General features: G+C 43.5%; 1 pseudogene; it reads left to right on the top strand.

Annotated features, from left to right (window-relative positions):
- Window positions 1–47,319: 47,319 nt before the first annotated feature.
- LOC129404999 (uncharacterized) lies at window positions 47,320–60,821 on the top strand (annotated as a pseudogene).
- The last annotated feature ends 11,268 nt before the right edge of the window (window positions 60,822–72,089 follow it).

Here is a 72,089-nt window from a genome sequence, read left to right as displayed (position 1 = left end):
ATGGTGACCTTTGCAGTTTGGAGCTGGTTCCTGTGTGTTTTTGTGTGCTTGGGAGTTTAAGTGAGGATGTCTTTGTATGTGTAGGACGAGTTATGGAGGGGGGAAGAAATGTGTTGCTGTGGAGCGATCTTTGCAGGAGGTTCTGGTGTTAAGAGAAGAATATCTCCCCAGGGTCCGAACACCTGCTCCGGTACCAAGGCTGCTGGGCTCCAACTCCCTTCTTCTCAGCTCCAGTCCACACTCTCTTGTCTTGTGTTTGAGGAAACAGCCCAAAGCGCCCACAACGGGCCCACAACTGCCCTGATTCAGTGACGGGGACTTTCCTCTAAAGGGGATTGAAGAGCAAGGCCAAGGTTGGCAGGACACCACATGAAGGAGAAGGTAGTTGAGAACCAAGTGGTCGCTAGTCTTAGCACGCAGATTCTGAATCTGTTGTGACCTATTGGCTCCAGAAAGAATTATTCTGCTGGTTAATTGCTTTGTGGGTCAGAAACCCCCAAGTGTCATTCTGCCCCTCTTCGATGGAATAGCAGGACCATGACATAGGGTCGGGTAATCGGTTACTTGATTTTATTTTGATTATGTGTGGGGGACACCCTGCAGTGCTCAGGGCTTACTCCTGTATCTGTGCTCAGGAATCACTGCTAGAAGGGCTCAGGGGACCATCTGAGAGGCTGGGGACCGAACTTGGTCAGCCACGTACAAGAAAATCTCCTTATCCACTGTATTATTTGTCAGATCCTCATCCAGAGTTATTTGGAAATAAAGCTCTGACAAAAGAACTGGAACTTGATAAATACATTGGGAGTATTAGAGTTGGTGTAATATTCTTTAGAGTCACTGAAAAACAGAAAGATAAGATCAGTATTTTACTTAGAAATGAGAGCAATGAAATAAGTTACTGAGTGTTTATTAGGTGTGTGATACAGTGGGAGGGAGAGGTTTGCCAGCGGGAGCCAGACAGCCAGAGTCAGATGCTCTGATGTCCTAGTGGTGGGCAAAGGCACCGTCACAGGAACTTTAGCTTCTGAAGGCTCACAGAGGACATCATGAGGGTGATGCAGGACAGGTTAACCTACGGGCAGGGAAGATCTCTCCAGGCGAGATGACTGCTGAGACCTGAAGGGCAAGTGGGCTTCGGAAAAGATCAAGGAGGTGTTTTCTAGGGTGAGGGCAGGGAGCTTCCCAAGTTCTAGGGCTGTCATATGTCTCCTGATGGAGAGGCAGAAGGGAGTCAGGGAGTCCTAGGTGGATGTTATAGGATTTACTTAGAGCTTACTGATTCTCTTCCCTTCCCTTCCCTTCCCTTCCCTTCCCTTCCCTTCCCTTCCCTTCCCTTCCCTTCCTTTCCCTTCCCTTCCCTTCCCTTCCCTTCCCTTCCCTTCCCTTCCCTTCCCTTCCCTTCCCTTCCCTTCTTTTCTTTTTTTTCTTTTTGGGTCACACCTGGCAATGCTCAGGGGTTACTCCTGGCTCTGCACTCAGGAATCACTCCTGGCAGTGCTCAGGGGACCATATGGGATGCTGGGGATTAAACCCAGGTTGGCCACGTACAAGGCAAATGCCCTCCCCACTGTGCTATCACTCCGGCACTGCTTGTTTATTCTGAGAAGCAGAATGGAATCAGTAAGAAAACTAAAGCCAAAAAATGTGCCTATCAAGGAGGAGGGAACCTGAGGGCCCTGGTGGATGGAAGAAGACAGGATTGGTGCTGGAACATGTGGAACATGGTGTGTCATGAATAACTGTAAATCGCGGTGTTTTAATACAAAAATTTTTTTGAAGATTTTTTTAAAAAAAGCAAAGTAAAAATGGGGAAAGAGTAACCTTCTTACTTCAGATCCTCCATCTTTGGATAACAAAGAACCTGATCATCTCTGTCTTAAGGAAAGGGACATGGTCAGGATGGAGTCCAGTGGAGTCCAGCAGTGCTGGAGTCAGAGCACTTCCTGGTGAGAGCTGCAGATCCCTAGAGACTGGCTTTGGGATAATTTAGGACTCAAGGCTGACCCCAACCAGACAACGGGGACCTGGCCCAGGAGCGAAACTCTTCACAGGGTCTTTGACCTTCACAGGGTTTTTGTCTTTGATCTTCAGAGATTTCTATAGCTTTTAGAGTGTCCTAGAGTTTCCTGGAGATAAACGTGGGTCATAGGGCATTGTTTCCATCAGATATTATCATGGCATGCAGGGGAATATCTCCATTCTTAGTCACTGTCATCAGACGGTGTCAACACCCTCCGTCCCATCAGGGCTATGGCCCATGAGTTAGGGCATCACCTTCCACGCTGCCTCGCTATGCAGAAGGCACTGGCACCTACGCAACAGCCCACACTCCAAACACTTGTGTACTGAGCCCAGCACCAGCCCGACACCAAGCATGAGATGAACGTTGAAGAAAACAGTTGAAAAGTGATGTGTGAGTGACGGAGCGATGCTCTTAGCTCATGGTCAGAGTTGCAGGTCCATGTCCCAGATCTGCCACAAGCTGTCTCAGTGGTACCCAGAAGTGACTCAACTCCTTGGGGACTCAGGATTCCCATCAGGTCAACAGGGATGCAAAGACCCTGTGCTGCTTTGATCTCCGATCAGCAGGCTGGAAGTGAAGGATTCAGAAATGAGAACACAATCACAACTCCAGCCTGCCCATGTAGCAACGGCCTCTGCCTTCTAGAAGAGCCATTTGAGAAGGTGAAAACAGCAGGTACACAACTGGAAGAGGTTGAGGTCAGAGAGCAGATTGGACACGCCTCTTTCCATACCCTCCTTTCTAAGACATCCCTGAGATTCGGAGCTGATGTGGAAAGAATGGGTGGGAATTTGGCGGGGGCGGGGGCAGGGGGAGCGGGCAGGTGGTACACATGGGTCCAGAGATTATGGCATGGCAATTTGAAACAACCAGCCCTCTTGGGGGGAATGCTAACTAGATACTGCTGATCTGGGCGCCAGAGGGTGGCTGGTGGATATTGAGAACTAAGCTCCAAACACGTGTAATTTCTTCCCAAAGCATGTGTTTGCATTTTCCTCAGGATTCTCAAATTGCCCTGAAGGAGCTTCTAGATCTCTGTGCAAAAGGTTTTTCTCTTTTAAGTCTTAAGCAAGCGCTTTCTCTTTCTTTTCAACAATCAACACAGAAAGAGGAATGTTGCATCCAAAGCCAAACATGGGAATGTCCTTTCGAACAGCAGGTAGTAAATGCATAAGCGACACCCGGGGGTGATGCTCAGACCGGTCCCGGGACACTCAGCTTTGACCAAATTCCCCATTAGTCATAGGGGGAGTGTCAAGTGTACAGACCAAAATGCTATTTTGAGAAAAACTCAAGAAAATACAACTGTATTCAGAGGCAAAGCAGGAGACACGATGATGTTTGTGGACAGGAAGGAAAAGTATTTATTCTCTAGTAAAGAGGGAGAGTTCCCTGGTTTGATCACAGTGGGCCAAGTAAGGTCAAACCGAAAAAGGGGCCAAAAATGTTCTTTTGCGCGTGTAGCAGGTGCTAACTACCATCTTCACAATGATATAACCAGCCATGAGCCGACACGACCCAGATCCACGGACAGCAACCTTCAGGAATTTAATGGTCTATTATAAGGGCTGACAAACACAGTTTTTCCAAGGGGGCTCAGAACGGCCCTCCCTTTCCCTCCACCAACATAATTATTCTCCCAACTTGAAGCAATAGTAGTGAAAGCACTTTTTGTTTCTCCAATCCTCCAGTCAAACCCCCAGGCTAAGAATTTTTCTTTCCCCCCGGTAAGGCATTGTTCATGCACAGCGGCATAGAATTTCATTTGCTGGGTTTCAACTATTGAGAGCACAACACAAAAATCTAAGCAATTTTAGACATGTGTCAATCTGAAATGAAAAAGTCTTTGTGCTGGCGCAGGATGTCAGCGCTTGAATTACACAGACGGAGAATTTCCCTGAGCGAGAGCGGTACGTGCTGACATAATACATTATTAAGGCTCTGTGTTACGATACAACCAATATGTTTTAATAATTTATTGGTATTTATTTAACACATAATACTGTCATACCAAATCTAAACCAAGAGGTCTGGGTTCCTCATTGATTCGTGTCTCTGGTTCGCAGGAGCGTTTCAGGTTGTCCTCGGAAAGTCTCTTGTGCCTGACAAGATTCCAGAAGGATGTTTATAAAAACTTCCTTCAGATACCAGTCCGGGACCACCTCCCCGGGACCCTTACTGTGATATTGCTAAGTGGATTTCATTGGATGGTGTATTTTTTTCTCTTCGTATACATCAGGCTTCATCTCTCAATAATATCACCACATGTCAATCTCATTAGGACACTAGTCAAGTTCTACTCAACGGCGTGAGTGCTGGGAAGCAGAATGTGGAGCCATCCGGGTACCAAATCCAGCTTGGATTCTTCTAAGTTGCTTTCATCATTAATTCTTTTTTAAACCTCATTATTTATTGGTTTGTTTATTTTTCTAATTTAGGTACACTTTATTTAAAATTATATTTGCCTCACCCAAATGTAATGTATCTCAAATCCTAATTCAGGTGGGTTTATTTATGATCTATGTTTATTTTAATGAATCACCGTGAGATTCAGTTACAGACTTACAAATTTTCGTGATTATGTTTCAATCAAACAATGTTCGAGCACCCTTCCTCCACCAGTGCCCATTCTCCACCACCAATGTTCCCAGTGTCCCTCCCGCCACCCCCACCTCTTCCCACCCTCTGCCTCTGCGGCAGACACGTTCCCTTTTACTTGCTCTAACAACCATCATTAATTCTTGTGCTTGAAGATCCACTCATCTTTATTGTACCCAGTTCCTAATGAGGATAACAGAGACCATCAAGACCAAAGCCTAATGATTATTTTTTTTAAGTGAGGATTTGATCATTACCAATGAATAACTATGTCAACAATAACCTTAATTTCTCAGGTATTTCCCCTAAGGATTTATTGTTAATTATGTCTGCCCTACGGACCAGAGAACTCTCCAGAATGAAGTGCTGGTTTCTAGTTTTCAAATCACTGGTGCAAAAAAGAAGCTACGATCATGTAAAAATCATCAACTTTTTTTTTCCCCCTTCCAAAAGCCTCGAATGGCAGAGAAGAAGAGAGAATAAATACAGCTGACGAGATCCAGTGTGACATCAGCAATTCTCCGAGGGCAGCCTGAGCACCGTGGGAGCCTCGGGAGATGCTCGATGCTTTCACAGAGGAGACAGGCCTGACCTGTCAGGTACGAGGAACAGCCAGGACAGACTAGAAATGTCACCAGCGGCTAACAGTGACTGCACACGATGTAAAAGCATCTGTTGAAACAGAGGTGGCTCTTCAGAATGCCGTCACCTTGCTTGGAAGTACCAATTACATTGCTAGGTTGATCCTTTGGTGGAACACAGAGTTAATTTTTTAAAAAAGCAAAACCTTGGGCACGAGGGAGAGTAGAGCAGGGGGTGCACTTGCCTTGCACGTAGTTGGCTGGGCTCAATCTGGAGCACCCACATGGTCCCCTGGTCTCCTCCAGGAGTGATCGTTGAGCACAGAGGCATGATAAGCCATGAGCACCGCTGGATGTGGCCCCAAACCAATAATAACTAAGTAAATATGTAAAAAAACAAAACAAAACAAAGCAAAACACAAGAACTGCTAAGAGTCCGCAAGGGAACTCGGAGGCACTTGCTCCATAGATGCAAAGCCCTGAGTTCAATCCCCAGTAGCTCATGAACCCCTCATCACAGCACCTCTGGTGACCCCAGTACCACTAGGCCTGGGCATTGAACCCTGTGACCTGGGTGAGTGAGTATCGCCAGAGATGGTTTCCAAGCTTAAGCACTGCTTGAGAGACACCCCCCCACCCCGCCCCTAGCCCCACCTCTCTTCAACATAACCAACAGCAACAATGAGCTCATTAAATGGCTTAAGATTCTATTTTAATTCCCTTTGTTTCAGGGTCATAGAAACCCAATCTAAACTAGCTCCAACTTTGGGGGAAAAATGGGGGAGTTCTTGGCCCATGTAGCTAAGAAGTTCAGCAAATCAAACCAGCATAGCTGAATCTAGGTGTTCACAGAAAGCCAAGAGGAGCCTTTGTCTAATTGTCAGCAGCCAGGACCCGTGAGTTGGCTCCTCGCCCAGAGACGGACTTTCTTCCCCATAGGGGACCCCCAGAAACATCGAGTTGACCTATGATCGGCTTAAATCCAGGAGCGTGAGAATCCCTGTTAGGAACCGAGCCAGGCCTCCCCAACTCTCACAGGACCTCAGAATGTGACCACTGTAGAAATAGAGACGCTGTAGTTTGTAGCTAAGCTGAGGTGGTGCTGGGTGGGTGAGCTGAGTGCCACGTGGTCTGTATCTGAAGGGCAGGTGCCCCAGGGAGGGACAGAAGTCCCGGGAGAGAGAGGATGCCCACTGGAGAAGATCCTCCCAGAGTACATTTCAAACAGCCAACTCAGTAATAATGTGTTAAGCTTTTTAATAATTTAAATTTAATAGATCAAATAATAATAAATATATAACAAACTATCACTGTATCACTGTCATTCTATTGTTCGTCGGTTTACTCGAACAGGCACCAGTAATGTCTCTATTACACTCAGCCCTGAGATTTTGGCAGCCTCTCTTTACTCATCTTTCCCAGCAATTAGAGGCTCTTTCAGGGTCAGGGGAGTGAGACCTATCATTACTATTTTTGGCATATTCGATATGGGTAGCTTGCCAGGCTCTGCTGTGCAGGCGGGATATTCTCGGTAGCTTCCCGGGCTCTCCGAGAGGATGTATATATCTGTTACTGTGTTTGGGATGTGAATAAGCCAAGAAGAGCTTGCCAGGCTCTCCCGTGCGGGCAATAGACTCTTGGTAGCTTGTCAGGTTCTCCAAGAGGGAGAACTAGGCTATTAGATGCCGTGCGGCCACATCGCATGTAACAAACTATACAAACATTAAAATAATAAATATAATAACAATAGTAAATTAAATTTTGATAGTTGAAATTTATTTAAAATTTAATAATTTTTTAAAAATCCATGAGTGAAGTATATTTTGATAAGAGTCTGACCATGCCAACACCCTGAAATTTGAGGGGGTATTGAGTCACATCTAGTACTGCTCAGGGCTCACTTCTGGCTTCATGGTTAGGGGTCACTCTCAGATGTAGTTGGGAACTATATGTGATGCCAGGGATAGAACTGGGTTCTGTGTCTTATCCACTGTACTATCTTTCTGGCCCAACACCTTGAATTTATTTTTTGGTCTCCCATGCCATGATCAGGAGTCTACGGACCTCGTGCCTGGTGATCACCCTGGAACTGAGTGAAGAAGTCCGAGAATATGGTGCCAGGGACTACTGTCAGTACCCTGGTGCTTGTGGGCCTTCAGGTCCATACCTGAGAGTGTCTGGGGGGTCCTCTGGGAAAATACCCGTCTTGCTCTGAAGACCGTCTAGTGCTAACCATAGACTGTTGAACATAAGCTCTGATCTACCACCCGGGCCCTTCAGCATCGTGATTTTTATGATTTAAGTCTTTATAAATTTTGTTTAGGGGGACCCACTCAGCAATGCTCAGGGATCACTCATGGTTCTGTGCTCAGGATCATTCCTGGTGATATTCTGGGGATGCTCTGTGGACAATAAATGGTGTTAAGGAACAGACAGGGGTTGTCCATATGCAAGGCAAGTGCCTTAACTCCTGGTCTATCTCTCTGTCCCCCAAAAGTCCATGAATTTGGGGGGTTTGTGGGTCACACATGGCAGGCTCAGGCGGTACTCCTGGCTCTGTTCTCAGGTATTATTCCTGGCTGTGCCCGGGAGACCATATGGAAGTCAGAGATCAAATCTAAGTCAGTCGTATGCAACACAAGTACCATACCCACTGCACTGTCTCTCCAACCCTGTCAACCCACGATTTTTCACGGTTTGAACTGTGAGATAAAAAAGCTTCCTGTTCTGTCTTCTGAGTTTGTGGTACTTTCTTCCTATTATCCTAGTGACATGGAGGATTATGGAGGGAGGGTGAGGTCCTCAAGATCTCTGAGCTCTCACTTATGTGGATGACCCAATCGGTCAGTCCTACTACACACTTTTATTTGCGTAGGGTGTAGCCAACTGTAGCAGAAGCAAGAGGGTGGGGGGATACATAACCCATGTAAGCTGAGGTCATAGTAGAGAGTAGGAAGTTGCTGGTGTGATGTCTTGTCTGAGGAAGTCACCTTTGGTGCCTCTACCTGAAGCTCTAAAATAAAGAGGTTTGCACAGAAGACATCGGGGTCGGCATATGCTGTTCTCACACACTGAGATGAGTCGGTTGCACTATAACACTAGGACTCTCAGATATCCCATTTCAATGGTCCCACAGAGTGTCCCGGAGCGTGTGGTTTATTTAGGACCATGCCGATATCTGTGGCCAGGACGATAGCCCACTCCCATTTTTTTTTTTTTTTACTTCTCTCAGGAGTTAGGGTTGGGTTTGGCCCTAAGCTTACGTATGTGGGATAGGAGTGCGCCAAGAGGAGATCTCCAAAGGAAGATGAACTTGGTAACACGACAGGAAGGGAGGCAGGCGAGGAAAATGATGTCTGCTCCAGAGTTCAGCAGAGAAGGGGGAAATGAGGTTGGTGCAGCTCATGATCAGTCAACGTTTCTTGCACCTCGGCCAGATGAGCACCTATTTGTGAGTTCCGTGCTCTGGCGAGACCTCTTCTGGGAATCCTTTCCTGAGTCCTTCTGATAGAACTGAGAATTGTCTGGCACAGACCCCCTCCCAGAACTCGTCATGGTGCAGTAGGAACAGTCGAGTAGTAATTGACCTTTTAATAGTGCTTATGATGTACTTAGCACAGTTCTAAGCGATTTAACTTGTTTAATTCTAGTGCTAACCCAATGAGGTAAACATTATGCCCATTTACAAGTGAGGAAATTGAGGATCAGAGGGGTTAAGTAACTTTCTTGAAGCTAATTTCCTTAGCTAATAGGTGCTAAGTGCCAGAACTAAGATTTAAATCAAATCAGGTTAGCACCAGCTTCTTTGTTCTTTATCAGTTCATTATAGGGCACCAAATAGTGGTTCATTTGCTCTGTTTTTTTTTTTCTCAGAACTTGCTTTTTCAATGAAGTCAGTATTTCCCAAACAGAACATCTAGCAGTGGTAGAATTCACCATGATTTTATACTTTCAATGGGAGTCTCTAAATAACATGATTAGTTGTATGTATGTTATATATTTTCTAGGACATCTCTTTTTTTCTCCTCAGATCTTCCATCACTTCTTAAATGAATTTATTTTAAACAAAAGAAACTGATTAAAATATTACGTTAAAATGATGAAATTATTATGCCAAAAATGTTGGGAGACAGGTGGAAATGACTAAAGCCCAAGGCCCATGTGACTAGAGTGTAAGCTTGTTGAAGAGTATATTGTCTTCTGAGAATACATTAGTGGTAGGTTGATGCATTCTTCAGTATAGAACAAAGACTTACTTGATGAATAATTATATATTGATTTGGTTACTGGTAACAAAAATACAGACAGATAAACCTCAACTGAATTCAGCACATTGAGGCATGTGCAAATAGCAAGAATATTGATCCTTATTACTGAAGTTCAGCCAAACACAGTTTGGAAGGCCAGATATCTGCCAGCTGTTATTTAGACAAAATGTGATGAAAGTTGAGGTCGCAGTTCAATACCGAGTCAGCAGACGTTTTGCTTTTTCAGAAGCACCCTGTGCCCTGTGAGGTGTGTTTTCCCAAGATGAGGAGCTTGACAGACCTGGTTATGTTTCCAGTACATTCTTTCAATGACTTGCTTCTTTCTGTCTCAGAATAACTTCTAAGATGAAATTCTTCAATGAGTAGGAGGAGTTCAACCACAAAAGCAGAAAATCTTTGCCACGCTAAAAGACTCAAATTTTGGGCTGACAGGATGTAAAAAGCAAAGGGATTTTGTTCTTAAACTTCTCTACAAAGATGCCTCTTTTGCAGCCATATCCCAAACAGGCTGCTAAGGCGTAATGGAGAGACGCGTGTGAACTTCGAGATGTTAATGAACTCCCTTGTGATTCCTTCACTTTTCTGTAAAATGTGTATTATAATGGACTTGTTGAAAGGATAAAACGAGTTAATGTATGTAAAGCACTTAGTTTACTATTTGGTAAGCACTTAGTTATAATCGGTGTTGTTATTATTGCCGGTATTAATACTCTGGGTTGAAACTTATGTTTCCTTCGTTAGATTGGGAGATCAAAACCACCTATGATGAGATCTTTCTTAATGTTGCCAGCGCCTCTAGGGATGTCATTTCACTTTCTAATCCTGCACCAGGTCAGTTCTCCAGGCAGCCGACTCCGAAACTGAGATTAGTGTGAGTGTTTAAGCGGGAGGGCTCCTCGTTTTGGCTGCTGTGGGGGAAGGAAAGGAAGGAAGAGGGAGGAAGTAGAGCATCTGAGCTGATTGGCACCACTATAATGGACTCTGCGGATTCCCATAAAAATCATATAATGAGATGGTTTTTCTGAACTGTTCTGCTTTGGGGCCAAAGAGGCTGACTTTTTGTGTTCTCGTTGGACAGATATGAGATGTATGAATGGGTATGAGCTTGGGAGAGCGTCCTCTCTTTGTCTGAGGCCAGTTCCCAGGGAAAGCTCAGTGCTATCAGGTATCCAAACTCCTTGTTGATGGTGAAATTGGACCTTTGGCCTGAACTGGTAGTTCTACCACAAAAGGTTGGTGAGACACTTCACTCAAAGCCTTTTGGGAGTCAGGGTGTTGTGCTTGCCATGGTAACCCCGTAGTATGACTGAAGTGCAGTTCTCTTACCATTTTACTTGCCCCATTTACCTACCAATCTGGCCCACTTATCAACCTGTCAATCATTCTCATCTGGCTTCTATAAAAGTCAGAGTGGTAACTTAACTGAGGATGTCACCCCTCGTGCCTCTTTATGAAAGATGGTTCCATTCCCACTTCTCTAAGAATGTGATGGTAAACTGTCATCTTGGATCAAAGGTGTCGCCTACTCCAAAGTCTTACACATGCCTTTTTCTGGTGCTATTACTTATGGTCACATTCCCACCAGCCAGTTGTGGGGTTAGGCCAATTGTCAAAATATCCATTCTGATTATAGACTTGGGGACAAATGGATTATTCTAGGATCCATAAACTTATCCTGGGACATGACTCCATCTACAAGGCCAGGATAGAATTAAAGTCATAGATGTTATTGGACCATTTGAACATTCTTAGGTACCTAATTATGCGGCTTGTGAGGACACTGTGTTCTGCACATCTCTCAAACTTTCTCTAGGAATAAGACCCTGCCCCTGTCAACAATCACTCTGCTCTCTCCTAACGCTGACGCTTGAGTTTCTTTCTCTCTTGGCCTTCTTTCTTTCCATTAATTCTGTACTAAAATTATTGTCAGCCTGGGCTAAAAGAGATTAGGCATTGCTGAGTTCTCCAGTGATGAGGGGCTTGCTCTCACCAGAACAGGTGTTGGGGAGAGGAGTGCCCTTCTGAATTTCCAAGGAAACATAATCCACAGGTGAGTTTCCACTGTTGGTTGCTCTGAAATGCCGCCTTCTTGGATGAGCTCCATCCTTCTGCCCCCATCTGCTTTGAATGCTGGAATTCTCACCTTCCTCACTCTAGGTCATCGCTATCTTCAAATTCAAAATGCAATTGTGTGGATAAGTTAGCACCCTCTCCAACTCCTCTGATGTAGGTCTGGGGCTCTATTTGGGGAGGGCACAGTCCTGTCTATGAGTTCTCTTCAGCTAGCTGCACTGCCCCCTATCCTCAAGACCAACTCATAAGCTCTTCCCCAGTGTCTGCCAAGATTGTGTTGGATACATTTCTCACATCTTCAGATCGTGGTTCCTTTCCTGCCCAGTAGGCATGGCATTTCCTGGTGTAAGACATAATGTGCTTCATTTGTTTTTCTAACCACACCTGGCTGTGTGCAGGGCTGACTTTTGGTTCTGTGCTCAATGATCTCCCCTGGCAGTAATTTGGGGAATGATATGCAGTTGTGGGGATCAAACCCAGGTCAGCTGTGGGCAAGATAAGGACCTTTATCCCTGGACTGTATCTCTGACCCAGGAACAGTGTTGTTTTAATGGCAAGTATTTGTGTGGTGACCAGGAAAGGAGATGGAGGAAGGCAAGGACAATGAAGCAAGCTGGGGCAGATAAGAACTTGCATTGCACACATCGTCACAGTGGGGCTGGGTGATTTTCAGAGTTGTCTCAGAGGGCAAAGGGTGTACTTCTTATTCCCTCATATGAACTTGGAGTGGTTTCCGGCACTCTCAGAAAGGGAGAGTGACCTTGGTGAGGTGGCTTCCAAGAGGGAACTGATATATATTTCAAAATTGACAGTCTGAGAAAAAAGAAAAGCCCAAACTGTTGTTCTTGCTGATTTTCACAATGTAGATAAGGGGTTGAGAAACTACAGCCTGCTGGCCTACCACCTGATTTTAAAGATAAAGTTTCATTGGAAGAGAGCCACATCCATTTGTTCAGATATTGTCTAGAGTTAGTTGCTTTTTGGCTGCAATGGCATCTTTGAATAATTGCAACAGAGACCATTGCAAGCCAAATATTTTCACTATTGGACCCTTTGAGAAAAAAAGATCACCAACTCCTTGTATGCATACTCCCAACACAACTTATTTTAAGCTATGGACTGAACCCAGTGTTGGACAGAGAGACCCACCACTGGCCCCCACAAACCAGGAGAAGCCTGTGTGAATCGGATTGGTTCAGTTTGGATCGAGAGCAGAAGTGGGCAGAGGGCAGCCTTCTGGGTGATATACCAGAGCCTTCTTTCAAATCCTAATAGTTTTTGTGGGAGGAAGATATTTCCCTTCTATTCACTTTCCAGATCAGAAAAATTGAGACCCAAAGCACTCAATTCACATTTTCCTGGTAATCAAAGCAATGAATAGTGTAGCTAGAGTTCAAAAGGAAGATGTGTTGCTTTCCATTACAAACTGATACCTCTTGTTCAGCCTTCCCATGCAACTCTGCTCAATAATCCATTCACTGGTGTGTGGTTAGAGATGTGATAATCAGAAGTCAGAACCCTGAAATCCCTTCCTTTAGTCAATAACTGTTGATTTCTGGTTAGTTGATGTCCCTGATTGTCTAAATCTGTCATTACCTCAAAACTTTGTTCAAGTTATCAAGTTATCAGTGTTTAATTTTTTGTTTTACTTATTTTTTATTTTTGGGAGGCCACACCCAGCAGTGTTCAGGTCTTACTCCTGGCTCTGTGCTCAGGAATCACTTCTGGTGGGCTCAGAGAATAACATGGGATGCCAGATATCAACCCCAGAATGGGCACAAGTGGGCAAAAGCCCTACCTACTGGACTATCACCCCAGCCCCTGCACTTCAATATTCTTTGGATTCTCCCTTTTCTGACGGAACAGATTTGTGTGGGAGATTATCATGATAATGTGGATCTCCATTTTCTTCTGAGAGAGTCCTGTTACATCCTGCTTTCCAGCCACTTCGTGGTCTATTAAAAATGGCGGCATGAAAGTGGTCAACGAATCACATCTATCTTCTACAAGACTGACCATTATGAAACTGACACAGATTCTGACACATGGTAATGAAAGGGCAACCGAACCATTATAAGAGTTTGGCTGGAACTTGCAACACAGATAATGTTTTCCATTCCTCATTATCAGGAGCCCAGTTTTGACAGAATCTTGTTCTAGACCCTGAGATATATAGGGGTACAGAGGACAGACTCTTGCTTTTATGGATCTTACAGTCTAGTATAGTCTGGACTCTCCATTCCTCCTAAGAGTAGCTATAGGCTAGAATGCGCTTATGGTTAAAACAATATAAGGATGTTGTGTTTAGGGGAATTCACCCAGCTGACTGAAGGAAAGACCACCTCACACCTGTTGATCGCCAGTACTGGGAAAAGATCCATGAGTTGCTAACTCTGATGCTGGAAGGGAGGCTTAGCCTCTTACTTAGCTAGACAAGAAACTAAGAGAAAGGAGAAACAAGAGAATATATCCTTCCTGGGGGCTAGATGGCCTGGAATGAAAAAGGTTGGTTGACAAGTAAAATGTGGTCAGAGGTCATGCGGGGGAAGGGAGACACGTGCCGAATGTAGACTGGAGACTGAACACAATGGCCACTCAACACCTTTATTGCAAACCACAACACCTAATCAGAGAGAGAGAACAAAAGGGAATACCCTGCCATAGTGGCAGTGTGGGGTGGGAGGAGACGGGACTGGGGAGGGTGGGAGGGATGCTGGGTTTACTGGTGGTAGAGAATGGGCACTGGTGAAGGGATGGGTTCTCGAACTTTGTATGGGGGAAACATGAGCACAAAAATGTATAAATCTGTAACTGTAAAAAAAATTAAATTAAATTAAATTAAAAAAAGAAAAAGGTTGGTTGAATTCATAAAGGACTCTAATCTTAGTTTTGATCAATTTAGATACTGAAGAATAATTGAAGATAAGAATAATTGAAGATGTAGAGAGTCTAGAGGGTTCCTCTAATCTGTTTCTTCCAGGGAACAAAAGCTCCCCATAGAGACATGATGAAGTATAATATTATCTATCAAATGTCAGGAATACTTATATTGAGTACTTATATCAATTGAATTGCTAAGAACTATGCAATTGCTTGGAACAATGGGTAGCACATTGTAGGTGTTCAATAAAGTCTTATGTGTTGTTTACTACATGACTCACACTAACACTGATAAATTCTAGGACCAAAGAATCATGATAAAGGTCAAGCAAGCTTTCCTCTGTTCTGGGTCAATTATAAGAGACTTAGGTTTCTTCTTCTTCTTAATAATTATAGTATCAGTGATACCAATAAATATTTTGAGCCAAATGCTTTCTACATGGCTGACTGGTACCCACTGTGTGCCTTGTTAAAATTACATGGTTTATTTCTGGATGGAAAACACTCTGTTTATAAAATGTCCCATTATCATGTTTCATGATGAATGAGCTGTGTTTATTTGTTTCTTTCCTGGCTGTCTTTAGAAGATGATCTAAGGTTAATGGTGGAAATGCTACCAAAATAAATGGTTTTATGTAGTCAAATATTTCATCTAAGTACTCTGTTTCAGGAAACTCACAAAGAAAACAAATGAATATTTTTTGAGTGTTTGAATTCATTCCTTAACTTTAGTGTCGCAAAGGTTTCTGAGAAACATTAAAAAGTAAATCTTTCAAGTTTCCCATAAAGTCTATAAGACTTTCACTGACATGTCAATAAGAATATTGCAAAAATTTTCTTCTGGAAAATCATCAAAAGGATCTGCAAGACGATTTTAGATGCATGCATAGAATTGGCCATTTTCCACACCAAATGGTTCCATAGAATCATAATCTTACATGATATTTTCCAGACTCGGTTTTAAATACTTTCTAAAATCAATGTCTTATTCTAAAGATAAACAGATATCATACTTGCCACTAATCCTTACACGTTTGGATGTTTTTGAAAAAGAATTGGCCATGGGAGTAAAATATAGGACTGTTCTTTGTTGTCATGGATTATGACTTAGGTTAGATTTAAGAATTGCTCTAGGCTTACATGAGAATCTCACTTTTGGTCGAAGTTCTCTGATAAATCGCTGCTCCTAAGTACGACTGCCAGGATGAAGTCATTATCATTCACCCCACCCCCACTCTGCTTTGCCAGGGTTTTGCAATTCTTCTAAGAATCTCCTTTAGGTTCAACTAAGTACAAAGGGCTATTTATCAGCCATCTACTTCCTGCAAGAGTTTACAGATCCTGAAATATTTGCAAATGCCAAAATCATTTTGGGTCTTGCAGTCAATATTACTTTGGAGGTAAACGAAGATTTAAACTTCGGCAATGGACTTAAAATGACAGTCCAATAAGAGATGGCGTCTGAACTATAAAACATTTGTTTCTTTAAGACTTTTTAGTTGTTTTTTTTTTTTTAAAGATGAATATACACCAAATCCTGGCAAGGCTACAAGGATGAATTTTCTTTCCAAGTCTGTTAGCTGAACCTCAGTTTAACTCAAGCCTGACTCTGACAAATGTCACTTTTTCTTGTCTTTTCCTAAACTTAAGTTACAAAAACCTTAGGAAGATGTGGTTTCCAAGATTGACTGAGAGGGAAAAGGAAAAATGCCCATTATTTATTGAGATTTTACTGGAAACATTTCCTATGGAAAGTACTTGCTGGCTACTCACCAGGTTGTATTCTATTTTGGTCTCTTATTTTAGTATTATTCAATATAAAATGTACTCTTAAGAGATAATTGTAGGGGTAACTCTGGTTCTTTTGAAGTCACAAAATAAAGACTATATATCACTGTATCACTGTCATCGTGTTGTTCATCGATTACTCCAGCGGGCACCAGTGACGTCTTCATTCCTTCCTTCCTGTCACTTGCTAGTATTAGCCCAATGGCGTCTGTTCGCTCCAGGAACACGAAGAGCACGATATTGTTACCGTTACTGTTTTGGGCATATAAAATACATCACAGGTAGCTTGCCAGGCTCTGCCCTGAGCTACATAGATGTAAGAGAATTTGTTTGGGATCTTTTAAGTCTTTTTTTGGGTGTGGGTCGTTCTATACCTGGGGGAGCTCAGAGGCTACCCCAGGCTGTATGTTTGAGACACACTCCTGATAGCGCTCAGGGGATTGTGTAGTGCCAGGGATCAGACTTGGACCTCCTCTGCATGCACAGTAGGATCTCAGACCTTTTTTTTTTTTAAAAAATAATAATGTTTTATTTATTTTGCTTTTGAGGTCACAGACAGCAATGCTCAGAGTGACTCCTGGCTCTGCTCTCAGGAATTACTTCTGGCGGTGCGTGGGGGATCATATGGGATGCCGGGAATCGAACACACATCGACTGCATGCAAGGCAAAGGAGAAAATATTCCAAATTCCAAACTACACCTGCCTCCATAGAATAAGAGGAGAATGTGTGACTGCTCATTCACATTGGTTTATTTAACCAAGTAGTTACTGGGTTTGTTTTTTTTTTTACAGTGGCAGGTGATTTTCTAGGTACAGGAGGTAGAGAGGCCTTCCAGCTGCCCCCTCTCCTGGCACTTAAATTCTGAAGGAGGAAAACAAAGGGTAAACAATATATTTGTCCTCCAACAGAAGAGAACGAGTCAGATGTTCCATTAGAAACAGGTTTAGCATGTGGAGAAAATGGTGGCAGGTCACGTTGAAACACAAGAGGAGACATTTCAATAAAGGTAGAACGAATGAAGTTCCGAGGCTGTGTTAAAATCTAGAAAAAGAGTTTACCTGGCAGAGGAGGGGCCGGAAGACCTCTCTGCAAGAAGGAGGAAGGAAAGTGAGGAGCAAAGCTCTGGGGAGCTTTCCAGGCCACAGGAAGTCTTCATCCCTATCTGATTTGTGTTTTTCACAAGCTCAGTTTGATTATCATGCAAGGACTCTGGAAGAGTCATACAGGAATCAGGGGAAATGCAATGCAAGCTACACTCACCTGGAGGCCAGTGTGCCTCAGGTTAGGGAAGCAGCCATAAGAAATGACTCAGCATGAGGGATTTTTGAAAACTGGGTGCAGGTCCTGATTATGCACTGGGTTTGGGAAGAGAGATGACGGTCTCAGTACATAAGGTTATAACAGTACCCCTTTCACTTAGCGTGTTACAGTCAAGCCAGCAAGAGCTCTCGCCAACCTTCTTTATGGCCTGATGCTATTTAAAAAACTAGCATCCTATAATTTTTTCACCATTTTCCAAGTCAGAAAAAAAGTTCTGATTGTTTTTAATTTAGAAACATGGAAATAAATGTTGTTGCCACTAATACTTTTTTTAAAAAAAATTTATTAGTGAATCACCGTGAGGTACAGTTACAAACTTATGACTTTCATGTTTGTGTATCAGTCATACAGTGATCAGTGATCCTTTACATCCCTCCACCAGTGCCCATTCTCCTCCACCACTGTTCCCAGTATTCCTCCCACTACCCCTACCCCATCCCCCACCACCCCACCCTGCCTCTGAGCAGGGCTTTCTCTTTTGTTCTCTCTCCTGTTGGATGTTGTAGTTTGCAATATAGGTATTGAGTGGCCATCATGTTCGGTCTATAGTCTACTTTTGGCACACAGCTTTCAACCCGAATGTGTCCTCCCAACATTCTCTACTACATGTTCCCTTCTCTCTCAGCTGCCTTTTCCCCCAGCATGTGAGGCCAGTTTCCAAGCTGTGGGGCAGACCTCCTGGTCTTTATCTCTACTACTCTTGGGTGTTAGTGTCTCATTCTGCTACTTTATATTCCACAGATGACTAATACTTTTATCTGATTACTTCCAAAAGGCATTGCTAAAAGTTGAGTGGAATCAAAAATCATTCATATTTTGCATCTAGGGCAAGCTGTGATCCTGTGTTCCTGGCTTTGAGGCGATTATATGATGCTTAGACTCAGTTTGAGAATTCTTTTGTTTTGGTTTGTTTTGTCTTGGGGTCATGTTTGGAGGTGCTCAGAGCTTACTCCTGACTCTGTGCTCAGGGCTCACTCTTCAGTGCTTTGGGGTGGTGCCAGGGACTGAACCTGGCTGGCCACTTGCAAGGCAAGTGTCCTGCTTGCTGCACTCTCTCTGTGATCCAAGACTTAGTTTCATCATTTTTATTAGAGTATCTAGTTTGGGCTTCCCCGTTCTTTTAGCAATGGCTTTTAGCACATTGAAGATAGTCCATAGAAAGAATGCTTTTTTCTGAATGACTTTGAGAAGGTGGTCTTTGGAGTAGAGGGTTTTATTCATCAGGATATCTCTCCAGGATGTCTCATCTCCCATTTCATTCATGGCCACATATTGGTCTGATAGCAACCACCCTAAAGCAAGATCAACTTGTTAGGCTTGGGGAAGTAAAAAAAAAAATATGTCTAAATATATTCCCAGGTTCTCAGGTTGTATGCTGAGTGGCATGGTCATAAGTAGTGCCGTCCAACAGAACTTTCTGGACTGATGAATATGTTTTGCAGCTGCACTGTCCTATAATATGATGGCCACAGCCACCTGTGACTATTGAGCCCTTGAAACATAGCCTTTGGGATTGAGCCACGGACTCATTTATTTAATTTCTTAAATGTTTAATTCAAATACTCCCAGGTGGCTAATGGTTTCCTTGCTGATCAGGCCAGGTCTATAGTTCTGATGAATAAACCGTACGTTTGCTGCTGGTTTATAATAAAACATCTAACCCTGAATGACTGGCTGAGATTTTTCTTGTTTAAAATCAGAGAGAGAGAGAGTTAAGAGAGAGAGAGAGAGAGTTAAGAGAGAGTCTTAACATCACAGGCAAGTTTAGAGGATATTAAGTCTTGGCTTGCACACGAGGGAGGGGGCCTCAGAGATCCTGCAATCTGGCCTGAGTCTAATAAACCCTTTTGTTACATTTAAATACCATCATACTATCTTATATACGGCAAAGCATCAGGGTGTTTTATGGTAACAATGCGGCAGTGAGAAAACCCCAGACAACTCTAAAAAGGCGCTAATTATTATTATTAGTGTTTTGCGCTAACAATAAATGTCAAATGGAACCCTGAAAACAAATAACTACCTGTCACCAAATGAATGAAAGGCAATTTCAGTAAAGTGAATTAAAACCCCAAACATCCTCAAGCCCAGGCGGTGCCAAGGCAGCTCCGCGGCCGCTGCGGGGAGGAATGTGCTGGCAGCTAAGCCGGGGCCTCGGCGCTCACCGGCTCCCAGAGCACCTGGGCTGGGAACGCGGCGCTGGACCTGGGCACGAGCATCCTCGGGAGCGCGAGCCGAGCGTGAGATCACTGAGCACCACGGGAGGATATTTATCGGCCGGGCAGCGGCCCAGAGGGGGCGTTATCAGTGAAACATTCAAGCTGGACCGCTGAGCCGGGGTCTGTTTCCATGACACATTTCCCTGAGATTTTTCAGAGCGCATCCTGGGTGTCTCCCAAGGACTATTTTTTTTTTTCTAAAAAAATAAATCGCACATTTTATTTTTTTCAAACTTCATTTATCTTTGATATCTGATTGACATATTCAGGACAGTCTAATCCTTTCTGCTGAAGTGAGCGACGGCAGAGCCACTGCGGCGGCAGCATCGAGCCCCCTCGCAGAGCCCGCCCGCCCAGGGGGACGAGGGCTGCCTCTCCCCCCCGCTGCAGGGGAGCAGGGCTGGGTGGGGTCGGGGGCTGGCGATGGCCGCACAGGTGGTGGGGCTGGTCTCTGGGGCCTGGGCCCAGCAGAGGTGCAGAGGCTGGAAGCAGCTGGCTCGCTCTCAAAGCTGCAGACTCTGCTGATAAACTCAGAGCCTCGCCAAAGTGCAGGAGCTGGGCTGGCGGTTTGCACTCGAAACAGCCTAGGAAGGAAGTGGAAATCTCTAGAACAGAAGATTTCTTCCCCCCCCCACCCCCAATTCTCTCCCTCTCTGTCTGTATGTCTATCTGTCTCTCTCTCTCTTACACACACACACACACACACACACAACTCTCTCTCTCTGTGATTTCTCTCCTCCCCATTCTTCTCTCTTGGTCTTCCCTTTTATTTTTTTGTTTGCACATTGATCAGAGAGTCACACCATAATTCTAAAGGGGAAATTGCTAACTATTCCTCAGAGCAAGAATCTTTCTTCCTTCATGGCCTCTGAGGTCTCCACAGACCCTTCTCTCATGTCAACTTAGTAATTGCCTGTTTTTTTGCTCACATACACCACAGCCCTGGTATGTACAACACACACACACACACACACACACACACACACACACACACCTTCTTTTCTACACAAAGGGTAACATATGATCAACACTACATATTTTTTTTCTTTTTGGGTCACACCCAGCCATGCACAGGGGTTACTCCTAGCTCTGCACTCAGGAATCACCCCTGGCAGTGCTCAGGGGACCATATGGGATGCTGGGAGTCGAACCTGGGTCAGCCACCTGCAAGGCAAATGACCTACCCACTGTGCTATTGCTCCAGCCCCAACACTATTTTTTTAACCTTGTTTTTCCCCTTTAACCTAAAGGCTTACCATCTTGGTGCTCACATCATATCAGTGAATAAAAAAATTGGTGTGTTTTAAAGCAAATCTAACGCACACTAATACATGATTCAGCATACATTATTCATTACGTTCTGAATCTTAGAGGCGTTTAGGGGATTTCCCTTTTTTTTTCCCTCCCACTCACAAGCCCATCATAAATAATCTTAATTATAGGTCGTTCTGCACTGGGTTTGGGTGGTGAGTGTCTTAGATTGAAAGCTAGCAAGGCGCTGGCTGGGGTTAAAGGTCACATGCATTTGGAATTTTGACAGCTATTAGCTCTTGTCCTCTTAAGAGGTGGCAGCAGTCCCATCACCCACAATCTAGAAGGCCTCTTCCTCTTCATCTTCCTCACAAAGCATATTTGGGGTGTGTGTGTGTGTATGCGCGTGCGCGTGCGTGCATGCGTGCGTGCATGTGTGTGTGTGTGTATGTGTGCATGCATGCGTGCGTGCATGTGTGTGTGTGTATGTGCGCGTGCGTGCGTGCGTGCGTGCATGCGTGTGTGTGTGTGTGTGTGTGTGTGTGTGTGTGTGTGTGCAATTTGAGAAAGAAATGATGGCCACCCAGTAACATTCTGATTTCCATTTCTCCGGAGTCAGGAATTGTCTGTGAGCCTATTTATTTATGCAATGGGTGTGCTCTTTTCAAACTTCCAACCAAAGAAACAAGGATCGTGCCTCTCTTCCAGCAGAAGACTTTCTGTCTTGGGGAATTCGCTCACAGACCATTTCATGAATGATTCGGTGTTATTAGATCTGGACTATTATTTTGTGGAAAGACAACTAAAAACTGGGACCAGAAAAGATCGTTTGGGGGATAAGGCCCTTGCTTGCATGCAGCTGACCCTTGTTCGATCCCCAGCACAGTATTTGGATTCCCAAGTACTGCTTGGAGTGATTCCTGAGCACAGAGTCAGGAGTAATCCCTAAGTGCTGTACGTTGTAGGTTGTAGATTCAACTCTGAGGTTGGCAGTAGCAGTGGGTCTTTCCTGGGCTCCAGTTCCCTGTGCTGACACCTTTCACTTACTAGTTTCACCCCTACAGCAATGCTCATGGCCGTGGTGTGCATGGTCTGTCCTTCCCATGGAGGAGGAGACTGCGGCAATGTGACAGACAATGTGACCGATGGAAGGTTAGTTGGTCAGTGTCTCACGCTGATAAGTGACTGGGTTGGATTTGAACTCGAAGCCCTCCACAGTGATGCTCCCCTGAGGAGCTATCAGCTTCCCTGGCCTCTCCCAAGTGTCACTGTGTAGCATTGGGAATCAAATCTGGGTCACATGCTGGGGGAAGAGGCAGCTGGGATGGAGAAGGGACCACTAAGTGAATGATGCTCGGAGGACTTGCTCGGGATGGGAGATACGTGCTGAAAGTAGGCTATGGACCAAATATGATGGCCACTTGCTACCTGTATTGCAAACCATGACACCCAAAAGGAGAGGAGAGAGTAAAAGGGAATGTGCCTGCTACAGAGGGGGGCACCATTGAGGGGTTGTGGGGGGATGGCAGGAGGGACACTGGGAACATTGGTGGTGGAGAATGGGCACTGGTGGAGGAATGGGTACTGATCATTCTATGACTGAAACATAATCATGAAAGTTTGTAAGTCTGTAAATGTATCTCACAGTGATTCATTAAAGACTATTTTAAAAATTAATAAAAATAAAATTTTTGATTAGTCTCAATAAATAAATAAATAAACCCCGGGCCTCCTGCATGTATAACATGCATTATAGTGTGTTGAGCTCGCAGTTTCTACCCTACTTTATTTACTTTCACCCTCTTTCCTTGCCTTTCCTTTATGACTGTGCATGTTGCTGTGATGGTTATGGAGCTTGTCCAAGCTCCGTAGAGGCCAAACTTCCTGGCTTCTCTAGGGTCCCCAATGCCCCCCTCCCCCTAACTCCACTGCCAGGCTCAAACAACGCAGTTAACGGCATGGTGGAACCAGGGATTCTGACTCCTGACTGTACTTGCACTACTCCTCTAGGCCGGAGAGTAAATATTTTCTTACTGTAAGTCAAAGGTCTTTGCCTTAACAACACAGTGGTGTAGCTTTAAGGCAAAGACCACCACAGACCCGATGGAAGGCTTTATCAAGCATGCAATGATGTTTCATGTGATTTTTCATGCATTGGAATATGGGATATTAATATTTTGCCAAATATTTTGAAATGTCAGCATCGTCTTAATTTCACGAGCTGAATGAAAGCAAGGGTTGAGTCAGACTGGGGTTGGCAGTCCTCAGTTACACAGCATGAGAGGCCCGGGCTAAGGTCTTGACTTTCACAATGGCAAGGATAGACTCTTCCGGGATCGAGAGGCAGATAACGGGGAGAGCTATGGGAGGGGAGGAGGGGAAAAGAGAGGAAGAGAGAAAAGGATTTGCAAATTGCATTAACTCACCTAGCTTTGATTTAGGTAACTCAGTTTAAGTTCCCAAGACATATAAATACATACATGTAATTCTTTGGTAGTGCTTCTTTCTCCCTCTTCTTTACAAGATCCACTTAGGGAACAGAATCGAAGAGACAAACACATATATAGATACATAAGGGCCAGGAAGCTCTTAGATCCTTATTTATCTATGAGGAAAAAAAGTCATAGTTCTTAACGGGGAACCTAGGTTTAATTAAATAATATCACAATGAAACTTGTCTAGTCATCAAAATAACTATGTGACTGTCTTCTTTTCACACCCAGAGAGACTGAGATATATGAAGAGAAGATTGGCGGTCACAAAGCCTTTGGGTTAACGTGAACCCCTTTTGCAACACACATTGCCATTTGTGTAGACACAGGCAAAGGGAAGTCCTGGCTAAATATTTATATTGGCTGCTCTTTGTTGGAAAGATTCTGGAGGTTTTTGCTTTTTTTGTTTTACCTTTTCTATTTTTGTTAAAGGATGTATTACTGGATGATGTTGCTGTTATCAGCACAAAAATGTAGTTATAGAAATAGAATAAATAGGATAATTTGGGGGAATCTGAGCTTTGAGTCAGGTAGAGAAGATTTTTGTCTAAAAAATACCCTGAAAATACAACGCCTCTCAGAGTCTCGGGCCGTCTGGATGCATCTTTCAGTCATCTCTGGAGCTACATTTTGAATCTGTGTTTGCTTCACGTTGGATGGTTCAATCCATCCCCTTCGACCCCTCCTGCTTCCCTCACCTGCCATCTCTCTTCTCTCCGACCCACTGGAGACTCACGGCTACACCACTTCTCTTCAAAGCACACCCTAGAGGAGCAGTGTGGAGGGAGAGAGGACGTTTTGATGGCTTTTCTTCTTCTTTTTTTCCCTTTTTGCACGCCCTCCCCAACCCCCACCTCTTGCTCATCTCTGCACCGCAGGGCCCATGTGGGAACTGGCTCCCACACTCCCTCAGCCCACGGAGCTTCCTCCTCACCATGTCAGTGACAGCAGCCATCCTGGTCATGATTTATCTGCCCTAGTTGCCAGATCACTCTTGGTAGCGCGACTGTGCTTGGTGAATAATGATCAAGATCTCCCATCCATTTAAGGGCCAAACAAGGTGAGCAGTTACATTTAAATTGAGTCAGTGCCCCATTCCACCCCCAGCTGCTTTCTTATTTTCTGATTGAAAGGAACCCTGCTGTGTGGTGGGTGCCCACAGAATGTGTTGCAAAGACAGAGGAACCCTGATTGCATTGGTTGCTACCCTGATTGCTACCCTGAAGATGCAAACACGCTTCTCTTTCTAGCAATTTCTCTGGACACCAGGGAGGACCTGTTTCCATGCTTAACTATGGAGGAGCAGGTTAATTGTACCTGCAATGGCATTTATAAATTGCAAACAGACACAAGTTCTCTATGAAGTTATGTGGGAAATCTGGTTAAGTCACCCTGATTAACGCTGAGGAAGGATGAAATGCTGAAATAGTCTCTCCAGCTGACTTGATAGCAGTAAGGCATGGGGCAAGGCCAGGCTGGTGGACAAATGGACCTGGTTCAAACTCTTACTCAGCTACTTCCTGGCTAGCTCAGTTTGAGCAAACTGTACCTGTGGTACCTGCTCCCTCATCAATGAAACAGATATTGGAGGCATGGCGGGTAGTGTTTTCCCAAATGACCATGAAAATGTCCTATCCCATGACTTCTGGAACATGGGCACTTCTGAATGCAAGATTCTAATCCTTCCCTTGAATCTGGGCAACATATGACTCATTGTGACTCGGAGGATGTGAACGAAATTCCTTTGGGGATCTCCAAGGGAGATGTAACCCTTGCATTGGGCAGTGAAGCTATTGTGGGAGTGGGAGAGTCTTTGTGAGCAGTTCACGTCAGTGAACAGTCAACATTAGAGAGCAGTCCACATTAGAAGCAGTCCACATTAGAGAGCAATCCACATTAGAGAGCAGCCCACACTAGTGAGCAGTCCACATTAGAAAGCAATCCACATTAGTGAGCAGTCCACATTAGAGAGAAGTCCACATTAGAGAGCAGTCCACATTAGTGAGCAGTCCACATTAGTGAGCAATCCACATTAGTGAGCAGTCCACATTAGAGAGCAATCCACATTAGAGAGCAGTTCACACCAGTGAGCAGTCCATATTAGCGAGCAGTCCACATTAGTGAGCAGTCCATATGGTTGGAGGCAGTCATGCCTAGGGAAACCCAAAGAGCCTAATAGAGAAGCCACCTGTGGGAGCCTTTTAGTCAACTCAGCTGGTCCCTAGCAGTGGCCCGCATCATCTGAGATGTTACACATAGGACATTAATCATTTCTGCCCCCAACCACCAAGTCACCCTCTGCAAGTCACCAAGTGTTTCAGCCTCTGCAGCAGAATTCTTAGACTTGGTGGAACCCAGATGGCTGACCTCCAGATGTCTGGCCTGTCCAGTGACCTCTGGTAATGCTTGAATATCGTTACTTTATGCCCTCCTTTGGGCCATGATTTCTTTGCCTACACCCAGCCTGACTTAGGGGTACTCCTGGCTCAGTGCTTTGAGGTTGGCCTCAGTGTTACTCTGGGGACCAGGCTCTGCTAGGTACCACACATGCAAAGCCCGTGCTCCTGCCCTGGGGACTGTCTTCCCTCTTGGTGGTGATTTCTTATGTGTGGAAAACAAAATCCTGTAGAGCAGGCAATGCAAAAGAGGAGCTTCAAACGGTGACAATTTTAGGATTCGTCTATTTTCTTTTCTGCATTTGACTTCAGGTATGGTGAAGAGGAAGGAAAAAGTCAGGACAGGGCAGTGCTCCCCCCCCTGAGATGGGGACACAAGGTCAAGGATGAATCCACACAGTTTTTGTTTGCTCACCCGTGCATGAAGCAATGCAGTTAGGAACCAAATGGCCCTTTGAACATTTGTTGCGTTCCAAGATGCTGGGTGCTGTACAGCTGTGTAGACGCTTCCTCTGCTGTCACAAGGAATCCAGCAGGATAGCAAGGGAGGAGAGTAGCTCCTTTACAGTGTGAAGGGTGGGAAGAAAAAAATTCAGGCACCATGTTGGAGTGTTGGGAAGAGACACAGGCATGTGATGTCTATATGTGGGGAACCCAACGCCTGTGTGCAGATCACTTTCTGGACCCTGGCTCAAACTGATGAGTGCTGTGGCTCTCTGAAAATCAGTTTCCTTGGGTCCCAGACAGTGGCCACATTGGTGTCTTTTGTTTTAATTTTTTTTGACCCACACTTGCTCAAGGATGATAGTACAGCAGGTAGGGCATTTGCCTTTCACGTGACCGACCCGGGTTTCATTCCTCCGCCCCTCTCTGAGAGCCCGGTAATCTACTGAGAGTATCCCACCCACATGGCAGAGCCTGGCAAGCTACCATGACGTATTCGATATGCCAGAAACAGTAACAACAAGTCTCACAATGGAGATGTTACTGAACAGTGGAATGACAGTGCTACAGTGCTACTTGCTCAAGGGTCATTCCTGGCAGTATCAGGATCGCACTGAGATTGGCTGCATGCAAGAAAAGCATCTAAAAACTTGGTATTATCTCTCAGCCTTTTCTGGGCCACTCTGAAAGCAATTTGCATCAACAAGAAGCACCCGTGAAGCCCAGGACCCTCCCACTTGCTCGGGACTGTGCTCAGAGGCTAGGCTAGTTGCCCTCCTGCCACAGCCCTACATTTGGGCACTTAAAGATATTTTTATTTATTTATTGAATCACTGTGAGATACACAGTTGCAGAGTTGTTCATGATTGGGTTTCAGTCATATAATGTTCCAACACCATCCCTTCTCTGTACATTTACCACCACTAATGTCCCCAGTTTCCTTCCACCCCTCCCCCCGTGTCACTCCCCACGCCTACCTTCATGACCGGCACTTTTCTTCTCTCTTTCTTTCTTTCTTTCTCTCTCTCTCTCTCTCTCTCTCTCTCTCTCTCTCTCTCCTCTCACTCTTCTCTCTCTGTCTCTCTGTCTCTGTCTCTGTCCATCTCTTCCCGCCTTTGGGCATCATGGTTTACATACAGATACTGAAAGGTTATCATGTGTATCCCTTTACCTATTTTCAGTTCTTGTCCAGAGTGATCATTTCTAACTACTATTATAATATTGTCCCATCTGTATCCTAACTATCCAAACTGCCCTTTGCCCCCACACACTTGTGACAAGCTTCCAACCATTGACATTGGACACTTTTAATTGCATCAATTATTTTCTAGACTCTTCAGGAATCCTGTAAGAGAAATATAAGAATACCGTATCCTTGGTATCTTCTGAGTGCATATAAAATCTATTTGACATGTAAGTTACTTGATGTAGAGAGCTGCTTGGCTCATGCTAGATCCTTCCACTTTCTTAACACAGTTTTTGCATCAGGTAATATTGATCAGTCACTGAGAAATAATAAATGCACAACATTTCACAGGAACTGTGACCTCGCAGATGACACACAAATCCTTCTGGGTGCCTAGCCCCCAACCAAGAGAACTTCGTATCAAATTGCGACCAGTCCCTCTGAATCCTTTTCCAGAGAGCTTAGTTTTATGCCATACCATAACAGTGCCATGAAATGTACAAATGATTGATTTGTGTCTTTATCTCCTTTTGATACTTAAAAAATATGGGGCAGGAGTGAAAGTATAGTGGGTGGGACGTTTGCCTTGCACATAACTGAACTGAATTTGATTCCCAGTACCCGTGTGGTCCCCCAAGTCCACCAAAAGTGTTCCCTGAGCACAGAATCAGGAATAAGCCCTGAGTGCCTTCAGGTTTTGTCCCAAAACAAAAGGAAATACTCCACACATGAGTGATATTTCTGCCACTCGCTTTATTTCTCCTTTAAAAATATGTTTCCAGACAAATACAGAAATATGTGTATGCAGGTGCCTAGAGATCCCTTTGGAACCAAAAACTCATCTCAGTTTGCTCTTAACACCTCCTTTATCTGTCCCTTTGGATGGACATCAGGTTGGACATTGCACCTGCCCTCCAAAAACTGATATACATTTGATACAACCCCGTGAACCCAAGTGAGAAGTTCTCTAGGATACATGTAAAAGACCAATGGTTTATTTTGGTCTTGGGTATTTTTATTTTAAAGAAACACTGCTGATTACTCAAGTGACAGGTCTAGTTATTTCTCAATCCTTTGCCATAAATTCATCAAAAAATTATTTTAGACCTTCCAACTGGTGATCAGGAGGCCTGAACTTACCTCCCAGTGATTCTCGGCCAATCGGGGTGTCGGTTCAACACCAGGGCCCGAGGGTGCAGGGCTACACACACCCTGCAGTGCCAGGGATGAGCTGAGACAGTCTCCAGGGTCACTTCTGGGGGTTTTCAGGGACTTCCAGAGCTGCACTCAGAGATGCTTACCAATGTGGTACCGGGGATCGGAGCACTGGCCAGCACGTGGAACGCATGCGCGTTAGCCCCTGTACCCTCTCTCCAGCCCATCAAACCATTTTAAAAATCAAAACAGCCAATGAACAAATGACCGCTACTCTGGAAACAAACCCCCAGGAAGCTCGTGCCGGCTGGTGCTTCGGGGTAGGTGATGGGGGTAGCGGCGGACTCAGCCCCAGCCGTGGGAGGTGGGAGTTGGGGGTGGGGAGCGTTTCTGAGAGTTGGATGGGCTCACCCTAAAGTCCAAGGCTGGCTTCCAGGCTGCTGTGCTGCATGGTGATGGGTGGGGGAAGAGTAGGGGTGAGGCACGAGGCAGAGAGCCTTGACACAGAAACAGAACCGCTTCCTAATTTAAAAAAAAAAAAAAAACGGCTCGAAGTTTTCTGCAGGCTCTGTCAGCAGCTCTTCAAGCAACATGGCTTATTTTAAATTTTATTTAAATCAACAAATTGTACACACTTGCACACGGAAACAGAACACAGGCAAAACACAAGCTGCCCTAACAGAGCAACGTCTAATAAACATTATGCTACTCCGAGATATTTGTTGCTTAATCACCCCACGGAAGGGACGCACTCCGCCAAAAGATGTCAGATAGCATCTTGCTCAAGGCGATGGTGCCAGCTTCCCTGGCGTTGCAGTTCAGAGCAGTTTTTTTTCTCTCTCTGCCCCATTTACTGGTTCCTCTTTCTGCACTCCCCCCAATCCGCTATCAGGCTCTTGGGTCACTCCGGGGCTAAAGGGTTATGGAGTGTTTAGTGGTAATGAGATAGGTTGCATCCACAGTAATATCCGAAGATTGAATTGTCCACTTGTCAGGACTGGCTGGTTCGTGAAGATCAGCTCAAATGACAAGGCGGGGTCCCTTGTTCACAAAGGCTGGTGATTGCAGGACCCTGATGGCTCAGCATGTGACCAAGCTTGGGCCTCCGTGGAGCGCAGACCCTAGATGGTCGCTGAGGTTGCACATTCGTGAAGCTTTCACGTGGTTGCCATCTGCGCTCTGCTTTCTCATTGGTGGAGTCTTTCCTTCTTCCTTTGAGCCTTCTGTCTCTCTCTCTTCTCTCTTCCTCCCAGCTGGGGGAACCCTGCTCAAAGGATGAAAAGGTGATGATGGGCTTAAAAACTATCCAGAGTACTGAGAGCAGGAGGCCATGGATCCTTTCTAAGGATGGGACCACGTTGGGGTTTGGCTTTTGCTTTGAAGGCTGCTGTGCAAGCTGGGAATTAAATTGCTGGGGGAAAGAAAGACAGGAGGCAAGATGGAAAATTATAGAGCAGAAGGAAGAGCAGAGAGAGCTAGAAGACACTGGTGCTAGGGTTGAATGTTGAGGAAAGAACAGATATGTCTTTAAGAGTCACATTTTAAATGATATTTTTTTTTGTGGTATGTGACCTAAGTCCTCTTTCTTTTCTCCCATCACGATCTTTAGTCAAATCTAATCTTTAAAACAAAGAGTGTCTCACGGTGACTTAATAAAATTAAAAAAAAAAAACCTTAATTAAAAAAAAAAGAGTGTGGAAAGGTGCTATGCATGATTCTGAAGCAGGGGACAAAAGACTGAAGAGACCCATTAGTTCTTCATCAAACTGGAGGAACAAATTTGCTTCTCAATGTCTCCCACAAAGCTATGAAAATTTCGGGTTGGAGTGATAGCACAGTGGGTAGGGCATTTGCCTTGCATGCGGCCAACCCCGGGTTCAATTCCCAGCATCCCATATGGTCCCCTGAGCACTGCCAGCAGTAATTCCTGAGTGTAGAGCCAGGAGTAACCCCTGTGCATTGCCAGGTGTGACCAAAAAGCAAAAAAAAAAAAAAAAAAGCTATACAAATTTCATCCTGTGCCCATTTTCTATCATGTGGTGGATCTTTAAAGAATCCTGAGGTCGGAGATTGTCTCCATGGCTTGGAGGCTGGTCTCTCATTCTGGGCAACTCAGAGAAGGGAACACCAAGTAAAATGTGGTCGGAGGTCATGTGGGGGAAGGGTGATGCGGGCCGAATATAGACTAGAGACTGAACACAATGGCCACTCAACACCTTTATTGCAAACCACAACACCTAATCAGAGAGATAGAACAAAAGGGAATACCCTGCCATAGTGGCAGTGTGGGGTGGGGGGAGACGGGACTGGGGAGGGTGGGAGAGATGCTGGGTTTACTGGTGGTGGAGAATGGGCACTGGTGAAGGGATGGGTTCTCGAACTTTGTATGGGGGAAACATGAGCACAAAAATGTATAAATCTGTAACTGTACCCTCACGGTGATTCACTAATTAAAAATAAACTATTAAAAAAAAGAATCCTGAGGTCTTTGGTTTTTGGCTTTGGTTTTTTAAAAAATATTGATTAATCATTGGTTTACAACAGTAGAGAATCCAAGAGGTGCCACTCCATGGGTCTGTGTCTAAGACGAACCACACCCTAACCACCATAAATGCCGCAGATCTGGCTCCAACTTCTTCACTTAAAGTCTTTGTCACATGGTTGCCGATACTTTTCCTACTTGTCTAATAATTTTGTTGTTGGCACACTCTGTCACACTCGGCAATTTTTAGGGCTTCTGAGACTTGTGGCCATTAACTGGGTGTCCCGAAATAGCAAGTTTATTCTTTTACAGTTCTAGAGGCAAGAAGCTGAAAATCAAGGTAGTTGCCGAGTTTTGCTCCTGTTAATGTTCTCCGTGGGAAGTTCCCCTGCCTTTCCACTTCCGGTTTCTGGTGCTTCCAACAATTCTTGCTGTTTCTCCGTACCATCTCTTCTTCCCAAGTATCTGCACTGGAATCCCTACCTTTAATCAGGGATGGGCACTGGAGAAAGTCCATTCTAATCCAGAGAGACTCACTTCACCCCAATTTTACTCCCCAGACCCATCATCTGAATAAGGCCACCTTTATAGATCCTGTGGGTCAAAACTTGAGCAACTCTTTTTTGGAGGGGCACAATTTGACCCAGGCTAATATTTATGAAGTTTCTTTTCTTAATACTTTATATTAAAGATTTGGGATTTGGGGGGGTCTTTCCTTTAGAAGAGTCTTTTTATCTGGTGACTATGAAAAATGTTCTTCCACATTTTCCAGGAAATAATAGGTTCATTTAATAGATTACATTTAAATGCTTGAATATCCGGTGTAATGAGTTTTAGTGTAGTGTGAGGTAGGGTTCCATTTTTTACCCCCAGAAAGCTATTCAAATGCCTTTACATCAAATACTGGATAATCAGTCTTTTCCAAACTGATTTTAAATACCACTCTTGTCATGTAATAAATTTCCATATATTTTGTGCCTATTTCTTCCTCTGTTCTGCTCATCCAATAATCTGCTCATCCTGTTACAATCACCACATTTCAATTCATCATTGCAGAATCAGGATATTTCACAGAATATTCCAGATTCTTATTGTTTATGTATTTAATTGGATTTTAGAATCCTTGAATTCAACAAACTGATAACATATATAAAAGTGATAACAGAATCCTTGTTAAATATACATATTTATGTTGTTGTTAGTTTGGTTTTTAGAATATACTCAGCTGTGCTCAGAGCCTACTCCTGGCTCTGTGCTCAAGGATCACTCTTGGAAATGCCCAGGGACTATATGCAGTGCTGGAGATTGAACCTGGATTGGCTGCATGCAAGGTGAGCACTTTAGCCCCTGTACTATCATCAGCCCCCATATTGACATGCAAAAAATGAAAATCATGCCAATATTCATTTGTAAAAGTCTTCTAAGTCCCTTAGCAGCAATTTAAAGTCATCTCCTTAAAACTCTCTCCCACTGCCTTGTTAAGTTCAGCGTTAGAAGAGCTGATCTATAAGAATGGATATTGACTTTTATCAAAAGCCTTTCAGCATCTGTAATGACAGTGGCATTTCCCTGTGATCTATGCACAGGGCTCTCCAGATACGGACTTGTCTTTGAATGTTAAGAGCTCAGGATATGAATGCTTACATGGATGCACATCAGCTCTTCTGGAGAATTATCTCATTTTGCTCAGACAACGTTTGGTCACATGGGAATAACAGTTCTCCAGATCTGATCCCCTTTCTTGATGAAACAATGACAACATTTCACGTTGAGGTGCCAGCCAGCCTGGGCAGTACATGTGCAGTGAGGAAAGTGGGCCCTTCCCTCTCTCCAAGAGTGGATGCTTGCCCGGGCACTTCCTCACCTAGTGCCACTGATTTATTTACATCTAAGGATAACCGGCTCAGGGTACTTTCTGGCCTGACATTTCTTTTTGCCAAGATCCTGGAAGATGTGGATGGAGTCATTTTTTTAAAATTTTATTTTATTGATCCACCATGAGATAGTTACAAGCTTTCATGTTTGAGTTAAATTCACACAATGATCAAACCCCCACCCATTCACCGGTGCACATTTCCCACCACCAATATCCCCAGTATACCCCTACCTTTTCCACCCTCCCCCTGCCTCCATGGCAGACAATATTCTATCATACTCTCTCTCTACTTTTGGGCATTATGATTTGCAATACAGATGTTGAGAGGTTATTATGTTTGGTCTTTTATCTACTTTCGGCACACGACTCCCATCCTGATTGATTCCTCCAATCATAATTTTTTTAGTGATCCCTTCTCTATTCCAGCTGTCTTCTCCCTGCCCACTCATGAGACAGGCTTCCAAATATGGAAAAATCTTCCTGACCCTTATATCTGCTGTCCTTGGGTGTCAGTTTTGTGTTATGTTATTTTATGTTCCACAAATGAGTGCAGTCCCTCTATGTCTGTCCCTCTCTTTCTGACTCATTTCACATAGCATGATACCCTCCATGTCTATGCACTTATAAGCAAATTTCATGACTTCATCTCTCCTAACAGCTGCATAGTATTCCATTGTGTAGATGTACCAAAGTTTCTTTAGTCAGTCATCTGTTCTCAGACACTTGTGTTGTTTTCAGATTTTGACTATTGTAAACAGTGCTGCAATGAATATATAGGTAGCACTGTAGCACTGTTGTCCCATTGTTCATCGATTTGCTCGAGTGGGCACCAGTATTGTCTCCATTATGAGACTTGTTACTGTTTTTGGTATATTGAATACACCACGGGTATCTTGCCAAGCTCTGCTGTGCAGGCGGGATACTCTCAGTAGCTTGCCGGGCTCTCCTAGAGGGATGAGGAATCGAACCAGGGTCAGCCTGGTGCAAGGCAAATGCCCTACCCACTGTGCTATCGCTTCAGTCCAAACATATAGGTGAAGGTGTCATTTCGACTATGCTTTTTTGCACCCTCGGGATATATCTCCACAAGCGGTTTGTGGAGTCATATGGAAGCTCTTTTGAAGGACAGTCCATATTGTTTTCCAAAAAAGCTGGACCAGTTGGCATTCCCATCAATAGTGAAAGAGCATACCTTTTCCCCCACATCCAGACCAGCATTGGTTGTTTTTGTTCTTTTGAATGTGTGCCAGTCTCTGTGGTGTGAGATGATATCTCATTGTTTTTATTTGCATCTCCCTGATGACTAGCGATGTGGAGCATTTTTTCATGTGCCTTTTGGCCATTTGTATTTATTTTTTGAGGAAACTTCTGTTCATTTCTTCTCCCCATTTTTTGATGGGGTTGGAGGTTTTTTTCTTATATAATTCTACTGGTGTCTTGTATATCCTGGATATTAATCCCGTATAAGATGGGTATTGGGTAAATTTTCTTTCCCATTCTATGGGCTCTCTCTGTATTTTGATCATTGTTTCTTTTGAAGTGCAGAAGCTTCTTAGTTTGATGTAGTCCCATATGTTTATGTTTGTCTCCACTTGCTTGGTCAGTGGTGTTTCACCCTTAAAGATGCTTTTAGCTTCAATATCCAGTTTTCCCACCACCACTTGTTGAAGAGGCTTTCCTTGTTCCACTTCACATTTCTTGCTCCTTTGTCAAAGATTAAGTGATCATATATTTGGGAGTCTGTGACAGGATACTCAACTCTATTCCATTGGTCTACAGCTGTATCTAGCCCAATACCATGCTGTTTTAATCACTACTGCTTTGTAGTACAATTTGAAGTTGGGAAAAGGTGATGCCACCCATCTTCTTTTTCTCAAGAATTGCTTTAGTTATTTGTGGGGTCTATTGTTCCATATGAATTTCAGGAGTGTTTTGTCTATTTCTTTGAAAAATGTCATGGGTATCCTGATAGGGACTGCAATAAATTTGTATAGTGCTTTGGGCAGTATTGCCATTTTGATAATGTTAATTCCCCTATCCAGGAGCAGGGGATGTGTCTCTCCATTTCCTAGTGTCCTCCTTTATTTCTTGAAGTAGTGTTTTGTAATTTTCCTTGTATAGGTCCTTCACCTCTTTGGTTAAGCTGATTCCAAGGTATTTGATTTTCTGAGGTATTATTGTGAATGGGATTTTTTTTAAAGGTCTCTTTCTTCTCTTTCGTTGTTTGTATATAAAAAAGCCATGGAATTTGTAGCCTGCCACTTTGCTATTCAGAGCTATTGCTTCTAGGAGCTTCTCCGTAGAGTCTTTAGTGTTTTCTAAGTATAGTATCATATTGTCTGCAAATAGTGATAGCTTGACCTCTTCCTTTCCTATCTGTATGCCCTTGATATCTTTTTCTTGTCTAAATGCTATGGCCAGTACTTCCAGTACTATATTGAATAGGAGTGTTGAGAGTGGGCAGCCTTGTCTTGTGCCCAATCTTAGAGGGAAGGCTTTTAGTTTTTCCCCATTGAGAATGATACTTGTCATGGGCTTGTGGTAGATGGCTTTGACTATACTGAGGAAACCTCCTTCGATGCCCATTTTGCTGAAAGTTTTTATCATAAACGGGTGCTGGATCTTGTCAAATGCTTTATCTGCGTCTATTGATATGATCATGGTTTTATCTTTTCTTTTATTGATATGATGGATTATGTTGATTGATTTCCGAGTGTTAAATCATCCTTGCATCCCTAGGATGAGTCCTACCTGGTCATGATGTATGATCTTTTTGATGAGTCATTGAACTCTATTGGCTATTATTTTGTTGAGGATCTTTGCGTCTGTGTTCATTAGGGATATCGGCCTGTAATTCTCTTTATTGTATCTCTGTCTGCTTTTGGTATCAGAATGATATTTGCTTCATAGAAATTATTTGGAAGTGTTTCTGATACTTCAATTTCCTAGAAAAGTTTAAAGAGGATAGGGAGTAAGTCCTCTTTAAAGATTTATAAGAATTCACTAGTGAATCCATCTAGGCCAGGACTTTCGTGTTTGGGGAGAATTTTTATTACCATTTCAATTTCCTTGATGGTGATAGGTCTGTTCAGGTATTCCAGGTCTTTTTCGTTCAGTCTTGGGAGGCAATAGGAATCCTGGAATTTATCCATTTCCTTGAAGTTTTCTTGTTTCATGGCATAAAGCTTCTCAAAGTAATCCCTGAGGATCCTTTGAATTTTTATAGTTTCTGTTTTGATGTCCCCCTTTTCATTTCTGATTCAGTTTATTAGGGTTTTCTCTCTCCCTTTCTTTGTGAATCTTGCTAGAGACTTGTCGATCTTGTTTATTTTTTCGAAGAACCAGCTTTTGGTATCATTGATCTTTCGGATTGTTTTTTGGGTTTCCATTTCTGCTCTGAGTTTTATTATTTCCTTCCTCCTATTTGGATTGGGCTCCTTTTGTTAGTCATTCTCCAAGTTCTTAAGCTGTGAGGTTAGGTTACTTATGTGGGCTCCCTCTTCCTTCCTGAGGAATGCTTATAGAGCTATAAATCTTCCTTATAACACAGCTTTTGCCGTGTCCCATAAGTTTTGGTAACTCATGTCCTCATTTTAATTCGTTTTCAGGAATCTCTGATTTTCTCTTGATTTCCTTTCTAAACCAGTTGTTGTCCAATAGTGAGCTGTTTGATTTCCAGGTGTTTGATTTGGTTTTCTGTTTGTGTGTGATTTACTTCTAATTCCAGCGCACCATGGTCTGAGAAGACTGTTGGTACAATCTCTATCTTCTTAATTTTATGGAGGTATATTTTGTGGTTCAGCATATGGTCTATCTTGGAGAATGTTCCATGCATACCTGAGAAGAATATGTATTCAGCTTTCTGAGGATGAAGTGTTCTGTATATATCTACTAAGCCCCTTTCTTCCATTTCTTTCCTCAGATGAATTATGTCCTTGCTAAGCTGGTTGATCTATCGAGAGGTGATAAAGCCTTGATGAAGACTTGAAGTCTCCCACTAGCATTGTGTTGATATCAATGTCTTTCTTCAAGTCTATGAGTAGTTGTTTTAAGTACTTTGCTGGTCCCTCATTAGGTGTATGTATATTTAGTATTGTAAGTTCTTCCTGTTGTACAGATCCCTCGATCAATAAGAAATGAGCTTCACTGTCTTTTGTGACTTTCTTCAGACTGAAATCAATGTGGTCTGATACCAGGATGGCTACCCCAGCTTTTTTATGGGAGTTGTTTGCTTGTAAGATTGTTTTCCAGCCTTTGACTTTGAGTCTGTGTTTGTTCTGACTATTGATATGTGTTTCTTGCAGGCAGCAGAATGTTGGGTTCAATTTTCTGATCCATCCTGTCACCTGTGTCTTTTAATTGGTGCATTTAGCCCATTGATATTGAGAGAGATCATTGTTATGGGGTTTTGTCCCATATATCTGCTGAAATTTGGTGTATTTGAGGGGTTTGTCTTGTCTGAAAGTAGCCCACTTAGTTGTTCCTGAGTCTATGAAGTTTCTGAGTGTTGTTTGTCAGTGAAACTGTGTATTATTCCTTCTGTTATAAATGATAGTATAGCTGGGTGAAGTATTTTTGGTGAGGCATTTATTTCATTATTGTTTCACTACCACTGTTTTCAGGCCGTGAGGGTTTCATCAGATAAGTCAGCTGTGAATTTTAAGGATGCTCCTTTGTAGGCAATTTCTTTCTTTGATCTTGCTGCTTACAGAAGTTTGTCTCTGTCTAAAGTTTTGGTCATTTTGATCAGGATGTATCTTGGGGTATTTTTATTTGGATTTTTTCTAGCTGGTACCCTTCAGGTCTCCTGAAGGTGGTTGCATGTTTTCTTCAGGTCTGGAAATGTTGTAGCAATGATGTCTTTGACGGTTTCTTCTTCATCAGGGTTTTCTTCCTGTCCCTCTAGGACTCTAATAATTCTTATGTTACTCCTCTTGATTTCATCCCAATCTTCTCTTGACATCTGTTCTCAGATTATGAGTCTCTTTTCCATTTTCTTCTGTTGTCTGGAGAGTCTCTGCAGTTCATCTTCAAGCTCACTGACTCTGTCTTCAGCAGCTGTTACTCTGCTCCTGAGGCCTTCCACTGAGTTTTTCAATCTGCTTACCAGGATTTTCAGGTCTGACATTTCCGTTTGTAATTTTGTTTGCATTTTCCACATTTCTACTTTCAAATCCTCTTGTATTTTATTGGCAGTGCTTCCCATTGCTTCTTTTAGCTCCCTATGCATCCTCAGTATCTCCCTTCTAAATTCCTTGTCAGAGAGGTTGTCTAGCGCTTCATTACTATTCGGGTCTTCTGGGCTAGCCTCTTCAATATGTAAGCTTGGTGGGTTTCTGTGTTGCTTTACCATTGTGACTTGTGTGATATAGCCCTTTAACAGTAACACTGTCACTGTTACTATTCTGCTTTTGGTGAAGTATTAAATTGAGGTGGGCTTAATGAATTATTGGCTAATATGTTTCTGGTGTTTAAGCTAACCTAGTGAAAGTTCCACCTAAGAGAATAACTTATAGTTCTTATGGGATATGGATGGGGAGAATAACTCATGGCTGCTTTAGTGGCTGTAGTTCCAGGAAAAGAGCCCTGGATACCGGGCAGGTACCTGGATGGGATGAGAGACGGTGCCTGGAACGTTGCAGCTCATGTATGGAGTCATTGTGTTGCACTGCAACACTTGGGAAAGGAGAGAGAGAAAGATGGTGAAGATGATGATGATAATGGTGATGATGGTGATGATGATGATGATGATGAAGATGGTGTTGATGATGAAGATGGTGTTGATGATGAAGATGGTGACAATGATAATGACAGTGATGATGGTGATGATGATAATGATGATGGTGGTGATGATGATGATGATGAAGATGATAATCACCATGATGATCATCATGGTGATGATGATAGTGATGGTGACAATGATGGTGATGATGAAGATGATGATTATGATCACCATGATGATCATCATGGTGATGATGAAGAAGATGATGATGATGATCACCATGATGATCATCATGGTGATGATGAAGATGATGATGATGATGATCACCATGATGATCATCATGGTGATGATGAAGATGATGATGATGATGATGATGATCACCATGATGATCATCATGGTGATGATGAAGATGATGATGATGATGATCACCATGATGATCATCATGGTGAGATGATAGTGATGGTGACAATGATGGTGATGATGAAGATGATGATGATGATGATGATGATCACCATGATGATCATCATGGTGATGATGAAGATGATGATGATGATGATCACCATGATGATCATCATGGTGAGATGATAGTGATGGTGACAATGATGGTGATGATGAAGATGATGATGATGATGATGATGATGGTGATGGTGATGATGATAGTGATGATGACAAGGATGGTGATGATTACGATGATGGAGATGGTGATGAAGATGATGATGATGAACAGATGAAGATGGTGATGATAGTTTGCTTGAACACTTGAAATTCATGCTTCTATTTACCTGAGTATTTAGTCAAACATGGAGGAGATGGAGGGAGAGCAGAAGGAAGAAAAGGAGGAGGAGAAAGGGGGAAGAGGAGGAAGAAAGAAGAAGAGTGCAACGATAAAAAGTCAGAGCACTCAGCAAAACTGACATTTGCTGAGCATCTACTATGGCCCAGACACTGTCCTGAGAACATTGGATGCATTGACCCTGAGGTGTAACATGAGCCCTGGAGTAAGTCAGCGTTATCCTATTTTCAATTAGCAAACGGAAACCCAGGAAGTCTTAAAGACATGCTTGGTGTCAAAGGGCTAGTGAGGGCCAAAGATAGGAGAGTCCCCAGGCCGTTGTGCTCCAGCATCTGAGAACTTATGCCAAAGAGCCATTGGGGAGAGGCACCACGGTCAGCTGTGCGAGTCGAATTCCAGCTTCATGACACCAACCTTGAAAAGTGTTTCTTGAGTTTGTACAAATACAATTGATATTGACTAGCACATGACATGGGCTGGGCTGCCGGCTTGCTGCTGCCTTCGGGCTGAACTAATGGCCCATCCCTTGAAGAGAAGGGAGCTGCAGACTGCATCTGTTCAGCAGCTCTTTCTGCTCATCTGACCCCGATTCTGGGAAAGGACAGGAAGAGCAAACTCCCACCTCCAAGGGCTATGGGCTATGATATCAGGCTTCTGAACTTGGCTCTTAGTGATGTTTGGGGATGGGAAATTGGTGGTCTTGGGGTGGGAGCCGTTCTGTACATTGTAGTACTCTTGGTCTCTGCCCCAGCATGTGTTGGGGGGCACTCACATAGCCCTTCCTACACCCATACCCCAGTAGGAGGCATCAAAGCCATCTCTGGACACTGTCCAGTGTCCTGCATAGGGATTCGAAGACATTACCTGCAGTGGGGGACTGGTGTCAGAGAGGAAGTCTGTGTATAGATGGTGCAAGAACTGGGAGCTGATGTCCATGGAATGGGCAGCTAGGTCCAGTCCATGGAAGCCAAGCAGAAGTCCATGATTGTGCACGTCTCCACACTTGTGAGAGGTGATCCAGACTCTAAGTTTATATGCTTTTCTTCCAGCTTTTTAAGTGCCCCCCACCCCCACCGTTTCCTTCCTGTGATTCCTTCAATGCCCCTGTCCCTGTCGGCATCTGGCCTTTGCTAGCTCCACAGACAAAGCAAATATGTCTGCTGCCCCTGCCCTCTTGTTCCCTTTCCTGCCTTTCCTCCCCCGCAGCAAGTATCTTTTCCTTTGAGTTATTGGCCATTCCTCCCAGGAGAATCTAAGTTCAGAAGTTCCAGGTCAATGTCACTTCAACATGTTTTAATTTTGTTTATCTTATCATTTCCCCCCAGATTTTGGCGCTGCTGTGACATTTCATATTTTTATCTAGTTATTTAATTTTTATCCAGGTATCATAGTTTGCAATATGGTTGAAGCTATTGCAGAGATACGACACCAATCCATCACTGGGGGTTTCAAGATCCCTCCACAATAATTCCACAGTCCTCCTATTCCTGCTTCCCCAGGATCCTCAGTTTTCTGTTCTATTGATCATGTCTCAAGGTTGTTTATGTTGGGGATTGTCTTTGCATAGTTTTAGGTTAATTTGAAAGCAAAAAATAAACCTGATGAAGGTAGCAGAGAGATGGTGGGTCTGTTGGTTTGGTTAGATCCATGATTATTAATCAAAATGCATCGATGACTCTGATCTCCTTAGCTCTTACTAATTATCCTTCTTCAGTGTCAAGCGTCATCCTGGATGCCATGTGACATGACTTCTCCTGTCTCCCAACATGACTCTTGATTGTGATAATTCTTCCAACGGCTGTGATTTGGATGAGCTTGAGTTTGGAGGAGTGTTAATCAGATGTTTTAGAGAAATTCTTTCAATTGAGTCCATTGATATTTTTCTCTCATTGGATGGAGGTAAGGGGTTTTTGGAAAGCACCCCTAGGAGATAGTATCATCTTCATCACTTCCTGTCAAGGTATCAGTGCCTGCCCTGCCCTGCCCTGCCCAATGGCTGGCATGTGGATTAGGGTGCTCCAGGATTAGGTCACATCATGCTTATCACCTCTTGTGCCTCTTTTAGAATAAAGTCATTGGGCAGGATGCATGCTTAGGAGAGGGGACATTGGAGGGCTTTGGGGCAATTTCTCAAAAAGCAAAAAGCAACATCCTGTGATCCAGCAATTCCACTGGCAACTGTTGGCCCAAGGCACATGAAAATGTGTGTGCACATGAAGATGTGAACACAAACGTTGACAGAAGCTTTATGCACAAGAACTTACTCTGGAAATAAGCCAATCATGTCTCCCACAGATGAAAGGAATAAAAATAATGGTATATCCATACAGTGAGTAAATTCATCCTGCTCAACATTAAAATGAAAGGGGCTGGTGAAAAATGGATGAATCTAAAAAAAAAGATGCTAAGTGAATTATCAAGATATAAAGGAAAATGTTCCAGAAACTTTCATTCTATTGAATTTCAGAACAGCAGATGATCTTGAAAGTAGGAAAATCCACGTTGACCTAGGGCAGATGAAGGAACAGTTGGGGAGAGAAAGGAAACATTTCCCACCAGGGGAGAGTGCCAAGTCTACCTGTGACTGTAGGGTGATTTGGCACCCCTTCCTCAAATTTTCTAGAACAAAGGCAGAGAGGACAGCATCAGTATTTCAGTGCCTTCCCCGGCTTGCTTCTTTCTTCTTCTTCATATCTTTGCTCATTTGACTCCTTCCTTCCTCTCTGCTTTATCTCCTCAAATTCTGTGGCACTTGAGTTTTCCTTGAGAAAATAGTTTTTGAAAAGTATCCTTGACCCAAAAAAAACACTATTTATTTTAAGAAATGCTATCTTAGTTATAGGCTTCCCATCTCTATTGACAATAATCATTGTGATTAATTTTATGGGTCCATAATAACAGTAAAAGGGAGTTTTGCATTCAACACTAGGAAAACATACACATGCTGCTGTGAAAAGAAGCTATAACTACTTACCATTAGTGAAACAAAATTGGTGAGAAACTTGGGATTTGCACATTCCTCAGCTTTATGGGTGATATTTTAACAAATGTATGCTAAGGAAATCATGAACATGCTGAAAGGTTTAGCCACAACAAGAATATTCCTTATTACATTATTTTAAAACTGTAAAAAATAAAACCACTTATGTATTCAACAATAATTAATTGCCTAAAAATTACAATGCATCAAGGCAATGGTCTACTGGGATGAAATGGCATTGAAAGGTATGCGTGGCATGGCGAAACTCTCCCCCTATAACACGAGTCGCAAGTCCTGGGCATTGGGCAAATGCCCTCACCTGATTTTACAAATGGCTTTGAGAGGACATGCTCATGCCCCTTCATTTTTTAATTTTCTATGACAGATTTTGTCCCCCAGCTGTAGGGTTGGGTAGTTGTGATGGTTACCTTAAAACCACAGATGAAAATGTTGTCTTCTCTTTTACTGAAAAAGCAGGGTGACCTCTGTTATAATCACTCAATACTGAAATAGTCTTATTTCAGAGAGAAAGCACTGATGTAACATACTATGTGCTGTGTGCTCAGTGACATAGGATGCCAAAATGACAGGGAATTTAGCCTGAGTGATAGAGTAACAAATAATTTAAATTTCATCCCATCGCTTTTGAAAGTACACTAATTCTTCCTTTTGCCATTTTACACACAATATTCATATTTTGTGTGGAGGTGGGGCAGTGTGCCAAGCTGATTTCTAGCTACACACTGAGAGGTCACTCCTAGTGGTGCTTGGGGGACCATAAAGGAGTTAGAGTCAGCTGCCCCGCCAAACAAGCACCTTACCTGCTGTACTATTTCTCCAGTCACTAAAGCATTTTAAGATTTAATTTAATTTTTGTGTTTTGAGCCACACTCAGCGGTGCTCCAGGGTCACTCCTGGCTCTGCACTCAGGAATTACTCCTAGTGGGACTCTGGGGACCTGATGGGATGCCAGGGATCGAACCTGAATCATTTGGGTGCAAGGTGAGTGTCTTCCCAACTGTACTATAGCTCTGGCCCCTAAAACATGTAAGTTTTTAAATTTTTAATGGAATTTTATTTTATAAAGTTGTTCACAATAATTTATTACACTCAACATATTTTTTAAAAAATACACGATAGACTCCTGTAGGATAACATAGCCTCAGGTAGTTTAGGTTTATTGGGTTACTCCCATTACAGTGCTTCCCATTCCTCTTTGTTTATTTGTAGCTTCTTTCTTAGTGCTCTGTTGACTTGTAAATATTGTTTTTCTCTTCTCCTTGAGTCCTTCGCATAGTTTATTCAGAGCCATGTCCTTTTTGTATGGACACAGGAAGACTTAGCAAATGCTATGCTTTTGTAACCTGGGAGTCATTTGATTCTACATGATATTTTCCTCCTGGGCATCTGTTCTCTCGGCCTAAGCCTCAGCTGCCCTTACTTCCTAGCACCCCCAAAAGCATGGTCCCGATGAGGGACGGGATGGACCCAGGGCAAGCGGTGAGTTGTGTGCTACCCTGGCATCGAGATGGGCCTGGCCAAAGTGCCTAATGCTTAACTATAAGTTAAGAGCTTGGTCATGGACAAATGCTCTCATGACCCAAACAGTGATAACTAGATTCGGACCGTGCTAGGGTTAAGAATGATTCCCATTTCTTTTTTTTTCTTTTGGGTCACACCCGGCGATGCACAGGGGTTCCTCCTGGCTCTGCACTCAGGAATTACTCCTGGTGGTGCTCAGGGGACCCTATGGGATGCTGGGAATCGAACTCGGGTTGGCCGTGCGCAAGGCAAACGCCCTCCCCGCTGTGCTATCGCTCCAGCCCCAGACTCCCATTTCTTTACCTCACCTCCCAATTGCTGCTGCTGGGGGCGATGCAGCCATTCCAGTTATTTTGTTGAGTAGCTCTAAAGCTGCTATTTGTTCCATTACTGGGTTCTTCTCGATATCATACCTGGGAGGCACGGAGCCAAGGAAAGGAGGAAGTCAGACCACAGTGCTGGGGGAGATTAAGACTTGCAGACATGACATTTCTTAGAAATCAGCTGTCTTGGTTTCTCCCATAATTATTCACCATTTTGTTTACAAATGGGAAATAGCATCCTACCGCTCAGTGTCTTCCAAGAGACTGAAGTTAATTTGAAATAATCCTCCAGCAAAAGCACCAATAAAAGCATCCGGAACGCCCGGATGCCATACCCTCTGGCTACTGATACCACATTATTGATACACAAATCAAAGTTGACTGGTGCCATCGCTCCGAGTCCCCCAGCAGCGCGAGCTTTCACCAGACAAGGTTTGCTTGCTCTAGTCAGGACCCACTAACTACAACCTCTCATCGTCACAGGCTTAGTTAAGATACTAAAGAGATTCCCAAAGAGAAATTTTTTAATCGCCTTTATTTTTTTGTCTTTGAGGGAGTGGGCTCACTCTTTCTCCCCTCCCCCCCAAAAATAATCGTAAATGAAGGAAGACAGAATTTGAGCTGTGCTTGAGAATCGGCTGGCCCGGCTCTAAAGGAGAGGCTAGGGACATAATCTGATTTGAGAGCTGTCACTAGATCTCGCCTGTCAGATGGTAACAGGAAACTTAAACCTGCAGGAAATTCCCACCATTAGAGTCATTTCTTTGAGACAAGGTGGTTTTTTTCCCTCCCCTCTCTCTTTTTTCAAAAGACTCTGCTCATATAGAGAATTGTCAGACTCTCTGGAATTAGCAAGTCCTTCGAGGTCATCAATCCATTTCTGAATTGAGAAGCAAATCCAGTCTTCAGTCCTCAGCCTTGTTTCGTCTTGGCGTAAACTTCCCAGGATGGGGACCTCATTACATCGCCGGGGGGGAAAAAACCCAATGGAACAAAGAAGAACCGTGATTTCCATGAGAGTGGGGTGATATTCATGAGTGTGGGATTTCACTCCACAGAAGCTTTCCTTGGGGTGACCCCAAATCCACCTCCCTGTAATTTTCATCTTCGATGATTGGTTTTGGTTTGGTTGTTTAAGGACTTGGCATGCATCCTTGTTGGCAGGGCCCACACCAAAGGCAGCCCAGGTCATCAGAACTTGCTCTCAAGAAGCTTATATTCCAGGAGGAAGACACTGGGGGCATGCATGCACACACGTGTGCTGGTGTGCGCGCACACGCGCGCGCACGCACACACACACACACACACACCAACAGCAAAGTTTGTTGTTATACAGTCAAGACAAAGGGAACACAAAAACAAGCAGTGAAATTGGGACAAGGCAACTTCAGATGGGGGCATCTTATCCCCCCTTTAAATATGTTGAATCCCAACCCCTAGGCTTGTGAATGTGACCTCAGCTAGAGATAGGGTCTTCGTGGGGTCAGGTAACGTGATGCCCTTGGGGCAGGCCAGCAGTGAGTGTCCTTGTGAGCAGAGGCCACGATGGACAGGAAAAGATGAAGGCATCCAGGATGCTGCTGTGACGATTGCCAGGGCAGGGAGTGAGGTTTCTACAAGTCCAGAGACGCGAAGCGTTGCTGGTGACCCAAGTGCACCACAGATATTCCCGGACAGTCTTAGTGGGCGTGTGACCCCGCTGACACCCTGGCTTCAGGCTTCTCCCTCCCAACGCTTCAAAAAATAAAAATACACCTTGTCTGTGAGTCTTTTGGTTTTCAGCCCTGGAGAGGTAATTCAGAGAGTTAGGAAGAGGCTCTGGGAGCTGATAAACCAGCTAGAGTCACAAAGTCTCTTCCACACCCAGAAGCCAGGAACAAAGAGCAAAATCCTTATGGTTGAAGTGAATCTAGAATGTTCTAGAAACAGGAGGGAGACTAAGGAACGGGATCTCTGGACAAAGAGGGTAAAAGATGGGAAATGAGCACAGAGAAGGAGGCTGGAGTCAGACTGAGGCAGAATGCCTGGAGCTTCCCCCTCCCCCACACCCCGGCCCCAGCCCCACTGCTTGCAGGGGGCAGCATCTGCCAGAAACTGATGTGGTTTCAAGCAGCTGAAACCTCGCCGAGAGAGCCTGAGGATCTGCTAAGCAGCTTTGGATGAGCCCTTCGCCGTGGGCCCTCTTCCAAGGTCTCTGAGATTTGAAAACAGGTTTCGCGTGCTATGACCCTTCACCTCTTTCCCTCCTTTTTTCTCCCTCCAGCTGTCATTGCTCATGCCTGAGATGCAATCCAGCTCAATAAAGAACTATTACAGGCCAGGGAGGTGGCTCAGCCGTCAGGCATTTGCCTACCTGTGTGAGTCCCTGGCTTCCATCCTTGGCGCGGAAACAAACCCCTAGATGTGAAAATAATGGAGACCGGGAAGAGCGCCATGAAAGCACAGCCTTTGTCACCAAATAATCTCGTCATCAGCCAGCATCCAGATCCCATCGTTTTTTCTCCCGGAAGGGAGCAACATGATGCCCATCATAGTCATGCCACTGGTGCCCTGTTTCACTCAGGGCACCCCAGAATGTATTCCTGGACCACACGGCCATATTTGTAGCTGCATGACACATCATAAGACACTCCCTGCCCATTCCCCAAGAGTACCATACCACATTTGATGGGGGTTCAAATAGTAGGCAACCATCACAGAGGGAAATATATATCATATATGCATATATAAATATTTTCAGATATATATACAGAGAGCCCGGCAAGCTACAGAGAGTATCCTGCCTGCACAGCAGAGCCTGGCAAGCTACCCGTGGCATATTCGATATGCCAAAAACAGTAACAACAATGGGCCTCATTCCCCTGACACTGAAAGAGCCCCCAGTACGGCAGCATTAAGAAGGATGAGCAAGAGAGGCTGATAAAATCTCAGGGATGAACTAGACTGCCAAAACAAAGAAGGACTAAAATGACTGTCTGTGCTTTCAATGCACGTGCACTGGCATCAGCAGCATCCATCGAGGACCTGATGGTGCAAGTGCAGGAGATCAAGTACGACGTCATTGGTCTGACCGAGACAAGAAGGCATCCATCACATCACGCCATTTTTGACACTGGAGAAGAACTGTTCCTCGGAACATGTGACAATAGGCAATAGAGGCATCGGTGGTGTTGGTGTCCTTGCCAACATGAACTTGGCCGTGAGCATTGATTCATTCGAATGCCTAACAACCCAAATTGGATGATTATGCTTGAATCGATGTGGCTCATTGCCAGCAGTTTCTATCTTCGTTGTCTGCGCACCAACATCCAACTATGAAGAAGAAATTGAGAAGTTCTACATGGAGCTGGAGAAGTTCTATAAAGAAGACCATACCTTATACAAGATCATTGTCAGTGATTTTAATACCAAGATAGGACCGAGAAGGTTGCCCAAAGAACACCACATCAGGACCCATGGCCTAGAATGGAACAAACAGGGTGAGAGAGTGTCTGAGTTCATCATGTTGACCAAGACCATCCATGGTAACTCACAGTTCCAGAAGGCTGAATCTAAACGTTAGACAGGGGAGTCTCCTGGGGACAGTTCCACAACAAAATTGACCACATCATATTTAATCGATGGTTTTGCCTGACCCATGTCGCTGTTGTCCCAAAATTCCAAATGAGCTCGGACCACCATCTCCTTCATGAAAATTCTACTTCACAGAGTGGGGAGAAAGGACTGCAAAGTTTAAGTTTAAGAAGAAAACTCCCAGAATGACCACCAACTGGGAGATCTTTAGCACTATTGCGACAACGTGGGAAGATGCTATTGTTGACAACATTGATGAGGAATACGATCGACTGGTTCAGCACCTCCATGACTACTCTATGCTGAGAGTGGGAAAGTCAAAAAACAGACTCCTGCCTTTGGAAACTCTTGAGCTCATTCGCCAACGTGGTTTGGCAAGAGCCTCAGGCAATCACAAGCTATTGTCTGAGCTCAAAAGGCTGTGCAGAGAAGCAATAAAGGAAGACCTCAGAGAGAAGAGCAGCAGTGTTGGCGATGCGGTAGAAGCTGGGAAAAGTATTCACAACCCTTGCCTGTCCTTTGCCAACTACAAGACCAAGATGACTGCCCTCCAACGTCCTGATGGATCCATCACATCTTCCAGAAGGACAATGGAGAGGATTATTCACAACTTCTACTCAGATCTCCTTAGCCACGTCCACTTGCCCACATGCCAAATTCTGCAGGATGGATATATTGTTCCCAGCATTCTCCCTTCCAAAATCCGACAATCCATTTCATCTGTAAAGACGAGTATAGCACCCAGTCCAATCAAGGTCAGACCTGAACACCTGAAGAATCTGCTGCCAGTACTTGTCAATACACTGGTTCGGCTCTTCACATGCTACCTGTCCGAATGCAAGGTTCCATCCCAATGAAAAACCAGGAGGACAGTTGTTCTGTTGTACAAGAAGGGAGACGTTCATGACATCGGCAACTATTGCCCAATCTGCCTGTTGTCCATCGTCTACAAGTTGTTCACTCTTGTCATCCTGAAGAGAATAGGCAGAACACTAGACAAAGGACAACCATGTGAGCAAGCTGGGTTCCGAAAAGGATTCAGCACGATTGAACATATCCACACGGTGACCAAGCTCATTGAAGTTTCACAAGAGTTCAAAATGCTGCTCTGTCTAAGGTTCATTGATTTAAAGAAGGCCTTTGATTATGCTGAGACTGAAGCGGTCATTGAAGCCCTAGACAAACAGGGCTTTCAAACTCAGTACATCAGGATCTTCCACAAGCTGTATTACGGATTCACCATCAGGATCTCATCATTCTACAAGGAAGTAAACATTGATGTAAAGAGAAGGGTTTGACAGGGTGATATCATTTCACCAAAACTCTTCAGTGCCACCCTCAAGAACGTCATGCGACGACTGGAATGGGAAGGAATAGGAATGAAGATAGATGGTCGACAACTACACCACCTCTGCATTGCTGATGACATTGTTCTAATAACACCAAACATTAGCCAAGTGGCACAAATGCTGGCCGACTTTGACCACAAGTGTATAAAAGTCGGACTGCAGCTGAATCTCACCAAGACAATGTTCATGAAAAATGAACTAGTCCCTGACGTTCCATTTGCTCTCAATGGAAAGAACATCTCTGAATGCAGCAGCTATGTGTACCTGGGTGGAGAACTCAACATGAGAAACGACTTGGCGTCAGAACTGCACAGGAGGAAGAGAGCAGCGTGGAATGCCTTCAAAAGCATTGAAGAAGTGGTTAAGAGGATGAAGAACCTCTGGCTCTGGGCACATCTTTTCTACTCCACTGTTCTTCCTGCACTAACATATGCCTCAGAGACCTGGGCCTTATGAAAGCCAGATGAGAATGCTATTTGGGTATCCCAAAGAGGAATTGAAAGAGCTATGCTTGGAGTGTCACGTTTCACTCAAGTGAGAGAAGGAATTCGGAGTTCCCACATACATCGACCATCAAGAATCAGGAACGCTGTCTCATTTGTCAAGGCATCAAAAATCAGATGGGCCAGACACGTAATGCAATTCAGAGACAACCACTGGACTAGAGCTGTTACTGACTAGATTCCACGGGATGTCAAAAGACCACGTGGCTGCCCACCTACAATATGGTCAGACTTCTTCATCAAAACCCTGAACGAACGGTTTGAGGCTCTTTGTGGTTCTGGAGCAAGCAGATATCATTGGGCTACACTAGCACATGACATGGACAAATGGAGACATTACTGGTGCCCGCTTGAGCAAATCAAAGATCAACAGAATGACAACTGGTACAAGTGATATATATGTAAGCTCACATCACTCAACCTTTAACAACATGTTAGTGATATCCTAAAGAATGTCTTAATGGCCCTGGCCAAAATATTACAATCTTCACACAGTTTCCTCTATGGATACTTTTTTTGTAGCATTTTCAGTGGTTTTTCATAACAAACAACACAAAACATGTTATTTTGGTTTGGGACAGGGATTGGGGCTTGAGATGAAAACATCCCAAATATGGTGGTGGGAAGGTGTAATGGGAGCGAGATTGGTGTTTGAATATTAAAGGTAGTCAAATATTGTGATCTACCTCACACAATTAAAAATTAAAAATATATATAAATAAAAATTTTTAAAAAGAAAGCACAGCCTTCGGGAAAGCCAGGTTGCACAGTTGTCTGGTAGGTTCATTCTCTGGGGCTCTTCTGGGCTTTCCCTTCAGACTGGGAGGAGGTTCCGGGGAGGTAGAATACAATGCCAAGGTGAGGCAGACTACATGAGGCTCTTGCTCTCCACTACTGCTAGGTCCAAAGGCACTGATTACACTCGTAGCTCAAGGAGACCCAAGTGCTTCAGAAGTGTTGAGCCAGGAAGAGGCCAGGATTCACTTAGGAGATGTTTTAGCCTCTCTGAGGGGCTGCAGCCTGCCCATGTGCCATCTCCTTGTTTTGATTAGCAGGCAGGGACACTGGGGGTGTCAGACAGCTGGATGTGGAGACAGCATTTGCTCCAATTCATTTGGCAGAAAAGAAATGATCAGAAAACGGATTCACACAGTCCCAGGGTTTAACTGCAGTGTCTTTGCAGTGCATCCTTCCTTTCATTCCTCTCGAGAGTCAAAAAGATTCTAGAGACATTTAGACTGTGACCTCCACCATGCTTTCTCCTTCCAGAGCTGGGCAACGGTCTTGGTCAACACAAGCCTGGAAAATCACCAGGCGACACATGCTCAATGTCCAGAGCTAAGAAATTGTGAGAAAGTGGCCTGGCTCCTTCCTTGTCCTGCTTTCCCCCTGCCATCTGTAGACTTAACACCCTCAAGTCTCCGCTCACTCTTAAGGACCTCCAAGGATGGGTGTTCAATCATAGTATGACAGAAATTCAAACATGATAACTTTGTAGCTGCAGCTCACGGTGATTCAATGAAAAAAAATTTTTTAAAGAAATCTGCACATGCAAGAAAATTAAGAAAATAAAAAAGGGAAGGAGAAGAAGAAGAAGAAGAAGAAGAAGAAGAAGAAGAAGAAGAAGAAGAAGAAGAAGAAGAAGAAGAAGAAGAAGAAGAAGAAGGAGGAGGAGGAGGAGGAGGAGGAGGAGGAGGAGGAGGAGGAAGGAGGAGGAGGAAGAAGGAGGAGGAAGAAGGAGGAGGAGAAGGAGAAGAAGAAGGAGAAGAAGAAGGAGAAGAAGGATAATAATAATAATAATAAGAAGAAGAAGAAGAAGAAGAAGAAAAACAACAACAACAACAACAACAACAACTGATCTGGGAGGAGTTATGCTCAAGTTATTTCTAGAACCTTTGACTATCTGTTCATGTCCCACTAAGGTTCAGCCACCATGTGCCCTGGGTACATTCAGTTGGGCTGGCATCCAGTATTCTGCATTTTGGCATTGGCTTTTATATCACAAGGCTCCAACTCTGGCAGTGTGGAGGTGGCTTGAAGATGCTTGTAGGGAGGGTGATTTTGGTGTGTTCCTTTATGACTTTTGTGATCATTGTCTTCGCTACACCCTTTTCTGTCCACAGAAGGCCACACTAGGGAATTTGGGTGTTCCATATCTTTGGCACCATCTCACCTTATAATCCCAGTATGGATCCCGGAATAAGAGACACTCAAGCCTCTTAATCTCCATTTCCTCTCTGTCTCTCTGTCACCCTTCTCTCTTTAACATCAACGTTTTGGCAGTGGCAGAAGCCATATTGTGTGGCCTAGATCTTGGGGGTTGAAACAAAGACTATCACAAAAAGAACAAGCTATCTGATGCCATTAAGTGTAATTTTCTTATTGTACATAGAACCACATGAAATGGCCAGTTTGGCTGAAAGTTGGCAACGGTTCACGAAATCCACAAGACAAACACTTTTGACTATGATCTTTAGGGCTTATCATGAGGCCGTTCTCTCCAGTTTTCTCTAACATTTGATTTCTTGCTGCTATTGTTTGTATTTCTCACAGACAAAAGATGGTACCACACCATACAGGATGAATCCTTTGTGTTTAGTGGAAATTTCAAGAGGATTATGGCACAGTGGAAACAGCAGGAAACATCAATGGGACCCCAGAAGAGGGATCTTTGAACCAAAAGACCACTAAGTGAAGGCTTCAAATATTTGTTCTGGATATCACACCATAAAAAGTGGGCCTCAAGGGAGGTGCATTCACTTCAGGTGATGATCATATAGCTGTGAGTCCTAATTCTCATACATCAATGTGATCTCCCAGGCATGATTAAATTCTGCTAAAATAGTTTTCCCAGAACCTGGAAACAGTCAGGAAGCTGAAAGTTTAGATAGACCTTTCAAAGCAGGGGAGAGCAAATACAGAGGTGGCTAGGAGGATGCCTACCTATAGGTTAAAAGTGAACTCAGTAGAGAGATGTGACAATGGGAATATTCATTGGTGCAGGAAGACATCAGAACTTGAAAGTGAGGGAGGTCCTGGAGCATGGCTATAAGGCATCGTTGTGAACAAAGAATGTTCTGAAACCTGCAGGATAGATAGTAGAAAGCACGAAGCAACACTCCCTTTTAAGCCCTGGGTGAAAAAAAAATAGCAGCAGAATCATCTTGTCATACAGTTGTCCCACGCTTGATGTGTAAATGGTTCTGTGATTAGATGCTGCTTTGGACTCTTGGTCATTTCACTGTCAGAGGAACTACATTGCTGGAACCAGGGTCGGCAAACTCTGCACCCTGGGTCCCTTCCAGCCCACCACCTGGTTAGCACAGCTAGGAATAGTTGACAGATTTTTAAATAGTTGGGGGGCGGGGAGAAAAAGTGAAGAATGAAACTGCTTGACAGGTGAACTTTCCATGGAATTCCAATTCCAGTCCATAAAGTTGACTGGACTCCACATACCCCGATTTCTTTGCAAATTTTCTGTGACTGCCTTCTTGCAGAGTTGTGACAGGGGCCATATGGCCCGGAGAACCCAAACAGTGTTCTGTTCTGGCTCTTTGCAGGGAAATGCAGGCCAAGCTCCGTGCTGGAGCGTCGTTCCCTTTGTTGCTGGAAGACTGTTTGAGCGAGACGTTGCACGGGGCCTTGAAAGCAGCGTGCTTGTTCTTCGTCAAACTCCAGGAGGAGGCAATCCCCGTTCTGTGCTGGCTTCTGAGAAACCTGGCCTTGAGCTTTGCTTTCACCAGAGCCTGCCGGTGCGTTGGGAAGGGAAAGCTGACTCCGAGCTGACACCTCTGCTCTCACCACGGGGGGTTTGTGGTTCTGACCTGGAAGAGCCTAAGCAGAATGGTGCAGCCGGCTCAGCTCCCCTTGCAGCAGGAGTGCGGAGAGGGCAGCAGCGAAGGCCGGAACAAAGGACTCGTGGGCAAGTCCATACCTGTTTCCACACATGTCCCGAGATCTGGTTACTCTACTGCCCGTGCACCCCAAGAAACACGCAGTGCCTTTCCTCCTTTGTTGGCTTTAAGGCACATCCGGCAGATTGTTCCTTTTTTAAAAAAAATTTTTATCACTTGACACCAGATAGGATTCTTCCTTACACACTCTCGAAGAGCAACAGAAAAGGATCAAGATGCAGGAGTTGTCAGGTTTCTTTTATGGAGCCATAAGAGCCCCTGAATTATTTAGTGACCACCCACCAGTACTGATGGCCAGGTACCACTCACATTTACCCAGACACCTTTGTTATTAAGGTGATACTTCCTAATCTCTGGGAAAGATATTGATGTCATCCGCTGCAGTTCAGATGGCGGACACTGCCGTGGCTTGATGGGCAATACTTAACATTTGCCCCAACTCTTTTTCAGAGAGGACAAGCTATTACACACCCAGGACACCCTAGAGCTTCATCTATTATTCATTGCTACTTCCAAAGACTCGGCAGGTCATACAACAGAGCTTCCGAAGACATAACCAGGGCAGTGCACACACCCAATATGGAACCAGGGCATCACGCATTATTCTCTTATTTGCATTGCCCATCCTCACCCAGCCAATGCTCATTGGCCCCTGGCTCACAGTGTCGCCTGCAGGGGCCCCTGGAAGGGCATGACATCAGTCGTGGCTTAAGACAAGGGCCCGGGAGACAGGGGGATCACGCCACCCACAGTAACACGCAGGACCAACAAATACCTCCGGGGAAGCCTGTCCCAGCGAGCAGACAAATGAGCCCGTTTTAATTGTTAAACAAGAATTGGCCTGAGTTAGCAGATGCTTCGCAAGCTGCACAAAAATATTTCCAGTCCTCGAGTGAAGTGAAGTGATTTTTCCCTTGACTCAGTTGCTTCCATCAGCTCACTGACCAGTGAGGAAGAAGACAAACCGTTGGCTGGGGGAGGTGGAAGGAAGTGGAGAGATAGCACGGGGTTAAACTTGTCTTGCATGTGACCAGCCCGGTTTGAACCCCCAGAGCAGCATTTGGTTCCCAAATACCTCCACGAGAAATCCCTGGGCACAGAACTCGAAGTAAGTCCTAGCTTGCTCCTAGCTCCCCCAAAGAGGACTCCCCGAAAGAACAGAACAAACAAGAGTGGAGAGATAGTACAGTGAGTAGGGCACTTGCCTTGCATGTGGTAGGTCACCAGCACTGCATGTGGTGCCCTGAGCATTACCGGGAGTGATCCCTGAGCACAGCGCCAGGAGGAAGTCCCGAACACCTCCAAGTATAACACCAAATCTCAAAGAAAACAAAAACAACTTAACTGCTCCTTGCCCTCCCCCACCCAAAGAAAATAATGACGAACCCCAGTCCACTTGCTAATGGACCAGCTGGCATTTAAGAGTCCCAGGGTTTCCTCGCAAGTTCTCCCTTGGCATCTTTGCACTTTCCCAGCCGTGCTCACTTTTGGATAGAAGTTCCCTGCGGGGCCGGAGCCACAGAACTGTGGGTAAGGAACTTGCCTTGCACACGACAGACCTGGGTTGGATCCACGGCATCCCATATAGTTGCCTGGGCACGGCCAGGAGTGATTCCTGAGTGCAGAGGGAGGAGTATGCTCCAAACACCACCAGATATGGCCCCCAAACAAAGGAACAAACAAACAAAAAAACAAATAACTCTTGCTCCCTAGAGCTGTTCCTCCCCGCCTCCTCCTCCCCTGTTCAGGGCACTCTTTCCGGCCTATTCCAGTGGAGGAGACGCATCCATCTCCAAAAGGCAGTGTCCTACAGAGCTCTTGTTTTCCCTGCAGTGCTGCTAGCCCATGCGGGAGGAAGCGCTCTGTGATCTGGATGGACCCCAGCTGGCCTCAGTCTCAGGGGGCTCTTAGGCGGACATGCTCCATTAGGGCCCAGAACAGACGTCTTCCTCAATAAACAGACTTACCGCTCACATAATCAAGTCATTTCATGGAGAGGAGTCAGCACGAGACCGGGGCTTAGGAGAGGTTTTCCTGCAGGAATCAGACCGAGCAAGTCCGGAGAGCAAACTCCATAGAGTCAACCCAAAAGGCCGTCTTGCCCCTGGAATTCCTTACCCCTGTGGTCCATTATGTCACCATTTCTCCGGGGGGTGTGGAAAAGAAAAAAAGACTTATCTATTCTGTCCCAAATAAGAGAAGGAAATTTGGTGACTTTAAAGCCAATTAAGCCCTTTCGTAAATAATTGAGTCATTTTTTTTCCCTTGCTTTTTTTTCCCCCCCAAACACAAGAATCTCTGATCAAAACAGAACTTTCCGATTTTAATTAGTCCCTTGTGTTGTGAGGGGAAAAAAAAGGTGTTTTATTTTTTTTTTTAGGTCTTATTTCAAGTCACCACTGCAAGGATTTTAAATTTTTTAGCTCCACCAAGGATGAAAAGAAGATGCTCTGGGAGAGTGAGTTTTTTCTACTCTGAGTTCCTCAATGTCCAATATGGAGAGAAATTCTTCATCTTACCCAGGACCTAGAAAATCCAGTGGGTCAGGGCAAGGGGTTGACAGAGGGTGGCTATGAAATGAGAAAGCTTTTAGGATACCACTGCCTGAGAAAGAGTGGTCCCCATAATATGCTTTGATGACAAACACCATGCACCAGTTGCTCTTAAAAGGTCTCTCCATGTGCTGATTAGCACCACTCTGTGTGTGTGTGTGTGTGTGTGTGTGTGTGTGTGTGTGTGTGTACAGACTGATAGATACGGAGCACATGTGATGTCTATCAATATATACCTGTGCATTTGTATATTTAAATGAGGGTAGATAAAAGATGTACCCTTTGGCCCCACTTTCTCTTATATTAAAAGACATCTCCTAGATATTATAAGGGAAACCAAACCACAGCTGTACAACCAAATGAATTTCTACATGTTTATGCCTCACTAGCCATCATGCAGATTAAGCTATAAAGCTCTCCCAAGAGCTGAGATTTTTAAACCCAAATCTGCCAGCTCAAAGAAGCAGTTTCCTCAGAATCGCACAGAAAGGAATGGTCGGAGTAGTCACTGATGGCATCGATGAACATCCAGTCCTAGGGGCGTGGGCTGTCCTAAGCGTTTAAATGGCCGGGATGGTTAGAAGCAGCCTGTGGAGGAGGTAGGGCATTACTTGTGGAAAAGCAGGCAAATTCAGGCAGATATTAACCCAATAGCCAATCTCAGCCCCCTGCTTTTCCATGGGAGGGACCCTCCCATAGCATGGAGGGTTGGGGACTCTGCAAACACCAGCTGTGGCCTTTCCCAGTCTTCCTTGTGGTTGGTTCACACAAATATATTCCAGCATCCGAGAGGTTCTGCTGGGGTTTTCTGAGAGACGCTGTCCCTTCAGGAAAAAGAAAAAATACAGATGTAAAGAAGAAATTCTAGGTCTGGGACTTCCCAGGCATGCATGTAGAGATGGTGCTGGGGCCGCATCCAAAGGAAAGAGGATGTCAATATGTCAAGGAAAGTGGGATGATGGAGGCTGCATCCTTGACCACATGGTTGGGTCCTTGTACCAGACACTGTGTGCTGATGCAAGTCCAGAGAGTAAACTTTGAAAGCTTGGTGGACCACACAAGGATTCTACCATGTAATCATTTTCCTTTTTAATTTTCTGTCAACTTTTCTTAGATGGAAGGTATATAAAAATGGACAGATACTGACCATTGAGTCAACTCCCACTTATGGTTAGCTGGTCCTTTTTCAAAAACCAACCCAGCAACCATTTATCTTTAAAGATACAGCATATCAAAAATACAATTTGAAAAACAATTGTTAGCTAAGTAAGTTACTCTATTATGTGCAACTAAAAAGAAAAAAGAAAAAGAAAAAAGAAAATTCCACTGATATTTCAGCATCAGGTTACTCTGACCTACTCCATAATTTAAAGACAATGAAATCAAGAGGTCAGAGTAATAGTACATCAGGTGGGACACTTGCCTTGCTTGTGGTCAACCTGGGTTCAATCTCTGGCACCGGATATGGTCCCCTAAGCCTCTCCAAGAGAGTCTCTTGCCCGTATGCCTGGCTGTCTTCTCCGGGACCCCTCGGAGGGGATGGGCTCCAGCTTCCCTCCCCACCCCGAGCAGAGCTCCTGCGGCCGAAGACCACCAGAACCTAGCCACAGCCATGCTTGAGGCCCCTCTCCACATGTTCGGACAGGCCTCATGCATGAAGGTACCGGCAGAGGAACCCAGGTGTGTGTAATTCCATCAACGGCCAACATCCAGAGACTTAAAAGCAAGCTCCCAGAAGCAATATCTTGTAGCCTACTTCTCCCTCTGGGAGAAACTGGCAAGCTTCTGAGAGTTTCCTGCCCACATGGGACAGCCTTGCAAGCTTCCCATGGTGTATTCATATGCTAAAGCCAGTAACAAGCTGGGTCTCATTCCCCTGACCCTGAAAGAGCCTCCAATGTGGCATCGTTGGGAAGACCGAATGGAGAGAGCTTCTAAAATCTCAGGGATAGGACGAATGGAGAGGTTACTGAGCCCGCTCGAGAAATCGACGAACAATGGGATTTCGTGATTGTGGTCGTGAAGCCTCTCCAGGAGGGGTCCCCGAGCTTAGAGCCAGGAGCAAGCTCCAGGCCTGGTCAGTCCCCAAATGAAAACAAACAAAAACAGCAGGAGAAAGGACAAAAGAATCAGAAGGAAGCATTGGCAAGGCCAAGGGGAAAGAGGGCATGAGGATGCTTGGACTTCCTTCTCAAAAGGGAGGGGCTGCCAATGCTGGTAGCATGGGGTAGATGAAGAGAAAGGCCCAGAATTCAGGCCCAGAGCTCTTTGAAACACTTGGAGAATAAATGGAATCTCAAAACTCGTCAAAGCAGGGTTTAAGGAACAGGATTTTCCCACCTGAAGAATTCAGATGTTTTGCAGCTTGCATGGCTTCTGCTTTTCCATGCCGTAGGTGATGTTTAATTTTGTTTTCACCTTGGCTTAGCCGTATTCCCCACTTATTCAATCTAATGAAAATACAGAGATGCAGGGGAGGAAGGGGTTCCGTAGCTGTAGTTGATCTTGCCATCAGCCGGCCTTGAATAAGAGAGAGTATCTTCCACACTGTATCTGCTAACCACAAGGCTGAGGTTTCCTGGAAGAAGGAAAAGTTTGGCTCTAGCCCTGCCCAACATTTCTGCCTTATGGATTACAAACCAAGGAGCCTCTACAGCCTGTGAGGTAATTCCTTGAAATCTCTCTCTCTTTCTCTCTCTCTTTATTGCTCTCTCTCACACACACATACCACAGCATGCCTCCCATTTAATTCACCCTCTTCCTAGCATTTCTTTTTATTCCTCTTTCTATCATTGCTCTCGGTGCCACTCATGGCTGTGCAGAGATGGTAAAAGAGGGAGACCCCACAAACCCATGTTCCCAGCTGGCGTCTTGCTCCAGCTCTCCTTCTGAAAGGATGTGTCTCACTGGCAGTCTGTCCAGGACCACAATTATTTTTTGTGTTTTATCATTTATTTCACTGATGATGATAAGCATCAATCTGAGGGTCTGTCTGGTGCCCCTCTGTGAGGGTCTCTGGTGCCGGACAGAGGAAATAAAGTACCTTGGGACTCTTCAAGAAGAAGTGCAATGCCATTCACTCTGAGAAAAGTGTTTACGAGACAGCCCTGGAGAGTAAATAAGGGTCTTCAAACAAGAGCACAAGTAAAACAATGATTCACACACACAATCACAATATCCCATTAATCACCAATTTCTCGGGCGGGCTCAGTAACCTCTCATTTCGTCCTTTCCCTGAGATCTTAGAAGTCCATCTCGACTCGGCCCTCCTACCAATGTTGCACTGGGGGCTCTTCAGGGTCAGGGGAATGAGATCCAGCTTGTTACTGGATTTTGCATATGAATACACCATGGGAAGCTTGCAAGGCTATCCCATGTGGGCAGGAAACTCTCAGAAGATTGCCAGTTTCTCCTAGAGGGAAAAACTAGAGGCTAAAGATATCCAGCTGCGCGCTTCTGAGAGCTTGCTTTTAAGTCTCTGGATGTTGGCCGTTGATGGGATTACACACACCTGGGTTCCTCTGCCGGTACCTTCATGCATGAGGCCTGTCCGAACGTGTGGAGAGGGGCCTCCAGCATGACTGTAGCTAGGTTCCGGTGGTCTTTGGCCACCGGGTGCTCTGCTCAGGGTGGGGAGGGAAGCTGGAGCCCATCCCCTCTGAGGGGCCCCGGGGAAGACAGCCAGGTGTGCGGGCAAGAAACTCTCTGCATCACTCTCTTCTGAGAGCTTGCTTTTAAGTCTCTCAATGAATAGTGGGTAAAAATCTTGCGCACGACTCAGGAACCTACCGCTGTACTCACCCCAGAACCACTGCTACCCACTTTGGGTTCACAACAACTTTGCAGAGCCACAGAGAAGGAAAACCTTCAGAGTGAGCATACAAGGTCATGCACACACTTATAGAGACACGCAGATGTGTGTGGGCAAGGCTGTGCACAGATGGTCCGTGACTTCGGGAATCCAAGTTTTGAGTTTTGGCCTTTGGACAGTGTGAAGCCTCCTGCACTCATCAGAAACTGGACTGGTGGACCCTTGCGTGCTCCTGGGCAGTGGCTTCTAGATAGCCTTGCTGCTTAGGATGCAGTAATCCCACTGTAAATTGAGGAAAATCTGTTTAGCATGGGATATGCCTAAGTGTATACCATGGAGAAGGATAGACTTGTTTACAGTGTGTGTAAATGACGGAGTGTCTGTATGTGTCTGTGTGTCTGTGTATGCTCTCTTGTTCTGGAGAAGCCTGACTGGGACCCCAGCCCTCTGAGGACAGGCCCGTAGGAGCTTGCCAGTAGCCCCCAGTCTATCCTGTGATCTATTCTCCCTGCTGCACAAATCTCGTGCCATCAGTCGCACACCCTCCTCCTCAAGTCAGCATCCTTGAAGCCTCATCCCAAAGAAGGGTCCTCACACCAGCATCACTGCAGCGAGCATCCTGGCTTCCCCAGACCTGTCCTCACACCCTTGTGCCCTCTCCCCTGCACCAGCCACTCTTCAACAGCTTCCCTGGACCTCTGCTCAAAATAACTGCAGTGTAGAGCTTCTCCGAGCAAAACTTGCACCTGTTGTTTTCTTTCCCTAGCATGTTCTTCCACCCCATTTTTGGTTAAACTTCACTCCTGAAGGACACAACTCAAACATCAATCCCTCAGAGATGATTTTCATGGTTTCCCTGGTTAGGTTCTCCTTATATTACTTCTCTCTAGAGCACGTGACAATTTATCGCTTTTTGTTATGGTTTAATCAGTGTAGGGGTCTTAATAATTTTTGTTCCATGGATCCCCAAAGCCATCCGGTAAAGCCAGAATAATTCTATCAAATACTTGATACAACATACATAGGATTACAAAGAAACTTGCATTTCAATGTAATTGGTTATCAAAATATTTTCTTAAATGTAGCATAGTAATAAATGTGATTCTTTATTAAGACATTAAATAATAATATCTAGTGGAAGGTCTAATAACTACTGTAATTTTGAAGTGGTGATAAGTACAGTGATATTTTACAGTGCATTGCAACAATTGTAATGGATATAAAAATGTGGAATTTATATCGGTGGAGAAAGTCAAAGATATTGCTAATTCCACTGGATATGTTACTTAAATTCATAACGGAATAGAATACTAACAATAAGGTGAAGATTTATGAAAATAAAGATCTCATATTTTACCTAAGTTTTCATCTGCTCTGATAATTTCTATGTGCTTAAGATTAGGGAGTCTAGTTTTTTTTTTTCTTTTTGGGTCACACCCAGCGATGCACAGGGCTCACTCCTGGCTCATGCACTCAGGAATCACCCCTGGCGGTGCTCAGGGGACCATATGGGATGCTGGGATTCGAACCCTGGTCGGCCACATGCAAGGCAAACACCCTACCCGCTGTGCTATCACTCCAGCCCCGGGAGTCTAGATTTTTAAAAAATGTTTTGTTGTTCTTTTGAGCCACACCCAGTGGAGCTCAGGGCTCACTCCTGGCTCAGGGATCATTCTTGGTAGTGATTGGAGGATCATATGTGGTGCTGAGGATCTAACCAGGGTCACCCTTAACAAGGCAAGTACTTTCTCGTTGTTCTATCTACCTAGTCCTGGGGGATGGGGGCGTTGAGAATTTTGTCTCAGTTCACTATTGACTGTAAAACCAGAAGGGATAGTCATTCTGGTATTACTCATCATTGTATTCCCGGAACTTAGGACTTAGCAAATATTTGAAAGAAAAATAGGCTACTGATAGAAAAATGAAAGGAATAAAGAGACTCTATTTTCTGTTTGACCAAGTAGTTTTGTATCCAGTTCTTTATAACTTTAATAACTCAGATCAATTTTCATCTAATTCAGACAATCTATAAAATATTCACACTCTACAAATTCACTAGATGGTTCTTCCATTTCTAAACATTCATATCATGAAGTTTTACCTTCTGGTAGAGTTCTTCTTTAAATTGTTGATTTAATTGCCCGACCTTTCAATAACACTTTTTAAATTGGGTGTTTTGTTTAGGCCAGACTGATGTCTTATTTATATATCTTTACCAGAAATATCTATCAGAAACCAGATCTTCATTTTCTGTTGTGGGAATATAAGTTTAGAAAATGAAGATCTGGCTGGAGCGATAGCACAGCAGGTAGGGCATTTGCCTTGCAAGCGGCTGACCTAGGTTTGATTCCTCAGCCCCTCTTGGAGAGCCCGGCAAGCTACCGAGAGTATCTCTCCCACATGGCAGAGTCTGGCAAGCTCCCCGTGGTGTATTTGATATGCCAAAAACAGTAACAACAAGTCTCACAATGGAGACATTATTGGTGGCTGCATGAGCAAATCAATGAGCAATGGGATGACAGTGATACAGTGATACAGTGATTTATTTATTTATATTAACTGTAGATGCACTGTTGTAAAGTTGTCCATGATTGGGTTTCAGTCACATTGTTCTAACACCCATCCCTTCACCAGCTACACCAGTGTACATTGTCCACTACTGATGTCCCCAGTTTCCCTCCCACCCCCTCCACTCAGCCTGCTACTATGGCAGGAACTCTTCTTCCCTCTTTCTCTCTCTCTTTCTCTCACTCTCCTTTTGGGCATTATGGTTTGCAATATAGATACTTAAAGGTTATCATGTATATCCCTTTACCTACTTTCAACACTCAGTTCTTGCCCGGAGTGGTCATTTCTAACTGTTATTGTCATACTGGTCCCTTCTATATCCTAACTACCTTTTGTCCCCAAACACTTGTGGCAAGCTTCCAAACATTGACCTCCTGGCCCCTGTTTTTTCCCTAACCTTAGATAGTCTCATACTATTTCTTTTTATATCCCATAAATGAGTGCAGTTGGTACATATCTGTTCCTCTCCTGCTGACTCATTTCACTCATCATGATACTCTTTATGTCCATCTATTTATAAACAAATTTCATGACTTCATTTTTCCTAACAGTTGTGTAGTATTCCATTATGTAGATGTACCATAGTTTCTTTATCCAGCCATATTACTTAAGTTTCAAATTGCCACTCTTGTCCTGAGTCCCAGGATGAGCTCTTGCCTCTTCAGAGTGAACTCCATTTCTCCATTCTAACTTAAAATAATATAACACAAAATTACTCTGCTTAAACATAACACTAAATCCATGGACTGCAATGTCTGAAATTTATGGTAACCACAAGGGAAAATATGGCAGAAGCACAAAAGAAAAAAGAGCAAAGAATCTAAATTAATATTAAAGATAATAGTAAAGAAAATTCTCAAACTCAGGGAAGAGCGACAGAAAATAAAGGAACAAAGGAACTATAAGCATACAGGAAATAATGGCCAAATGCCAATGTAAATTATCCAATCAAAAATATAGAGTGACTAGATGAATAAAATAAATAAAATTTATGAATATACTGCCTATGAGAGATTTACTTTAGGTAAAAATGCACATCAGCTGAAAGTAAAAGACTGGAAAATGATATTCCAGGAAAATGGAAATGAAAAGGAAGCTAGTATAGTCATACTTACATTAGAGAAAATGACTTTCGGACAATGACTGTAAAAAACAGCAAAAAGGTAATTCTAAAACTTGGAAACTTTTTATAATCTTGTGAGCCCTTAATGCTGAAATTAAATTTTTATCTTTAAAAGGAAAGATACAGAAAGATGTTTCATATTGATAAGGGATAAATTCTACAAAAGAATATACAAGTTGTAAGCATTTATGCACCTAATGTAGGAACACCAAAATAAAACAAAGTAAATATTAACAGACCAAAAGGGAGAACTTGACAGCAATACAAAAATAGCATGAAACTTTAGTACTCTACTCTAATATTTTACTTAGATCTATGGACAAATCATTCAGACAGAAAATCAATAAGGAAACATCAGATTTAGATGACACATTATATCAGAAAAATGTTGTTAATACTGATATAAGGTAGTTGGATGACTTTTCTTCTAGAATTGACATTGTTATGTAATACTAACACAAACACATACATATGTATATTATATTCCATCCCACAGCAATATATTCCCAAAGCAGCAAAATACATTCTTTCATGTACACATGAAACATTATCCAGAAGAGATCACATGTTAGGTCACAAAAAGAAATGTAAGAAAATTAATATCATCTCAAGTGCATTTTCTGACCACAAGTACAAGAAAGAAATCATTTACAAGGAAAAAGAAATCCCAAGAACCCCAGAAATGTAGAGTTAAACAACACACTACTGAAATCAAAAATGGTTTCAATAGTGTTGAAACAAATGAAAATGGAAATAGGACATTCAAATGTCTATGTAACACAGTGGAATTGATAAGTGGAACTAAGAGGGGACAAGTTCATAGTGATACACAAATAAACAAACAAAAAAACCCACTCAAAACAAGAAAAATGCAAATAAACTAATGCCCTATTCAAAAGGATTAGAAAGAGAAATGAAACCCAAAGTTAGTGAAAGAAAATAAACAATACAGATCTGAATGGAAATAAATGAAATGGACTCTGAAAAGCAATAGAAAATACCAATAAAAGTTAGAACTGGTTCTTTAAAAAATTTTTAGAAACTGCAAACCATTCACTGGACTCACCAAAAATAAGAGAGAGAGGGCAAAAGACGTCATAAATGAAAGAGGACAAAGACATTTCTATCAAATACAACAGAAATACAAGAATCATAAGATACAAATATAGACAACTATATACTAACAGATTGGATAATCCAAGAGAAAAGAACTAATTCCTAAGGTCATATAAAAATTCAAGAATAAATAGAAAGAAACAGATAATATGAATAGAACAATTTCCTGCAGGGAGATTGGATCAGTAATCAAAAACCTTCTTCCAAAATAAACATCCAGTGCCAGATGGCTTCACTGGGGAATGCTACCAAACATTCAAATACTATTTAATAAGTACATTTCTCAAGCTTTTCCAGAAAATTGAAGAAAGGAAACTCTTCAAAATTATTTTACAAAGTAAGAATCACCCTCACAACAAAACCAGATAATGATAACACAAAAATAAATTTGTGGGAAAATTTCCCTGATAAGTACAGGTGAAAATTTTTTCAACAAAATATTAATGAACCAAATTCATGATTATACTTACAGGATCACACACACTGATCAAGTGGGATATATTTCAGGATTCAACACTCACAAAACAATGAACTTTTAAATTGTTACTATTATAAATGACATTATCTTTTTTTTTTATTTTTGGGTCACACCCAGCGATGCTCAAGGTTTACTCCTGGCTTTGCACTCAGGAATTACTCCTGGCGGTACTTGGGGGACCATATGGGATGCCCAGGATTGAGCCCGAGTTGGTCGAGTGCAAGGCAAACGCCCTACCCACTGTGCTATCACTCCAGCCCAAAAATGACATTATCTTATTCCTATAGAAAACCATAAAGAATCATCTTCCAAATTATGCAAATATACCTAGTATATTTGCATAAAAGTAATATATAAAATTTAATTACATTTCTATATATTATCAGAAAGAGAAATAAAGAAGCAATCCCATTTAAATTACATTTAAAATAAGATATTTTGGAATAAAGCTAAACAAGAAGAAAAACTAAAATAAAAAAACACAAGCTGTTGAGAAGGGCTGGAGCAATAGTACAGGGGGTAGGGTGTTTGTCTTGCATTCTGTCGACCCGGGTCTGATCCCCAGTATCCCATATGGTCCCCTGAGTATTGTCAGAAGTAACCCCTGTGCATCGCTAGGTGTGACCAAAAAAGCCAAAAAAAAAAAAACCCAAGTTGTTGATAAAAGAAATAGAAGACAGAAGACACAAAGAAATGTAAAGGTAGTTTTTGCCTATCACTGTATCACTGTCATCCCTTTGTTCGTCGATTTACTCTCGAGCGGGCACCAGTAACATATCATTACACTCAGCCCTGAGATTTTAGCAGCCTCTCCTTACTCATCTTTCCCAATGATTGGAGGCTCTTTCAGGGTCAAGGGAATGAGACCTATCATTACTGTTTTTGGCATATTGAATATGTCACGGGTAGCTTGCTGGGCCCTGCCATGTGGGCAGGATACTCTTGGTAGCTTGCCGGGCTCTCCAAGAGGCATGTATAAGATTTTGCTTATAGTTGTAATAATTAATATTGTTAACATGTCTGTATTAGCAAAAGAATCTACACATTCAGTGATACCCTTACCAAAAGTCCAAAGGCATTTTTCAAAGAAAAAGAATAAACAATTCTAAAACTTGTAGTTACCACAAAAAAATCTCAAGCATTCAAAGTAGTTTGAAAAAGAACAAATCAGGAAAAACAACAGCCCCAGCTTTTGAACTATAATACAAAGCTATAGTAATTAAAGCACCAAGATATTGGCAAAAAATAGGAGACAGAGATTAATGGAACAAAATGGAGAGCTTAACACTAAAACTGCTTATATTTGACCATAAATTATGACAAAACAAAAGAAGAATATATAATGGGGACAAGACAGTCTCTTTAATGGTTTTAGCAAACTAGACTACCTTTTAGAAAAGAATGAAACCGGAACGCCATCATAAGCCATAACATTAACTTAGAATGATTTAACGATTTGAGTATAAAACCATAAAAAATTACATTTTAAGAAGAAAATAGGTATCAACTTCCTTCTTATCAGTATTAACATTTTCTACACTGACCTAAAGGCATGAGTAACAATTGCAAAAATTTACAAATGAGACTATATCAAACTAACTTTAATACAGTCAAGGAAATTGTTAAAATGAAAAGACAATCTACTGAATAGGATGAGATCACATCCACGTATCTGATGAAGGGTTATATAAAAATATAAAAATTCAAAAGCTATATATGACTCATTAAAAGTGAGTAATGCAAATCAAAACCACATGTAATCACATCCCTCCTGTCACAATAGATAATATAAAAAAGACAAGAAAAACAGAAGTCTTGTGAAGACATAGGCTTGTGTACTATTATAAACTCTGGGAATATAAATTGGTGCATTTATAAAATATATGGTGGTTTCTCAATACAAAACCTGTATCCAGCAATTCTACTTGTAGGCCTTTTTCCTAAGAAGACAAAAATATTAATTTAGAAAGATTCACATATCTTTATGTTCATTGCTGTATTATTTCAGCAGGCAAAATATGAAAATAATAGATGTCCATTGAAGAAAGGATAGAAGGATGGGCAAAGAAGTAGAACAACGGGCCAAGTCCATATGAGAGTGAACTCTTGACCTTTGTCAAAACATGGTTGGGACTTGAGGATACTGTGCCAACCAAATAAACCAGAGAGCTATGCCACAACATTTTAGTTGTAGGCAGTCCATCAAAATAAAGCAAGCTAAGTTATAGACAGTAAGGGAGGTCATCTGAGGAAAAGAGAGGTGGTAGGTGGGTGAAATGGATGATGGTGGTCAAGAGAAACAAACCTTCAATGACAACAAGGAAGTCAAGGGGTTGCAATATACATTATGAGAATTGTAATCAATCCTAGGGTATGGCACATATGAAAGTTGCTGAGAAAAGGAGATAAACATACTTACTCTCATTTCACAATGTAAGTAAATGTTGAGTCTTTCTGTTGTATCTCCAAAGTTAAAAGCATGTATGTTGATTATGCTTTCATATAAATGAACTCCTTTGCCACACAGGCCCCCTGTCCATACTCACTCCATATCCTGTTCCCTTTGCTTCCTCCCTTCCTCCAGTCCTTCCTCAGTGAACCCATGGGTCTGTCTAGGTTTATGCAACTGCACATTCATGGTCTGGCTCTGCAATATACTCCCGGAGCGACCTTGTAGGACCATTGCCAATGACAACACTTACCTTATTTCCATCAGTTACCTAGAAAGACACAGAGGGCACAAGTGTTCTGTGGAATGACAATACTTTGAAGAATAATCCAAGAGGCAACCTATACATTTGCGTTGTTCTGAGCCAGCAGAAGAGTCAAAATTCACTGTCTCTTTAGCTTTAGTTCCTCCCTTCAGAAACATGACAGGGATACTGGGAACATAGGTGGTGGGGAATGGGCACTGGTGGAGGGATGGGTACTCAATCACTGCACACACTGTAGCACTGTCGTCCCGTTGTTCATTGATTTGCTCGAGTGGGCACCAGTAACACCTCCATTGTGATATTTGTTGTTACTGTTTTTGGCATATCAAATATTCCAAGGGTAGCTTGACAGGCTCTGCCATGCGGGTGGGATACTCTCTGTAGCTTGCCGGGATCTCCAAGAGGGACACAGGAATCGAACCCAACTCGGCCGCATGCAAGGCAAACGCCCTACCTGCTGTGCTATCGCTCCAGTCCTGATCACTGTATGACTGAAACATAATCACAAAAGTTTGTAAGTCTGTAAAAAATAAATTTTTTTTAAATTAATGAAGCCCAATTTACCCATCTTTTCTTTTATGGTTTCCATGATTTCTGTCATTATAAAAATCCTCCCCTAACTTGAGCTTGTTAAGAGATTTTTTAAAAAACTTTCAGAGGCAATTAACTTTTTAAAAAACATACTGGGAACATTGGTGGTGGAAAATGTACACTGGTGGAAGGATGGGTGTTCAATCATTGAATGACTAAAACTCAAACATGAAAGTTTTGTAACTGTAGTCAGGGTGATTCAATAAAAAAAATTTTTTTAATTAAAAAAAATTTGAATGGTAGGCCAGAAGCTTAGAAAGAAGAGAAAATGACAGAGCCACTAATATTCTGCTTTTATCTTTATTGGGATTACCAAAAGACGGGCATTGCCTGATTGTGACTTACATGTGTGCCTTTGGTCCATGAATTTGTTTGACAATGACCTTTGCTGAAGGTGAGAACTTGAGAAAGAGCAAATACTTTGGAACATACATGGAATTAAAGTAGATGCTTTGACTGAAGGGTTGCTAAGGGATTGACTGTTGTTCAACCTGAAATCACCTTGTTAGTAATTGTTATCACATTTGAGTATAATCTGCATCAGTTTTACCTACTCTTTTCACTTCCAAAGAACCTCCTTATTCATATAGTAGAAGCCACACGCTTAAATTTTTTTCAAATATACAGTAGTGTCTTTTGGCATAAACCACATTCTTTATAGATTTACAGACTCTGAGCCAATTTCCACCTCTAGTTCTCATTCTTTCACTCATAGGATGCTCACAGAGCAATCTAGTCTTTTTTTTTTTAAAAAAAAAAGCACCCCAAAATGTTTTGATTGCACTGTATGCAAACTACGGTTTTGATTTTGTCCCCATTAGAAATTTTATAAATAATGTCTCATTGTTAAGATCCATCTGTTAATTTTCAGAGTGAGCACATTGCATCATGTGAACCATGTTCCTTGGCATAAACTGCTTTTTGAAGATATCCATTTCCTCCTGAAAAGAAACTTGGGTTTCTGTTTTATCAGTATCATAGACTGAGAACATTCATTTCACATCAGTGTTTGGGGGGAACATTTATGAGAATTTCTCTAAGGAATATGCTCTAGGTGCAATTTCTAAAATGTGTGTATCTCAAACTACATCAGTCAAATTCCTACAATTTTTGTGCCCTTTGCATAACAGCTAGCAAAATGGAAGACTTCTTTGACAATACTTGATACTGTCAGAGTTTTGGAGGGTCTGAACTAGTAGATCACTAATTTTGTTTGTTTGTTTGGGGACCATGCCCATTGGTGCCCAGGACTTACTCCTGACTACATGCAGGGATCACTCCTGGTGTGCTCAGGAGACCTTATGGGATGCTAGGAATCAAACCTGGGTCAGCTATCGGAGTGATAGTGTTCACTCTGGTCCCAGATCACTAAATTTTAAGCTGCACATCTCTGACCGATACTTTGAGAAATTTACCTACCAGTGGTGCTTCGGATATATTTAGGGTATGGTCATAATCAACCTGGAAGCAGTCTTGTAAGGTGAGTATTTGTATCTAAGGGTTTGTGAGCCCTTAGATAAATGAGATGCTAATGTATCGTAGGTAAGATGCTAATGCACCTGTTGGTGTCTGTACCGAGATGCTCTGGATTACAGCTGCCCTCTCTAATTTTACCACCATGGGCCGCCATGTATTACCAGAGAGGGATACCCAGGATAAGAAGTCTTCAACTGCTACTTAGAGTTTGCTGTCCTCACCCTCTCTCTTTAGCTCCTTCATAAACACTCAAGAGACTCTCTGCTTACCCTAGCGTCCAGCACAGATCTGTATACATGGTAGGATGGTAGGTTGTGTGTGTGTGTGTGTGTGTGTGTGTGTGTGTGTGTGTGTGTGTGTGTGTGTATGGCCAAGACAATAATGGTGGTAATAAACCCTAGTGAGTCTCAGATGGGTTCTAAGGTTGTGGAAAGCTCATGCTTTCTCCTTTCAGGGAAGTGGGTACCACATATATTGCAAATCAGACTCATAAATGTAGTCATTCTACATTCTTCTAGTCTCCCTAGCAAGCTGGAATTTCTCTGTCTCTGTCTCTCTCTCTGTCTCTGTCTCTCTCCCTCCCTCCCTCCCTTTCTCTCTCTGTGTTCCCTCCCTCTTCTCTCCTATATTTCTCTTTTCTCCATCTATTTACTCCTTTCCTCACTGTCTCTTCATCTTCCTCCTCCTCCAACTTCTTCCTCCCCTTCCCTCTTTTATGCTCTGAGGAATCGTTGGGATTTTTTTTGTGGGGGGGTGGGTAGGATGGCTGGGCTTATTCCTGGTTCTGTGCTCAGAAATTCCTCAGGGCAGGAATTTAGGGAAATCAAACATGGAATTCGATCAAACCCAGACTAGCCACAAGCGCCCTTCCCACTGCAGTATTGTTCCGGACCCCTTGCAGGGTCTTTGAACGTTGTTTGTTTCTTTTTCCAACCTTCAGGGATGAATCTGTTTTGGATATTCCTTAGGCGAGGACAGGAGGAGTGATGGAGAGTATTTCTGATAGAGTTAAGGCAATAACCAGATAGCGTTCCTTGGGGGTGGATGATCTTGTCAACTGTATTGGCTCATTTTTATTTTAAACTGGACACATCTGCTGAGGGACCCGGCAAGGAGGATGTCTCTTTATCATTCAAGACTACCCACAAGCTGCTCCTCGTACCCAGAGAGCCGGGTTTGATTTAGAGCTGCGTCCAAGGTGTCTGAATGAGGTCTGGGGAATCAGCCTTTCCATAATGCAGCCCAGATTCCTCTTTCGGTGAGCAGGTGAGTGTTTACTTTTGCAGTGGCGCCTCCCTAAATAATCTGGCTAGAGATAAAAAAAAAAAAAAAAAAAAAAAAACAGTGAATTCAGCGGCTGGTGAATAGTGTGGAGAGTCGAGCCTTTGTGTAGCCCCAATCCCTAGCAATATTTTTTTTCGGTATTAAATACTATGAATCCTCTTCACCTGTCAGCACTATTCAAAACACTGAGTGCTGGATGAATAGAAAGGATGTTCCAGGATCTTTCTGATGATTACCGCTGCTAGGAAAACCACTTCCTGATAGCTTTGTGCTGGCTGGATGTGTCTCTTTTTGTGTACAGCTTCCAGTGACGAGCAAATTCAGAGGCACGGGGAGCAGGGAGGATGGGGAAAGTTTAGAAATGTTTTCAAGAATGCAGCTTAAAGTTAAACGGGGGCGCGGGGGGGGGTGTCATCTAAAGAAATTGTAGAGAGCTCTGCCAGCGTTGGTGTGGAAAAGGAGTGTGCACAGAAGGGGAAAGGGAGGTTGGGGGTGGGGGGTGGTTGCTGACCCCACCCTAGTGTTCCTGGCACCTCAGAACTGGCTGGTACTTATTGGTGTCCCAGGAAACCACTGGCCTTTGCCCCTTGCTCCAGTGACGGTGTGGTGTCTGCACCATTAGCTCCGCTGAAAGCTGCAA

Source organism: Sorex araneus, chromosome 5, assembly GCF_027595985.1.
Source record: "Sorex araneus isolate mSorAra2 chromosome 5, mSorAra2.pri, whole genome shotgun sequence".
In the NCBI taxonomy this organism is placed as follows: Eukaryota; Metazoa; Chordata; class Mammalia; order Eulipotyphla; family Soricidae; genus Sorex; species Sorex araneus.
Note: the sequence above shows the minus strand (reverse complement) of the source record. Positions and strands in the feature narration are given on the sequence as shown.